We start from the raw sequence: 60948 nt of genomic DNA on the forward strand, positions 1-60948 counted from the left end.
GTCCGCACCGGCCAGGCTGATCATAATTTTTTGACCTGCAAGAAAGCATAGGATTTAGCCACGACCCCTGGATCCTAGTCTGGTCCAGCTCTGATCGCCCACCCAAACCGCCACAGCTTTGCCCCCGACTAGCCTTGGGACCCTTGCACAGAGGTTAGAGTAGGGGTCTCTGTGTACTTCCCTGAAGCCCCACCAAGGAACCAATGGGAAGATCCACAATAACTGACACTTGTATAGGGCTTAAGTGGTTTCAAATGCACAATTATTTTCCATCACAATCTTGTGAAGAAAGTAAGAGTATCTCCATTTTATAGGTAAGAAAAGTGAGACTCAGAGTCCAAGTGCAGCTAAGGCTCCGAGGGCCTCATTGGAACCAGGTCTATGTGGCTGAGAAACACTCCTTTTGTTGATTCCTGGGATACTTGCAGTGTTCTGAAGCTTTTGACTCCCTGTGAGACCGAGAACAAAAAGTGAAATTCAAATTAACTTGCAACTTGCACTCTAATCAGCCTAGCCTAGAGAAGGAAACTTGAATGTATCAAATAAAACAAGACAAAGGAAATTGTTCCTGGTACACATGCAGATTTTCCTCCCCAACTTACCTTTTTTAAAAATATATATTTTTTTATTGATTTCAGAGAGGAAGGGAGAGGGAGAGAGGGATAGAAACATCAATGATGAGAGAAAATCATTGGTTGGCTGCCTCCTGCATGTCCCCTACTGGGGACTGATCCTACAACCCTGGCATGTGCCCTTGACTGGAAACAAACCTGGGACCTTTTAATCCACAGGCTGATGCTCTATCCACTGAGCTAAACCAGCTAGGGCCCAACTTACCTTTGACCTGGGTTTCAGAAGTTCCTTTTTAGGTATTCCTGGAGAAAAATTGAGAGGTATTCCCTAGGCCTGCCCACAAACTTCTACTAACCCCCTGATTGAGGCCCTGATGGCCTTTGAACACCCTGTCACCCACCCACACTGGGAGGGCAGTGTGACTCTGGAGTAAGGGAAAAGGAAATCCACCACTCATTCATTCATTCTACAAATATTTATTAAGTATCTACAGTGTTCCAGGCACTGTTCTGGAACCTGAGGATGCACTGGTGTACAATAAATAAATGAGGCAATTTAATAACAAAGCTAACATTTAATAATGAAATATTTATATCCTATATAATAAAAGGCTAATATGCAAATAGACCAAACAGCCGAACAAACGGTCGCTAAGACATGCACTGACCACCGGGGGTGCGTGCGGAACATGGCAGGCGTTGGTAGCCAGCAGCAGAGCTCGTAACATGGTGGGTGTTGGCTGCGGCGGGATGGTGGAGCAAGCGAGTGGGGGCGCTAGACCAAGGCGGGGCGCTGGTTGCTGTCATCGGGGCAAGCCTCGTGGTTACTGAAAATTCTTTGCCGCCCCCCCCCCGCCCCCCCACGCTGCAGTCTCGCCTGGTGCTCACACCTGCTGCTGGCGCCAGCCCCATTTGCACCTGGTGCCGGCCCTGATCGCTCGACGCCATCATCAGAGGGTGCGAGCGGCTGCGGCTGCTGGCCTCAATAATCCCTCAGGGCTTCTCCACCTCCCCCTGCTCCTGAGGGGCGATCACAACCAACAGCCACCGCTTGCACCTACTCCCAGTGCCGGAGTCACTGCTCACACCCAACTGCCGGTGCTGGAGCCGCCGCTTGCACCTGCTGCTGGTGCCTGGCCCTGGTCCCAATCGTTTGGCACCGTCAGCGGGTGTGAGTGGTGGCTGCCAGCCCCAATTGCCCCTGAGGGCTTTTCCATCTCCCCCGGCTCCTGGGGGGCGATTGGGGCAGCAGCTACCACTCACATCCGCTAACGGCACCAGCCCTGCCCACCCACTGCTGGCACCAGCCCCGGGCCGTCAGTGGGTGAGAGTGAGGCTGGCACTGTGGCAGCAGGAGAGGGGCTGCCCGCAGACCCAGGACAGGGAGCCTTGGCAGGAGGGACCAGGCAGGGGGGCAGAGGATGGGCCAAGACCCGCCCCTGTACCCACTGCAGCCTCGCAGCCCACAGTTCTTTTCAAGGTGTACGAATTTGTGCACTGGGCCCCTAGTATTAAATATATAACATTTATAATAGGGTAACACTTTGATAAATCTTACCAAGTGTCAGGCACTCTTCTGAGTGCTTTGAGTATAACTTATTTAATCTTATTCCTCACAACAAAAGGTTAATGTGAGGATTATACTTTACAGATGAGCAAATAGGCACAGAAATGTCAAAAAAAAGCTGTGCCCTGGGCTTTCTGCACACAAAGTGGCAAAGCCAGGTTCCCAACCCAGGCAGCGTGGCTCAGAGTTCCTACTCTTAGCCCTGTGCTTCCACAAACATCACTTGAGCACTATGTAAATTGTACCAAGCCTGAGGCATTCCTGGAGAGAAAGATAAGAAAGGTCCAGCCCAGCCCTGGCTGGTGTGGCTCAGTGGATAGAGCATCAGCCTGCAGACTGGGTTCGATTCCGGTCAAGGGCACATGCCAGGGTTGCAGGCTCGGGTCCCCAGTAGGAGGCATGCAGGAGGCAGCCAATCAATGATTATCTCTCATCATTGATGTATCTATCTCTTACTCCCTCTCTGAAATCAATAAAATTCCTTTTTTTTAAAGCATGGAAAAGGTGAGACTACTATAATGGTTTCCTCTCCAAATTGTGATCCTCTGACCCCTAGCAAGGATTCCAGGTTAAAACTGGCTCTAGACAATCTCATCTACATCCTGCCTACAGCCCCCTGATGTGTGCCCAGCCAGAACCCTCCTGAGTGCCAGGCCTCTCTCTTGATCATCTTTGTTGGGCTGGGCTATGAGAAAACCTGCTTGACTCTGTGACTTAGTCAGATTTATTACGTAGATCCCTTTAATGATACTAAGAATCTGTTAAACAGATATTACGACCTTCACGAGAGCTGGTCCTGAAAGACTGAAGGCTTGGGCTGCTGTGCTGGCCAGAACATCTGAACTTTCCACAAACGGTTGCTGCCCCCAAAGTATCTTCTTAACAAAAGTGGGCTGTTGTTCATGGAGCATTCTGATATCTTGCCTCCCGGCAGTGTCATCAGTTTGGCTCAAATAAATTCTTGTAAGTCTCCACAGGGGTGCGAGTTTCTCACGTCTACAATTCTGTGGCATGAAGCAAGGGCGCTGGAATATCCACTAGAAAGTTCTGTGTTGTTGGCCCCTCGGCCTGGTGTGTATGACGGGCTGGGAGGTATCCAAGCTTGACTCTGTCAACATAAGAAACGTCCAAACCTGTCGAGAATTTTTATGAGTTTATTCGAATCAAACTGATGACATATGCCAGGGAGCAAGATCCCAAATGTTCTGAAAAAATAGAGTTTTGCAGTTTCTTTCATGCACTTGAAATTAAGGAGGGAATGTAAGTAAGATTACATGGAGGGGGGAGAAAGCAAGGCCAGGATTGGATTACAGGATAGTTAACAAGGTTACATGCTCTCTCGAGGGTGGTCACGGCTTTTTTCAAAGGTGTATTAACATAGCCAGTGGTTCTCAACCTCCCTAATGCCTCGCCCCTTTAATACAGTTCCTCATGTTGTGGTGACCCCAATTTCATTGTTTCAAATTGAACAGAATTAAGGCATAGTGATTCATCACAAAAACAATATGTAATTGTATATGTGTTTTCCGATGGTCTTAGGCGACCCCTGTGCAAGGGTCGGTCTACCCCAAAGGGGTCGCGACCCACAGGTTGAGAACCGCTGATAGAGGCACAGACACATGGACAGGGCTTGCTTAAGGCAAAGGTACATCTTCTACTAAAGTTGTCTGTCTGGGGCATGACTCAGGCAGGCATTTATGATCAGATCACCCTGCGAGGTGACTTTCCATGGAGCCCCTTCTTTAAACCACAGTCGCCACGAATCAATGTTCCTTTCTCTTTCGTGCTTCCTTCAAAGTGCACAGCTGCACGCCAGCACTACTGCTCTCTGACTTCCTCCGTCAGCGCCCAGGACAGGAAGTGCCCCTGGGCGGGCGGGCACGCGGGTTTTGTGTCTGTGAGAGGTTGCCACGGTAAACAGAATTAGGAAAGTAAATGCTGGGCAGGTAACTGGGCTGTGCAGAGAGAACACCTGCTTGGAGCAGCGGGAAAAGGGACACACGGGTCACGGACTGGGTCTGAACCAGAATGGCAGGAAGCCCCCCAGGAGCACACTCCTTTCCCCCCAAAAGGCTGTCGAAGCATTTTCACCGCATTGCCTTTCCCAAGGGCCCGGGGCTGTAGGGTACAGCTCTAAACACAAAGGAGAGGGGGAGGGGGAGGGGAGAGGGGAAGGGGGAGGGGAAGGGGGGGGAGAGGATCAGTACAGGGGCTTCCTGACAGATCTGCAAAAGAATCTGAAGAAACTTTTTTTTTTTTTTTAAGAAACTTGTTTTTGTTTTTGCTTGACTCGTTTATGCAAAGGAGATTTGAGCCCTAACTTGCCAAATATATATATTTTTGATTTATTTGCATATTTTGACAGGTAACACTACTGAGAAAAGCTCTGGCTTTTTCTGTGTGGCAACTAAAATGAAAACTACACTTATAAAAACATTTTAAGTGATGTCTCAAGAGAGCTATCCAGAGTAGCAAGATTCACTTGTGCACTTTTAAATTTAAGAGCATCATTTTAAAAAGGAAAAATCAGTGAGAGATTTTATACTATTTTTTCATACTAAGTCTTCAAAACCTGGTTGGTCTGCATGATGAGCCTAGGCAAGCTGCACACACTAAGAATACATAGACAGGCAGAGACAGATGCACACGTCTATAAGGGCATCTCTTCTAACTTCTATGGTGGACTTCTCTGTTTCTAACTAAACAGTGTTTTGTGTTTGTTTTTAATTTGTCTGTCCCTGGGTGTGGCTGGCAAGTGGCACTAATCGGATTTCTGCTGTCCGTGGTTGAAGCTATTTACCCTCTGGCTGGGGAGAAGTGCAAACCACTTACTCTGGAGTGTCCTTGGTTTGGGAAGATGGGCGTTACCAGGTGGCTGCAAACTGCTCTTCAGCTCTCTGCCTGTTTCCCATTCCGCTTGTCCTGGAATTTTTCTAGCTTTTTTGTGCGTGTGCAGTTTATTTTTAATTTATTTTTATTTATTTTATTTTTTTTTTTGGAGGCACCGCTGGGATAATTTATTTTTATTTTTAAAAAATCTTTATTGTTGAGATTATTACTGATGTCCCTCCCTCCCCCCCACCCCCACCCCCCTTGCCTTCCTCCACCCAGTTCCCACCCTGCCCTAGGCCTTTACACCCGACTGTCTGTATCCATAGGTAAGATCTTTGGTTAATCCCTTCCCACCTCCCTCCCTCCTTCCCCCTGAGATTCATCAGTATGTTCTATGCTTCCATGCCTCTGATATATATTCCTTATTTTTTATTATTTCAGAGAGGAAGGGAGAGAGAGAGAGAGAGAGAGAGATCAATAATGAGAGAGAATCATTGTTTGGCTGCCTCCTGCATTTCCCCCTAGGGATCAAGCCCCCAACCCTGGCCTGTGCCCTGACTGAGAATCAAACCATGACCTTCTGGTTCATAGGTCAACCACTGAGCCTGCTGGCTGGGCTCCATGCCTCTGATTCTATTTTATTCACAAGTTTATTTTGTTTGTTAGATTTTTTTGTTCGTTTATTTTCATTTTTAGATTCAATTATTGATAGATATGTATTTGTTGCCATTTTATTGCTTATATTTTCTTCTTCTTCAAGAATATGCTTCAACGTTTCATGTAATACTGGCTTGGTGGTTATGAACTCCTTTAGCTTTTTCTTGTCTGTGAAGTTCTTTATCTGACCGTCAATTCAAAATGAGAGCTTTGCCCGGCCAGCATGGATTAGTGGTTGAGCATCGACCTATGAACCAAGAAGTTGAAAGGCTACTGAGATGGGCCTTAAAGCCTAAAGAGTGGGCTCAGGTGGAGTTGCTACAGGTGAGGGATTCACCTAACTCAGCAGATACTGCAGGCAGGCCTGATGGCAGCTGGATGGCTTGGCTTCCTGGCCCTACGGGGCACATTAAGATTCAACCATGATGCCGAAGCCGGTTTGGCTCAGTGGATAGAGCGTCGGCCTGCGGACTGAAGGGTCCCAGGTTCGATTCCGGTCAGGGGCATGTACCTGGGTTGCAGGCACATCCCCAATAGGAGATGTGCAGGAGGCAGCTGATCGATGTTTCTCTCTCATCGATGTTTCTAACTCTCTCTATCTCTCTCCCTTCCTCTCTGTAAAAAATCAATAAAATATATTTAAAAAAAAAAAATTCAACCATGAGATTCCAGCAAAGGTAGTCAGTTACCATTCTTGTTGTGCTTATGCAAACATCAGAACAGTAGATAAATTAATCTTGATTTGGCTTTTTCATAACCATGGAGGAATTTTAAAAAGAAAAATCCTATTTCAATAGAAGTTGTTAGAACTAAAGTGGTTTCTTTCCCTCCCACGGGACCATTTGTTATAGTTCTGTGTGCCCCAGTACGGGCCTCTAGCAACAGTGAAATAGAAATGCAGTCCGTCTCATGATTGAGCCGGAAGTTCCAAGACAAAGGGGGGAATGAAAGGGTGAGGGCTACGCCCTCCATCTTACCCTAGCAGCCATGTGCTCGGCAGGGCTTCTTTTCGGAAGCCCAGGCCTCTGCTAGCCACGCCCAGGATTTCTTTGAACTAGCCAGTGATGGTCAAGGGAGGTGCACGCCATGGATATGACCACATCCTGTGTGGCGGGACCCGACTTGCGCCTGGCCAATCGGCAGGGCCCACGGTCACCTCTCCTCCCCTTACTCCACCCCCCTATAAAACTTCTTCCCACCAGGCTAGCCCTCTCTCTGCCACTTGGCTTACCGTTGGGTCAGTGAGTGTGGTCGGGGAGCCGAACTAGTTCAAATAAAGACTCTCTGCTTTTGCATCGGACTCGGCTGGCTCCCTGGTGTGGTCTTTTGGGGATCCTGAAATCTGGGCATAATAAAGTCACTGGCTTGATTCCCAGTCAGGGCACATGCCCAGGTTGCGGGCTTGATCCCCAGTAAGGGGAGTGCAAGAGGTGGCCAATACATGATTCTCTCTTATTATGGATATTTCTATCTCTCTCTCCCTCTCCCTTCCTCTCTGAAATCAATAAAAATACAGTAGGTCCTCGGGTTACGTCGGAGATCCGTTCCTATGGCCCAACGTAATGCGATTTCGCCCTAAGTCGGAGCCTACCTACATAAGCACCTACATAACTCACATGGAGCACATACATAGCAGTAATGAAGTGAAACAGTAAAAAAAAAAATTAATAAATGGTGCTGGGAAAATTGGACAGATACATGCAAAAAAATGAAACTAGACCACCAACTCACACCATACACAAAAATAAACTCAAAATGGATAAAGGAATTAAATGTAAGATGGGAAACCATAAAAATACTAGAGGAATCCAAAGGCAACAAAATCTCAGACATATGCCGAAGCAATATCTTCACCGATACATCTCCTAGGGCAGTGATGGCGAACCTTTTGAGCTCTGCGTGTCAGCATTTTGAAAAACCCTAACTTAACTCTGGTGCCATGTCACATATAGAAATTTTTTGATATTTGCAACCATAGTAAAACAAAGACATATTTTTGATATTTATTTTATATATTTAAATGCCATTTAACAAAGAAAAATCAACCAAAAAAATGAGTTCATGTGTCACCTCTGACACGCGTGTCATAGGTTTGCCATCACTGTCCTAGGGCATTGGAAACTAAAGAGAAAATAAACAAATGAGACTACATCAAAATAAAAAGCTTCTGCACAGCAAAAGAAACCATCAACAAAACAACAAGAGAGCCCACTGCATGGGAGAACATATTTGCCAATGTTATCACCGATAAGGGTTTAATCTCCAACATTTATAGGGAACTCATACAACTTAACAAAAGGAAGATAAACAATCCAATCAAAAAATGGGCAAAGGACCTAAATAGAAACTTTTTAAAAGAGGACATTCAGCCAAACTGGTTTGGCTCAATGGATAGAGCGTCAGCCTGCGGACTCAAGGGTCCCAGGTTCGATTCCGGTCAAGGGCATGTACCTTGGTTGCGGGCACATCCCCAGTGGGGGGCGTGCAGGAGGTAGCTAATCGATGTTTCTCTCTCATTGATGTTTCTAACTCTCTATCCCTCTCCCTTCTTCTCTATAAAAAATGAATAAAATATATTTTTTTAAAAAAAGGACATTCAGAAAGCCAAGAGACATATGAAAACATGCTCCAAGTCACTAATCATCTGAGAGATGCAAATCAAAACAACAATGAAGTACCATCTCACACCTGTCAGAATGGCTATCATCAACAAATCAACAAACGACAAGTGCTGGAGAGGATGTGGAGAAAGAGGAACACTCGTGCACTGCTTGTGGGAATGCAGACTGGTGCAGCCACTATGGAAGACAGTATGGAGTTTCCTCAAAAAGTTAAAAATGGAACTCCCATTTGACCCAGTGATCCCACTTCTAGGAATATATCCCAAGAAACCAGAAACATCAATCAGAAAGGATATATGCAGCCCTATGTTCATAGCAGCACAATTTACCATAGCTAAGATTTGGAAACAGCCTAAGTGCCCATCAATGGATGAATGGATTAGAAAACTGTGGTACATCTACACAATGGAATACTATGCTGCTGTAAAAAAGAAGGAATTCTTACCATTTGCAACAGCATGGATGGAACTGGGGAGCATTATGCTAAGTGAAATAAGCCAGTCAATGAAAGAAAAATACCACATGATCTCACTCATCTATGCATAATAAAGACCATTATAAACTGATGAACAAAAATAGATACAGAGGCAGAGCAGCATCGAACAGACTGTCAAACTACAGCAGGAAGGCCGGGGAGGGTTGGGGGGGGTGGGTAAGAGATCAACCGAAGGACTTATATGCATGCATATAAGCATAACCAATGAACATAAGACACTGGCGGGTAGGGGAGGACGGGGAAAGGTCAAGGGGAAAAAAAGAGACAAATGTACTACTCTTTGTAATATTTTAAGCAATAAAAAAAAGAAAACAATTTCTGACCTTTACTTATGGTAAATAAATAATAAAAAAACAAAGCACATATGTACATATGTCGAAATAGCAGAACTTTTCTTTTTATATAAATAAATGGGAGATGGCAATGTAGCCACGAAGAGTCCGACATAACCTGAGGACTGTCTGCATATATATATATATATATATTTTTAAATATATTTTATTGAGTTTTTACAGAGAGGAAAGGAGAGAGATAGAGAGTTAGAAACATCGATGAGAGAGAAACATCGACCAGCTGCCTCCTGCACACTCCCCACTGGGGATGTGCCCGCAACCGAGATATATGCCCTTGACCGGAATCGAACCTGGGACCTTTCAGTCCGCAGGCCAACTCTCTATCCACTGAGCCAAACCGGTTTCGGCTGCATATATATTTTTAAAAAATGAGAGCTTTACTGGGTAGAACAATCTTGCTTGTAGGTCCTTGCTATTCATCACTTTGAATATTTCTTGCCACTCCCTTCTGACCTCCAACCCCCGTCTCCAGTAAAAGCTTCATATGAAATAACTGAAGAAAGTTTTGCTTTGGCTTTTTCTCCCTGGCTGCTTGTCGATCGGCTTTCACCATGAACGACACGGTAACTATCTGGACCAGGAAGTTCATTACCAGCAAACTATTTCAGTGGAAACAAATGGTCACTGGCAGCCTTTACCCTGTGGGGGCAATGGTACCTAAGAGAAATTTGGGAAAAACTAACCCAAATGTATGATCACACCAGCTGTCATCTTTGTGCTTGAATTCAGAACCCTTTTTGAGGTGGCTTCAAGACAACATGCTTTGGCATGATTTATGATTCCTTGGATTATGCGAAGAAAAATGAACCCAGCCCTAGTTTGTCTCAATGGATAGAGCATTGGCCTGCAGACTGAAAGGTCCCAGGTTTGATTCCAGTCAAGGCACATGCTTTTGGGTTACCGGCTCGATCCCCAGGGAGGGGTATGCAGAAGGCAGCCAATCAGTGATTCTCTCTCATCATTGATGTTTCTCCCTCTCCCTCTCCCTCTCTGAAATCAACAAAAAAATAATAAAAATTTAAAAGATAAACATTTTTAAAAAAGGAAAAGAAAGAAAAATGAACCCAAACAGACTTGCAAGACATGCAAAGACCTCAAGAAAACAGTCTCAAATTAAAGATACAGTCATGGTGAATTTTAGCCCACAGGGAAAAATAACATAGCAGCTCTGTTCAACATAATAGTTATCTGCTCCCTTTTCTATGACAATGTAACCGTGGGGCATTATAACCCACCACCACTCTTTTGACCTTGTTTCTGTACATGCTGACTCTACTGATATGTAGCTTGTAGATAATCAGCATGTTTGTATAAGAATCCTAGGAATGGCCGGAACTGGTTTGGCTCAGTGGATAGAGCATCGGCCTGCGGACTGAAAGGTCCCAGGTTCGATTCCGGTCAAGGGCACGTACCTGGGTTGCGGGCACATCCCTAGTAGGAGATGTGCAGGAGGCAGCTGATCGATGTTTCTCTCTCATCAATGTTTCTAACTCTCTATCTCTCTCCCTTCCTCTCTGTAAAAAATCAATAAAATATATTTTTAAAAAAAAAAGAAAAAAAAAAGAATCCTAGGAATGAACTTCAGAAGATACAGACTCTGACCCCCAGTCCTCCCAGTTCCAGGAGACTTGCTGACCTTTAACCATAGAACCCAGATGATGTAGAACCAGGGTGACACACACCAGACCATCACTTGACCAGTTTCAAGGTCCTTATCAGAATAGACTGTGCTGGCCAGTAGGTAGAGAACTTTTCAACCCCCTCCCCTTAATCTCTTTGTTCTGCTTTGCCTTTATCTCCTTATAAAAACCTCTGCCTGCACTGAGATGTGGAGATGGGCTTTGTGACAAGAGTCCCCCATCTCCTCAGGTGCCTGGCACTTGAATAAACCTCTTTCCTTTTTCACCAGCATCTGTCTCACAAGTTTGGCTTTTGTGGTGGCAGGCAGCTGAACTTGGGTTCCAGTTAAAACAATAGAGAAAACCCTCTAGACCAGGAGGAGAAGGAGAAGGAGAAGGAGAAGGAGAAAGAGAGAAAGAGAAAAAGGAAGGAAGGAAGGAAGGAAGGAAGGAAGGAAGGAAGGAAGGAAGGAAGGAAGGAAGGAAGGAAGGAAGGAGAAAGAAAGAAAAGAAAGACAATCTTACCTTTTGTGACAGCATGGAGGGACCTGGAGAGTATTACGCTAAGTGAAATAAGCCAGACAGAGAAAGACAAATACCATATGATTTCACTTATATGTGAAATCTAAAAAACAAAATAAATGAACAAACAAAATAGAAACAGACTCATAGATAAAGAACAGATTGACAGGGGCCAGAGGGGAGGGAGGTTGCAGGGCTGGGTGAAAAAGGTGAAGGGAATAAGAAGAAAAACAACTCATAGACACAACAGTATGGTAATTGCCAGAGGGAAAGGGGGGAGTTAGAAGAGGGTAAAGGGAGATAAAACAGCGATAGAAAGAGACTTGACTTGGGGTGGTGAACACACAATATAATACACAGGTGATATATCATAGAATTGTACACCTGAAACCTATATGACTTTTTTTTTTTCTATATGACTTTATTAACCAATGTTACCCCAATAAATTCAATAAAAAGGAAAAATATAAAATAATATACTTTTCATACAGTCACCCAAGGATATTTTTTCCATTGATCCATAGAGAGAGCAGAAGGGAGCCCAACTGGGGCTGGCAACCAAACCTGCAACCCAGGTACATGCCCTTGACCAGGAATCAAACTGGAGACCCTTCGGTACTCTGGCCCATGCTCTAACCACTGAGCACACCGGCCAAGGTGGTCATCCCCTCTTATCCACAGTTTTGCTTTTCACAGTTTGTTACTGCAATCAACTGTAGTCTGAAAATGTTAACTAGAAAATTCCAGAAATAAACAATTCATAAATTTAATTTTTTAAATATATTTTTATCGATTTCAGAGAGGAAGGGAGAGGGAGAGATAAAAACATTAATGATGAGAGAAAATCATTGATCAGCTGCCTCCTGCACACCCCACACTGGAGATCGAGCCCACAACCCGGGCATGTGCCCTGACAGGGAATCGAACCTTGACCTCCTAGTTCCTAGGTCAATGCTCAACCACGGAGCCACACCAGCCAGCCCAATTCACAAGTTTTAAGTTGCGTGCGGTTCTGAGCAGCATGATGAAATCTCACGCCATCTCCAGCCATCCGGCTCTGATCTGCGCAGGAGGTGAATCACCCTCTGTCCAGCCTACCCGAGCTATATGCACTCCTCACCCTTTAGTCACCTGGTAGCTGTCTGTTATCAAAGACGCCACATTCACATGACCTTTGTCACAGTATCTATATATATAAAAAGGCAGCTACTGTAATGGCCTAAACAACCTAACAACCTGTCACTATGATGTCCAATGTGGCCAGCGAACCGATCAGGGGGTGGAACTGGCAGCCAATCTCCTGCAGCCCCTCCCCCCGGCCAGCCTGTTCCTGATCCCAACCCCCCCACCCCCTGGGGTGGGGCAGGGCAGCCAACCTCCTGCAGCCCCTACCCCCATGGCCACACCCCTGATGGGCCCCCACCACCCTGATTGCCCCCTCACCCCAATAGGAGGCAGGGCTGGTCAGCCAATCTCCTGCAGCCCCTCCCCCCGCCCAGACCCACCCCAGATCAGCGCACGACCCCAATCAGGGGCAGGGCCAGCCAGCCAACCCACAGGCCGCTGGCCCCTGATCGGCACCCCCCACCCATCCCATATGGGGATGGGGATGGCCAGCCCACCACCCACAGCCCCTCCCCATGGCCTGCCACGCCCCCAATCGGCCCCCCAACCCCAATCGAGGCCGGCCAATCGCCCACAGCCCCTTCCCCCATCTGGCCCAGACCTGATCAGGGGCCCTGATCTGCCCCTATCAGGACGGGTCATCTGGCCAACCTCCTGCCATCTCCTCCTCCTGACAGACCCAGCCCCATCTGCCCTGACTGGGGCCAGGCTGGCCAGACCCCACCCATGCATGAATTCGTGCACTGAGCCTCTAGTATTGTTATGTGTTCTATTTCATTATTATTGTTGTTCATCTCTTACTGTGCTGATTTATAATTTAAGCTTTATCACAAATATGTACCGGTATGTATAGAAAAACACATAGTATATACAGGATTCGATACTACTTGCGGTTTCAGGCACCCACTGGAGGTCTTGGAATGTATCCCCACAGATAAGGAAGGACAATGTACAGTCATAAAACAAATATTTGGGGAAAACATATATATGTATGAAAGGAAGGAGAGGAAGGAAGAAGAAAAAAGCTTTCATTTAGGTAAGTTACATCTATTTATAGTGATCATATTACAATTAAAACTAGTAATTTTTTTAAAGCACACAAGCACAGCCCAGGCAGTGTGGCTCAGTGGTTGAGCGTTGACCTATGAAACAGAAGGTCAGGGTTTCATTCCCCAGTCAGGGCACATGCCTGGGTTGCAGGCTCAGTCCCCAGCAGGGGGCGTGCAGGAGGCAACCAATCAATGATTCCCTCCCAACATTGATGTTTCTGTCTCTCTTCCTCTCGCTTCCTCTCTAAAATCAATAAAAATATTTTTTAAAAATAAAGAAATTTTAAAAAATAAAGATTTTTAAAAATAAAATAATTTTTAAAAATAAATAAATGAAACACACAAGCACACATTTCATTAGCCATCGGAACAATAACATCATCACATGCTATGTAGTCTCTGGAAAACTCCAGAGAATGAAAAAGGCAAATGACCTCTTAATATTATGATGAAAGTAGTCTTCATAGTGCAGATCCTCTAAGTGGGCTTGGGAGCCCGCAGTGGTCCCCAGGCCTCGCTCTGAGAACGGCTGAGCGAGATGGTGATGCGGCGGTAATAACCAACCCCAGAATCTCAGCCGCTTAGCGCGCGGGTTCGCTCCGTACCTGGACGTCATGGCCCCTGAGCGCTGACTGCGGCGTGGCCCTGCGTCCCTCCCTCTCGGGCCAGGCTGGAGCGCGGCTGGGTCTTAGGTCCAGGGGAAGGCACGCGGAGGAAGTCTCGGAGAGAAAGCTGCTGGCCGCGTGTTCTTGGCCGGGACTGGTCAGATGGCCCTTCCTCACCGCCAGGGGGCCGGGAGCACAGTCCCGCCGGCGGAGTGTGAAAAGGAGCCCTTCTCCTTGAAGAGGTCTTTCTTTTCAATATTGGGGAAATGTCTTTCTTAGAAGCCCCAGCAGACTCTCCCTGCGTCAGAATTTGACCGATTGCTGCTAAGAGAAGCAGTGTTAACCCAAGAGGCTCAGCCCCATCACCACACCCCCCTGGGCAGGGCAGGGCAGGGGACCTTCTCCCATCAACATGTGGCTGCCCACCCAACGGCTGAAGAAAATCGGGGCCTAGTTAGCAAGAAAGAAGGAGAGAGATGGCTTCACAACCTTTCCCTCTCGCTTTTGGTTTGGTCTCTCTCACACCCGTAATCACAAATAGTTTACTGAGAAAAGCAAGACACATACTCGGGCGTATCTCTTGAAAGGGAGATTTCCCTGTAAAGCAACACTTGCCTAAGAGATATCAAAACTGAATATCGTATTTCACCACAACGAGTCCTAACCGGCTGGAGCTCATAAACAGGTGTGGACTTTGAGCGACTCCTGGGTGCCAGACCCTAACTCCTTCCTGACTCATAAGCAATGGACTTGTCTTAACCAATTGGGTCAGACCCATGAATTCATTCCATTCTATGCAAAGTGTTAGTTTTTAGCTATTAATTAGCATATTACCATGGAAACCCCCTCCTAGTGCTCTCTTGACTTCTCCCTCTCAGCATCCCTCCCGGTGACTCCTCTGCACGGGTGAGTGCCCCTGCCTGGCAAGTACATTCAGCCTTTTTCTTTTTTAAACTTTTTATTTCATTTTATTATTATTATTATTACTATTATTATTATTATTTAGAGAGAGAGAGGAAGGAAAAGGGAGAGAGAAACATCAATGATCAGCTGCCTCCTGCACGCCCCCTACTACTGGGGATCAAGCCTGCAACCTGGGCATGTGCCCTTGACCAGAATTGAACCCGGGACTCCTCAGTCCACAGGCTGACGCTCTATCCACTCGCAGGCCAACGCTCTATCCCAGTGATGGCGAACCTATGACACACGTGTCAGAGGTGACACACGAACTCATTTTTGTGGTTGATTTTTCTTTGTTAAATGGCATTTAAATATATAAAATAAATATCAAAAATATGTCTTTGTTTTACTATGGTTGCAAAGATCAAAACATTTCTATATGTGACACGGCACCAGAGTTAAGTTAGGGTTTTTTCAAAATGCTGACACGCCAAGCTCAAAAGGTTCGCCAACACTGCTCTATCCACTGAACCAAGCCAGCTAGGGCTAGTGATCAGAAATGTAAGACCATGTATAGAAAAGGGTTATTTGTTTAGTTTTGTCCTTAAACTGGACAAATAATCTAGAACAGCGGCTACCCCACCTCAGGACCTTCTGCAGCGATGGAAATGGTCTATATCTGTGCTGTCCAGCGCGGCGGCCGCTAGCACATGTGGAACTGGGCATCTGAAATGCGGTTAGTGAGACTAAGGAACTGAATTTAAATTCTATTTAATTTTAACTGCACTTTAGTAGCCACACGTGGTTAGCTACCTCTGTAGTGGACAGTAGAGGTGTAGCGGTCCAGCACATGTAGCTCCAGTCCGTGGGGAGCGCTTGGGACTCACTGAGGAGTCCTCAATATCCTTACAGTAATGCACCTATTTTTCATTAAGATCGGCTGAAACCCACAGCTACCGACAGCTTCCCTCCTCACACACTCTCATTTAGATGTTTAGAACTCAGAAAAATTCTAAACAAGCTGCAGGAGAAATATCTGTGACAAGAAAAAAATAATCTGCGACGCCCTAAATGGGATTCCAGGGGGCAGAAGAGGGAGAGAAGGAAGCAAGAGTCATGGCCCGTTAGTTAACGACGGCTGGGGGCCAGTGAGCAGAAGCCGCTGCGTTCCTGAGTGTGTGAGGCTCTGACTCAAGCTCAGGCTTCTGTAGCCACCACATAATGAATCTGCCGGAACTTTCATGACGGGTCGCCTATAACCATTCAAGACTAATAAATATTTCTTCCTTGCGGACTGTGCACTATCCTAGAATCGCCTTCGCCTTTTCCCACCCCCTTATCTGTAGCCTGATGAAAATAACTTACATCTTCCTTCCCCAAAACGATGTATAAAAGTGCTCATTGAGTAACAAAAGTCGCTAGAGCCAGTGATTTCTGCCCGCACTGCCATGTGGGACACAAGGGTACATCTGACACAAGTGTTTGGAGTGTGAGTCTCAGCCGGGCAGTTTTTGCTGCTGTCGATTGAATTTTTTCCACTTCCCACAGGAAAGCTTAGATATGTCAACAACAGCAATTGCAAATAATGATGTCATGCTCAGAAGACAGGCTTATGTACATAAGAGTGTAATGGAAGAAGTGGCAATAATTATTGCGACAGGAAACTTACAAAAAAGAATGATGATCTGTGGCCTCCCCCTGACAGGGTTGGCTGATGGGAGCTTGAAATGGTAATTGCAGATGAACGCATTTCTTTTACTACATCAAAAATAAGTTATCTTGCCTGGCTGGTGTGGCTCAGTGATCGAGTGTCGGCTCATGAACCAGGAGGTCACTGTTTGATTCCCGGTCAGGGCACATGCCTGGGTTGCAGGCTCAGTCCCCAGTGGGGGCTGTGCGGGAGGTAGCCAACCCATGATTCTCTCTCCTCCTTGATGTTTCTGTCTCCTTTTCTCTCTCTTAAATCACTAAAAACATATTTTTATTTTTTCAAATATATTTTATTGATTTTTTACAGAGAGGAAGGGAGAGGGATAGAGAGTTAGAAACATCGATGAGAGAGAAACATCGATCAGCTGCCTCCTGCACCCCACCACCCCCCACTGGGGATGTGTCTGCAACCAAGGTACATGCCCTTGACAGGAATCAAACCTGGGACCTTGAGTCCACAGGCCGATGCTCTATTCACTGAGCCAACCCGGTTAGGGCTAAAAACAAAGGATCCTCGTATTCTGCTATTTGGTACAGGACCTGCAATGTTTCATTTTCAGTTGTATTGGATTACACTTCAAGATGAAGCCAATCTAAATTCTGGGCGTTTGTAAGCTGTTTCATATTTAATTAAGGGATTGATCTGTAAGGGAGGGCTTACCTGGCATTTAAATATTGGGATTTTTATGAATATGAAGCAAATAATTTTTTGTATATGCACTGAAAATGAGAAAATACATAAACAAGCCTAATGGTTATCTTCACTTGTGTCCCAAATGGGTTGGAAAGTCCCCACAGGCATTGAATTCTATAAATAAAAGCCACCTTTCATTGAAATGTTGCTCTAATAAAACGTATCAAAGCCTGAAAAAAATGCTGGTCAACTGCAGGGCACGCTCATCTTCTCCACCTGGGCCTGCTGCCCAGGACTCCACGCGCCAAGACCTGCCCTTTCTGGCTAGCAGATGGCTCAATCGCCCCTTCTCTCAGAGAAGGTTTTGTTCCAGAACGTTTTTGTTTAACGTCTGCTATGGTATGAGGACCCGCGGTCCCCCCATGCCCCGAGGGAGGGCCTTACTGCCTCCAACCACTTCTCCTTTTTTATTTGTTTAATATATTTTATTTATTTTTTACAGAGAGGAAGGGAGAGGGATAGAAAGCTAGAAACATCGATCAGCTGCCTCCTTCACACTCTCTACTGGGGATGAGTCTGCAACCCAGGTACATGCCCTTGACCGGAATTGAACCTGGGACCCTTCAGTCTGCAGGAGGACGCTCTATCCACTGAGCCAAACCGGTCAGGGCATCCAACCACTTCTCAAACACCTGCCCTCACCCCCATCCTCTCCTGGAACCCCCGCTCCCCGCCAAGGGCTGCACAGGCTCGGCTCCCCTGTCCAGTGTGGGTAGGAGAACCCCACGGCTAAGAGGGTCTGTCTCCCAGACCCCCGCCCAGGTCTTCCCCTCTGTGTCTAGGAACCAGCCTCCACACGGCACGGAGCGCATCTCGCTGAACCGAGGTTCTCCTGAGGGAGGGCTGCTCACTTGAGACCGCAGTGCTGCGTCCTGGACAGTTTCTGGCTGGGGCCAGTGTTGCGGGAAAGGATGAGGGTGACTGTGCCCCCGGGTCCCTGGAGGCCAGGTGGTAAGAGGCAGGGGGTGGGGTGTCACCCACAGTGAAACGGAAGGAGGAGCTCTTATTCTTCCTGCCACAAGGGGGAGCGCCAGTGCGAAGGTCTCCTTCATACCGATGAATTAGCTTCTACTACGGATTATCGTCAATATGACCTCAACTTTTACCAATGGCCTTTCAAACAGGCCCATTCAGAGGGCCACTCCGTTCGGTAACAGGGAGTGTGCATGGTAGACTCACTTCACGTAACTTGGAGCAAATTCCAGGAAGTCTTGTTCTTCCAGAGAATGTACAGTAACATCAGGACGACATATGGCCAAGGGAATAGGGTTGGTAAATTTAGCAACTGAAAATACAGATGCCCAATTAAATCCGAATTCCAAAGAAACACAAATAAATTTTCAGTGTAAGTACTCCCCAAATATTTCATGGTACATGGTTATACCAAAAATCTATTTGTTGTTTATTGGAAATCCAGATTTAACAAACGTTGTCCATTTTACCTGGCAAACTTACCCGGGGTTAGATGTGCTTTAAAAGTTGTCTAAGCTGAAATGTCTGCAGCCCTGCTCTGTGCTGGCACCTGTGCTGGCCGATGGCCCTGCCCACAGGTCTGCCCAGGAGCGGAATAACTCGGTTTCTGGGCATCCTCTTTCCACAAGGAGATGCAGTACCGCCCGGCTCGGCTGGTGCGGAGCCGTCTCCTGCTCCCTCCCTTCAGCACCTCCAAAAGCTCGGCCAGGAGAAACAATATTTTTAAAAGATTATCTGAGGAATGCCTTTTTTCTAGGCCAGAGATAACCCACCTTATCCGTGAAAAGGCCAATTCAGGAAAAGGTAACCTGTTACCAAATTTGTAAGAAAGAAAGTATCTTTTTTATCAGGAATGTCATATCAACAGCTTTTGTTTCGGCATGCTTCTATTGTTTCTCCAATGGCTAAAGGGTTTCATTATTTTGCCTAAACTTTCAGAAACTGCATAGCACGCATGCCCTGGCGTATCTGATGACCAAGGTTTGTGGTCTAGGAAAGCATTTTTGGGGCTGGTTCACTTAGCTTTTCCTTAACTGACCCTGGGATCCACTTAACTGCAGAATGTGTTTTGTCTCTTTTTGTTCATGTATAAAGACCATACCTGGTCATGTAGTGACCACCTCGATCAAGATGTAGAGCTTTTCTGCACTCAGCAAGTCCCTTTGTGCTCTTTTCCAGACAGCACTTCCACCAAAGGCAACCACTACTCCGGATCTATGACCAGTTATTAGTTTTGTTTGTTCTTATGTTTCATATGATTGAAATCATACAGTATGACATGTGTTCATTGAACATAATTTCTGTGAGATTCATCCATGTTGCACATATCAGTAATTCACCTTTTTCATGGCTGCCTAGTATTCCTATGTAGGAAAATACCATAATTTGTTTGTCAAATTACCTAGCCCTAACCAGTCTGGCTCAGTGGAGAGAGCATCCGCCTGCGGACAGAAGGCTCCCGGGTACGATTCCAGTCAAAGCCATGTACCTTGGTTGCGAGCTCTATCCCCAGTGGGGAGCGTGCAGGAGGCAGCTGATCGGCGTTTCTCTCTCATCCATGTTTCTAACGCTCTATCCCTCTCCCTTCTTCTCTGAAAAATCAATTAAAAATATTTTTTAAAAATTACCTGGACATTTATGTCATTTGGGGGGTTTGGCTCTTGTGAATAAAGCTGCTACGGACATGGCTATGCTCATGTGTTTGGGTGCACTCATTTCTCTTGCATCTAATCACAGAAGTATGAATATGTTACCGGGAGACCCCCGGCGGGCTCGGGCTGCCTGTCGCTGTGTCTAATAACAAAGGCGGTGTTGAATCACGTAAGGCCTTATTGAGAAGGCCAGCCAGCCAAGTAGACAGGGCGCTTATAAGCATTCAAATCCTGCCTTACAGCAAGGTGCAGGAGACAGGGTTATAAAGGGGAAGGGGCTGGGGTGAGGCTGGGAGCGGGATGCAGGTACTCACAGCCCTGGGGGTCCACAAACTTCAGCTGTTGTCCTTTAGTCCTCAGGGGAGGAGATGATGTGGAGGAGATGATGTTTTGATGCCTGGTGGGTTGGTCTGACCCTGCTTATCGGTTCTGCTTGCTGGAGGCACAGCTGAGTCACCTCCTCCATCGCTTCGCACAGGCCTTGGAAAGGAAACTTAAGAAAAACCTAACCCCTTATTCACATAAGTGTCCTAAGATTTAAAATAACATGATTATTTTTCAGATTACTGCAGGTGCTCTATCTATCAGGTTATAAGGCCCCCTATCAATTGTTGGGTCACGATGTAGGTATATGTTTAGCTTTAGTCAATACTGCTGAACAGCCCAGCAGAGCGGCTCTGTTGGTTGAGCATCACCCCATGCACCAAAAGGCTGCTGACTCCATCCCCCATCAAGGCACACGCCTAGGTTTTAGGAGTATATGGAAGACAACCAATCAAAACATCCGTGTTTCTCTCTCTCTTTCCCCTCCTCCCTCTCCCTTCCTCTCTCGAAGCATGTGCTCAGGTGAGAATTAAAAAAATATAGCCCTAGCCAGTTTGGCTCAGTGGATAGAGCTTCGGCCTGCAGACTGAAGGGTCCCGGGTCGAGTGATGTTGCACCACTTTTCATATGCACATGCCGGGTTGTGGGCTCGATCCCCAGTCCGGGGGGTGCAGGAGGCAGCCAATCAATGATTCTCTCATTATTGATGTTTCTGTCTCTCTATCCCTTCCTCTCTGAAATCAGTAACACACACACACACACACACACACACACACACACACACACACACACACTGCTTGGCCGGTGTGGCTTAGTGGTTTGAGCGTCGACCCCTGAACCAAGAAGTCACTGGTTCAATTCCCAATCAGGGCACATACCTGGGTTGTGGGCTCCATCTCCAGTAGGGGGCGTGCAGGAGGCAGCCAATCCATGTTTCTATTGCTCTATCCCTCTCCTTTCCTCTCTCCCTAAAAATCAATAAAAACATATTTTTTAAAAAATATTGCCAAACAATTTTCCACCCACCCTCCCCGTCCCACAGCAATGGATGAGAAGTTCAGGTGTTCCGCATTTTCATCAGCATGTAGTGTCATCAGCTTTCTGAATTTAACCATTCTAGTGGGTATATGGTGGTATTTCTTGGTGATTTAAATTTCCATTTCTCTCATCCTGGCCAGTGTGGCTCAGTGGGTTGGAGTGTCCTGTACATCGAAAGGTTGTGGGTTCCGCCAGAACTGGTTTGGCTCAGTGGATAGAGCATTGGCCTGCGGACTCAAAGGTTCTGGGTTCGATTCCGGTCAAGGGCATGTACCTTGGTTTTGGGCACATCCCCAGTGGGGGGAGTGCAGGAGGCAGCTGATCGATGTTTCTCTCTCATCAATGTTTCTGGCTCCCTATCCCTCTCCCTTCCTCTCTGTAAAAAATCAATAAAATATATTTTAAAAAAAAGAAAAGAAAAGAAAAAGAAAGGTTGTGGGTTTGATTCCTGGTCAGGGCACATACCTAAGTTATGGGTTCAATCCTTTGTCAGTGAGAGGCAGCCAATCAATGTTTCTCTCTCTCTCTCTCTCTCTCTCTCTCTCTCTTTCTCTCTCTCTCTCTCACCCTCTCTCTCTCTCTCTCCCCCTTCCCCTCTGTCTAAAATCAGTACACATATCCCCTGGTGAAGACTTTTTTTTAATTCCACTTTTCTGAAGTGATGTTGCACACTTTTCCTATGCGTATTGGCAATTGCCAACCTCTTTCTGTGAGAGTCTGTTTAGCTCACCTCCAAAGAAGTTCCCCAGTGACCCAGGCAGCCTCCTGGGATTCATGGCCTCTGCAGCCCCTTCCTTCCTTGACTCTGGGCGATAGGACGTGGCAGGAACGGTGCTGTGCCGCTTCAGGCCTGCGCTCAGAAGGCACGGCAGCTTCTGCTCTGGAGCGCTCTGGAGTCCTGAGCCACCAGTAAGAGGTCTCTTTATTTATTTATTTACCTACTTACGTATTTACTTATTTATTTATTTCAGGGAGGAAAGGGGATTTCAGGGAGGAAAGGAGGAGAGGGAGAGATAGAAACATTAATGATGAGAATCATTGATTGGCTGCCTCCTGCACGCCCCCTACTGGGGATCCAGCCCACAACCCGGGCATGTGCCCTTGACCGGAATCGAACTCAGGACCTTTCTGTCCACAGGCTGACGTTCTCCAGGGGTGGGCAAACTTTTTGACTCGAGGGCCACAATGGGTTCTTAAACTGGACCGGAGGGCCGGAACAAAAGCATGGATGGAGTGTCTGTGTGAACTAATATAAATTCAAAGTAAACATCATTACATAAAAGGGTACGGTCTTTTTTTTTTTTTTAGTTTTATTCATTTCAAACGGGCTGGATCCGGCCCGCGGGCCATAGTTTGCCCACGGCTGCGTCTAGCCACTGAGCAACCCGGCTAGGGCCTCTGTATAAACTTTTGAGATTTGGGTGAATGGGACCGAGAGCTACTCCTTTCCGTCACCCAAGTCCCGCCTTGCCTGTAAGTCCCCGGCGTGTGAAGCCTGCCACCTCCGTGGGGAGGGGTCGGCCTCTCTCTTCAGTCCCCCCTTGTGCTCCGTGCGTGGAGGCCAACTGCGAAGCAACACCAGGTGGAGTGGCCACACGGAGAGAGCCCGTTTTCGGTTTTGGTCAGAGAGAAAGATGTGAAGACAGGAAAGGGTCAGAGCGATGCAATGTTGAGGCATCTGAAGAGGAGGGAAGGGCCTGGCCGGTTTGGCTCCGTGGATAGAGCATCGGCCTGCGGACTGCAGGGTCCCAGGTTCGATTCCAGTCAAGGGCATGTACCTGGGTTGCGGGCACACCCCCAGTGGGGGATGTGCAAGAGGCAGCTGATCGATGTTTCTCTCTGATTGATGTTTCTAACTCTCTAGCCCTCTCCCTTCCTCTCTGTAAAAAATCAATAAAATATATTAAAAACAAAAAAAAAGAGGAAAGGGGCCGTGCGCCCAGGAATGAAAGCAGCCTGTGGACGCTGGGAAAGGCAAGGAAATGAATTCTGCCTTAGAGCCCCCAGGAAGCCCGTATGTTAGCCCAGCAAGACAAGTGTCAGACTCCCCCCTCAGAATTGTCAGAGAATACATTTGTGTTGTGTGTGTGTTTTTTTAAATATATTTTATTGATCTTTTTTACAGAGAAGAAGGGAGAGGGATAGAGAGTTAGAAACAACCATGAGAGACAAACCTTTCGGTCCACAGGCCGACGCTCTATCCACTGAGCCAAACCAGTTAGGGCTACACTTGTGTTGTTTTAAGCCACCACGTGTAGGATACTTTGTTGGGTCAGCAATAGAAAAAGAATATATTTCCCCTTCCACTAGCCAGAACCAGCAGAGAACTGTCTCCAGGTGTTGTCTCATACCCAGAGGCATGCCCCATAAAATTATGTTATTGGCTGTGGTTTGATTGTGGTGTTATTGCCTGGCACTGAGCAGCACTATAAAAACCAGCCTTGCGAAGCTCTTTGCTGCTTTGCCAGGCTACGTGTGGAAGATTCCATTACACCAAAGTGTCCTCTTTGTGAGTTCCTGGAAGAGAGAGAGACTCCTGTTCCGGTTTGTCTCTCTGCGTTTCAGTTCGGAAGCTTAGAGCAGTGATTCTTCAATATTTAATTTAATTTAAATTAAAACTGAGAAATATTTGCCCTGGCCAATGTGGCTCAGTTGGTTGAGCGTCCTCCCATGAACTGAAAGGTCGCCGGTTCGATTTCAATCAGGGCACATGCCTGGGTTTCGGGCTCAATGGGCATGCAGGAGGCAGCCGATCCATGTTTCTTTCTCATTGATGTTTCTACCTCTCTTTCCCTCCCCCATCCTCCCTCTCTAAAACCAATAAAAACATGTTTTAAGAAAAGAAAAAAAAGCCTGGGAGGGGGCAGGAGTGGGATGGAGGGAGTCAATGGGGGAAATAGGGGGGATATTTGTAATACTTTCAACAGTAAAGATAATTTTTTAAAAAAGAAAAAAATGAGAAATACTTAAAATATTTATTCATTTATTTAAAAATAACAAATATGTTCATGGAAACCTGCAGATGTTTCTCATCTCTGCTTCTGCACCCAGCCCTTTGGGATATTATGTAACAAGTAGCCTTTGAAAACCTACATGGCAAAAAAAAAAAAAAAGAAAGAAAGAAAACCTACATGGCACACTTGAAATCATGAAAATAGTTCGGGCTTTGGGCACCCCTTGAAAGGGTCTTGGGGACCCCTCCAGGAGCTCCCAGACTATATTTGAGAACTGCTGCTCTAAGACAATAAATCTTTTTTTTTTATTGCTTAAAGTATTACAAAGAGTATTACATATGTCTCCTTTTATTTTTCTCCCCTTGACCTTCCCCTGGCCTCCCCTACCCCCCAGTGTCTTGTGTCCATTGGTTATGCTAATATGCATGCATACAAGTCCTTCGGTTGATCTCTTACCCTCCCCCCCTTCCCTGCCAACCCTCCCCGGACTTCTCGCTGTAGCTTGACAGTCTGTTCGATGCCGCTCTGCCTCTGTATCTATTTTTGTTCATCAGTTTATAATGGTCTTAATTATCTGTAAATGAGTGAGATCATGTGATATTTTTCCTTCATTGACTGGCTTATTTCACTTAGCATAATGCTCTCCAGTTCCATCCATACTGTTGCAAGTGGTAAGAATTCCTTCTTTTTTACAGCAGCATAGTATTCCATTGTGTACATGTACCACAGTTTTCTAACCCATTCATCTGTTGATGTAAGACAATAATTCTTTTCTTTCTTTTTTTTTTTTTTTCAGAGAGAGAAAGAGACAGAGAGAAACATTGATTTGTTGCTCCACTTATTGAAGCAGGGAGAGACTGGGAACTAAAAACCCCCATCTCATTCTCCTCCTACCCTCTAATCGCCTACCAGATCCTTCCATGTCTGAAGCCTACCAGAAGCCAGGGAGTCGTGTTGTGGCCCACAAGGGGTCACTCTCTGGGGGAACAGGTCGGCAGGGAGAAGGGTGGAGAATAAACATGGAGGTGAGGGCCTGGACGGTGTGGCTCAGTGGTTCAGTGTTGACCCGAGAACCCAGGGGTCACGGGTTGGATTCCAGGCAGGGCACGTGCAGATTGACAAAGGCTGCATTCCACTGCAGGCACAGCTGCTGGCTGGCCCTGGCAGCGCTCTCTCTTTCTTGGTTCCAGTGACTTCTCCCTCTCTGTCTCTTCAGGCAGGGGTCTCCATGGTTGCTAGCCGCGGGGTAGCAATCCCTTGCTGGTTTCCGTTAACCCTGCTTACACCTTTGTAAATAGTTCCTTCATTGAACTCTCCTCAATTTCTTTTTGAGATTCCATATCTGTGGTGTTTATTTTTAAATATTTTTTTAAATTGATTTTTAGTGCCCTAACCGGTTTGGCTCAGTGGATAGAGCGTCGGCCTGTGGACTGAAGGGTCCCAGGTTCGATTCCGGTCAGGGGCATGTACCTTGGTTGTGGGCACATCCCCAGTAGGAGATGTGCAGAAGGCAGATGATCGATGTTTCTCGCTCATCGATGTTTCTAGCTCTCTATCCCTCTCCCTTCCTCTCTGTAAAAAATCAATAAAATATATTTTTAAAAAATATTTTTAAAAATTGATTTTTAGTTAGAAAGGGGGAGGGAGAGAGAGAAACATGGATGGGCTGCCTCCTGCATATCCCTACTGGGAATTGAACCAGCAACCTTTCGGTGCACAGAAGGACACCCAGCCGCACCACACTGGCTAGGGCGCCATATGTGTAAGGGGGCTTGTAGCGATATAAGCTGAGGGGTTGAGTGACTTTCCCGAGGTCACACAGAGGAAGTGGGAGGACCCCTGAGAGGACGTCTTCCAACACAGAGAAAGGTGGCGTCTTTTGCCGGCCTTGCCCACCTGCCCAGCCCCGTCCCGGAATCTTGTGCCCTGCCCCACCTGCCGGAATCTGTGATCCTTTTGTTGGGATGGGATTGTATTCCCGAGGGCTCCCTTCCCGGACCTGGCCCGCAACTTCAGTAACCAGAGCTGTGTGAGAAGAAAAGCCCAGGCCACTAGGGTGGCCACACCCCAAACAGAGGTGAGGTCTCAGGTGAGTCAAGCCAATGAGGGGCCACCTCTCCTGTCCCAAAGGCCAGTTCTCGCCTGCAGCCCTGCCTCACCAGCACTGGCCTCCCAGCCCCTGGCTGTCCTTCCGTGCCTTTGCCCACAGGGTTCTCCGCTCCTCCCTCCCGCACCCAACAGGTGTCCTGTAACTAGGACATCTGCCTCCCACCCCCGCCCTGGGCCTCCAGAGATGTGAGATGGGACAGGGCTGGGCCTTCAAGCTCCCTACTTCCCCCTTCAACCCCAGATCCTCTCAGATTCCCAGAGATGGGCTCTGGCCAGGGAGGGTGGGGCTGCTCCTGAGATCATCAGGAGTCACGGGCGACCGGCCGCCTAGACAGTGACAGAGCTGTGGCAGGGAGCAGACCGTCACCCAGCTCTGCGCCTCCAGTTGACTCAAATGTGCCATGTTCCCGCACCTGCTTCTCGCACTCGTGACCCTCGGTAACGGCAGGAGGCAGAGGATGGCTGCCAGGGGCCTGGGTCCTAGCATCTGAGGAGCTGGACAGCAGGACCCCCGAGCTCTGCCCAGCGAGTCTGGTGTCAGACGAAGGGGAGGCGGCCCTCTGGGGACCCAGGGAGTGAGGCGGCAAGAGGGAGAAACTGTGAGAGGAGGGAGCGAGGGGGCCTGGCCGCGGTGGGAGAGGGAGTAGGTGTAAAGCCAGGAGTGGGGCGGGCAGGCTGTGAGTGAGGGCTCCAGCTCCCCCTGCTTCCTCTTTCCAGCCATCGGCCCCATCCCAGGAGCTTCCCAGGATCCAGGTAAGGCCGCTGACCTGGGGAAAGTCAGGTGCAAAGGCAAAAAGAAGGGAGGGGTATGGGTGCTGGGGCAGGGGGTGCTGAAGGGCAGGGAACTGGGGAAGAGGACGGGCGGGTGGGGGTGGAGAAGGAAGCTGAGGCCTGGGCAGTGTCAGGGGCCGGAATCGCCAGTATCTTCCTCTCCTTACGTCTGACTCCCAGCTGCAAGTCCTGCTCAGGAAGAGCCTGGAGATCTGGGTGAGCGGGGGCTGGAAGCGGGAGGGTGGCCTCGGGTCTGAAAGGAGGTTGAGGCTGGCTAGGCCACGAGGGAGGTGGAGAGGACCGGAAACCTGCAGGTGCCCAGTCCTCTTTGCTCTCTGTTCAGGGCGGCAACCTGGAGTGGGGTGAGGAACGGAACTTGGTCCTAAGCTACCGGGGCCTCCGGGGTGGGGGGCAGGGACGGGATATGACCTCGCGGTACCCCGCTGCAGACTGTGGTCGCCCTGAGTCCTCTGCCAGAATCGTGGGGGGCTCAGACGCGCAGCCGGGCCGCTGGCCGTGGCAGGTGAGCCTGCACCACAGCGGGGTGCACATCTGCGGCGGCTCCCTCATCGCCCCCTCCTGGGTCCTCTCCGCCGCTCACTGTTTCGTGTGGTGAGTATTCACCCCTGTCCAGCTCCCCTCCTTCAAAAGCCAAACTGCTTGAGCCCGTGTGCACAGCTAATTTGGAGATTAGCTGCGCCCCGCCTCCCTTCCCCCGCCCCACCCCGGAGCTAGGTGCCCTGCGGGGTGCCCTGGCTCTGAGTGTGCTGATGCTGCTAACTGTCCAAGTCAGAATTACGTCGTCCCCATGCCCAACCCACCACCTGCAGTCTCTCCCCCGCTTCCATCGCCCCAGCCAGCGCGGGTGCCTGCTTTTCCCACCCCCATGGGGCCGACCTAACCCCTCCCGCCTCGGCTTTGGCGCAGGAACGGGAGCTTGGAGCCCGCGGCCGAGTGGTCGGTGCTGCTGGGCGTGCACTCGCAGGACGAGCCCCCGGACGCCGCGCACGTGCGTGCAGTGGCGGCCATCCTGGTGCCGGACAACTACAGCGACGTGGAGCTGGGCGCCGACCTGGCCCTGCTGCGCCTGGCCGCGCCCGCCAGGCTGGGCCCCGCCGTGCGCCCCGTCTGCCTGCCCCGCGCCTCGCACCGCTTCGCGCACGGCACGGCCTGCTGGGCCACCGGCTGGGGGAGCGTGCAGGAGGCGGGTGAGTGCGGCGGCTGGCGGGCGGGACCCCGCGGGCGTGTCCGAGACGCTGGGCCTCCCGGGTGGGCGGATCTGCGCCTAGGAAGTGGGTGGTGAGGGGCGGGCCCTCGGGAGGGAGGGCCGCGGGGCGGGGTTGCAAGGCACAGGTAGGCAGTCCATCTTTCTTTTATAAAACATATTTTTTGAGCACCTCCTGGTGCCTGGCACTGTGTTAGGCACTTGAAATAGGCTAATGAACATAAGCAAAAAGTCCTGCCTCCTCACTTTACATTCTAGTCACTAAGTGGGTAGACATATGCTTTTTCAGCTAAATAAGCAAACACTGACGTTAGAAGGTAAATCCTCATCCAGAAAGTTATCTTTCCGTGGTAGCGAGGCCCCCACCACCATTCCACATCTGTGGTCAGACCTGCGCCCTGCCGAGGCCTCCGGAGCGGGGCGCGGGGAGGAGCTGCCACGGCCGCTGCTTGCAGGGGCCCCATCGGGGCAGGAGGTGGCAGGAAGGGCCCATCTGAGCAGGAGGAAGTCTGGGTGCGTGGACCCGGCCATCCTGACAACGCGCACCCCGAGCAGGAGATTTCTGGGGAGGTTTTGTGCCGTCAGGGCATCAGCTGGCATCACAGGCACGTGGGGCGATATGGAGGCCATGCTGGAAATCCAGGTGAGGCATCGTAGATGGAGAAGGGCCAGGCTGCCAGGCTGGAGTGCAGTGGGCAGAGGCGGCAGAGGCTGCAAAAGCTGGTGGGGCTGACCTGGATGGCGCGACTCAGTGGCTGAGCCGACCTATGAACCAGGAAGGAAGTCATGATTCAAATGTAGGTCAGGGCACATACCCAGATTTCCGGCTTGATCCCCAGTAGGGGGCGTGCAGGACGCAGCTGATCAGTGATTCTCTCCCACTACTTTCCTCTCTGAAATAAATAAAAAAATATATATTTTTAAAAGTGGTGGGGCTGGGCCATGAAGGTCTTAAGGTCAGACTGAGGGCCAGAGCACCCCTCCAGCTCCAGGGGTCCCCGGGACAATCCCTAAACTTCCCTGGCTGACCCTTAAGTACAGCTCAGCCATCAGCTCACGGCCTGGGATGCTAGATGGGGAGGGAAGGAGCTCGGTCCACACCCTCACCCACTTTTGCTGGATCCTGAGACATTATCTCCACCGAAAGCAGGTTCCCCTGCGGAAAGGACGGAGCCCTCAGGGTTACACAGTGGGGGCCATTGGCTGTCCTTGGTAAGATCGGAGCGGAACTCTAGAAACATTTCTCTGGCAGCAACAAGTGAAGGGCGGTCGGGAAACAGGTCAGCGAGGAGACCAGGCCAATCAGCCAGGCCCAAGCTTATGCCTCCTGAACTGGGGAAGTGGCAGTAAAGATGCCCAGAGGTCACAAATGATGGGTTTTCTGGACCTGAGAACTTACTGAGAAGGGGAAGTTGAGACAGGGTCAGGGATGGCACCCTGATTCTGTGCTTGGCAACTTGGTACAGGACCGCATCTAGTGTATATGGCATCTTTGTTGAAAAGGGTATGTTCTCAGGACTGACACAGCCCATGTCAGGGCCCAGAGCTTCGCGGTTTTAGCCCTCACATCCATCCTCTGTTGGCTGGGCACCTTTGTGCAGTACGAAACCATCCATGGCAGCTCTCGCGGGTGATGGGGTCACTCTGAGGTGAGGGTTTAGGAAGAAGGATGGAGAGGAGCAGGAGACGATGACTGGTTTTGGATGTGGTGGGCTGAAATACTGAGCATCTGATAGAGAGGTCCAGGAGGCAGCTGGGGGTGGGGGGGGGGCAGAGTTGAGCCCTGGGGAGCAGGGGATTCCACACCTGCCTCACAGCATTTGCTCTCTCGTTCTGCCCGCAGACCCCCTGCCTCTCCCCTGGGTGCTGCAAGAAGTGGAGCTAAAGCTGCTGGGAGAAGCTGCCTGTCAGTGTCTCTACAGCCGGCCTGGCCCCTTCAACCTCACTCTGCAGCTCTTGCCAGGCATGCTGTGTGCTGGCTACCCAGAGGGCCGCAAGGACACCTGCCAGGTGAGGGCAGGTCCCTGCATCTGCCTGGCAAGTAACCACTAGGAAGCAGTGTGAGAAGCAGACAAGTGCCACCTCTCTGAGCCTTATCTGCAAAAAGAGGGCAAGATGCCAATAGGTGGGATTGATGTGAACATTATAACTAGACAGAACTTGGGGCTCAACGGGGGGCACTGTTGTTTATGGCAGTACGTGCCGTGGTTATGCGCCAGACTCTGGAGTGAGTCTGCCTGGTTGGAAGCAGGGCAGCACCACCTATTCGCTGTGTAACTTTGGCCAAGTGATTTAAATATCTTTTTATTGATTTCAGAGAGGAAGGGAGAGGGAGAGAGAAACATCAATGATAAGAGAGAATCATTGATTGGCTGCCTCCTGCACACCCCTCCACTGGGGACCCAACCTGAAACGCAGGCATGTGTCCTGACCAGGAATGGAACTGTGACCTCCTGGCTCATAGGTTGACGTTCAACCACTGAGACACACCCGTCGGGCACCTTGACCAAGTTATTTAACCTCACGTCCAGACTTTCTTATCTGGAAGACAGAGATGATAGTGTTTCCTACCTCATAGGGCGGTTAGGATGATTACATTAATTTGTACATGTAAGAGCACTTAGAACAGTATGTGATCCTTAATAAGAGCTCAATAAGTATCAGCTACTAACATTATTATAATCCCACTTCCCAGCTCTCACTGGGTGCTTGACGGGGCCATTCCTGAGATGAGGATGTAGAAGAACAGAGCATGGCACCTTTTAGTATATACTCAATCAGTAGTTAGCTTTAAAAATGAATTAATCCATCCCAGAAGGGAATTTTTCAGATCACCTTCTGAAGGCCAAAATATAGTAATATGATAACTATTTTCCCCACAGACCTTTCTCAAATCACACCCGTTTTTAGGGTACTCAGCTTGGGTGGTGGCAATGGGGATTCAAGCTAGATGGTCTTCAGGGTTCCTCCCAATGATGAAGCTCTGTGACCTATGGGCATGATCCTCCGCCTTCTTGAGCAGGATTACAAACAATTCAAATCCCTCTGGACCAGCGCTGTCCAACAGAGCTTCCTATGGTGATGGAAATATTCTGTATTTGCACTGTCCAGGGTAGTGGTCACTAGCCACATTGTCCACTGAACATTTGTAAAACATCTGAAATATGATGAGTGTAACTGAGGAATTAAACCTTTAATTTTATTTTTTAATATATTTTTATTGATTTCAGAGAGGAAGGGAGAGGGAGGGATAGAAACATCAATGATGAGAAGGAATAATTGATTGGCTGCCTCCTGCACACCCCTCACTGGGGATCGAGCTTGCAACCCAGGCCTGTGCCCTGACTTGGAATTGAACCCTGACCTCCTGGCTCACAGGTCAACACTCAACCACTGAGCCATACTGGCCGAGTTTAATTTTATTAAGCGTCTACCATGCTGGACAGCACAGTTCTAGAGGATTCTGAGCCTCCTTTGTGACCCTGTTCAGGTCACAGAGATACCTGTCCTGGACTATAGAGATGTTTTAGGGACAATTCCTCTAAGCACGAAATGCCCACAACCCCTGTAGTGTCTGTTCATTGTAGTCCTTCCTCCTGTCTTCCTGCTGCTTTTAGATTTCTATTTTTAACAGCCTCCTAAACGCTGGCACCTCTGATTCACGTTAACAATTGGGTGATCTTAGAAACCCAAAACAGCATTTATTTGAACTATTCATTGAACACAAATCATTTGGCTGTGAGTGTCTCTCTGAAGGTCTCCCTGGCATGGCCTTAGTGCATTCGTTTGGCGCTCTTGGCTTGGCCGTTCCTCATCAGCCTTTCTGCGCTTAGAGTCGTAGGGAATACAGGAGCTGACGCAGCCAAGACACCACCTAGCGGTCCTAGCCCCAGTCTCCTAAGAGAAGGTGGCTGTTTGCTGGTCCAAGAAGAAGAGGTGTAGAACCTTTGGAAGGTGGCCCAGTATACACTGGTGGGTCCCTGGGCCGATCCCCTGACGCGGAGTCATCTATCTATCATCAGGGAGACTCGGGGGGACCCCTGGTCTGTGAGGAACAAGGGCGGTGGTTCCTGGCGGGAATCACCAGCTTTGGCTTTGGCTGTGCACGAAGGAACCGCCCTGGAGTCTTCACTGCGGTGGCTCCCTACGAGGCATGGATCCGGGAAAAGGTGATGGGCCCAGAGCCTGGGCCGGCCTTTCCCCCGCAGTCCCGGGGGCCCCAATCCGGCCCCCAGGAGCCCATGGATGAGAACTGCACCATCGCCCTGCCAGGTGAGGGGGTAGGACCCCTGGAGGTCCACTGAAAAGGGGAGATTTGAGTTGGGTGGGAAGTGCTGGGGGTCCAGAGGCCCACTGACCCAGGCCTCCCACCCGCAGAGTGTGGGAAGGCCCCGCGGCCAGGGGCCTGGCCCTGGGAGGCTCAGGTGATGGTGCCGGGATACAGACCCTGCCATGGGGCGCTGGTGTCGGAAAGCTGGGTCTTGGCACCTGCCAGCTGCTTTCTGGAGTGAGTGAAAACCCGCCATTCCCGCCCCTCCCCGCACCGGCCTGAGACATACCTAGCGCCTGTCCTGAGTGGGGGCTGGGGGAAACCTCAGTCTGCAGTGCGGGAGGGGCTTCTCCTTGGCAGGTGGAGGATCCAACTCACAAAGTGGGGTCCTGGTCTATCGGCAGCGAGTAGAGGGGTTAGTATAAGTTCGATCCGGGATGTGGAGTCCGAGTGCACAGTGTTCAGGCGGGCGATACAAAATCCTAGCCATGGAGCCAGGTCAGGGGTGAGAGGCTTCGCGCGCCGTGTGCGGAATCCAGCCCACGTCCCCAGTCTCCCCATCCCGCAGCCCCAGCAGCTCGGACCGCCCGCCCCGCGACCTGCACAGCTGGCGCGTGCTGCTGCCCTCGCGGCCGCACGCGGAGCAGGTGGCGCGCCTCGTGCCGCACCGGAACGCTTCCCGGGACGACGCGGCGGACCTGGCGCTGCTGCAGCTGCGCGCGCCCGTGAACCTGAGCGCCGCCCCGCGGCCGGTGTGCCTGCCTCGCCCAGAACACTATTTCCTGCCCGGGAGCCGCTGCCGCCTGGCTCGCTGGGGCCGCGGCGGTGAGCAGGGGCGCATGGTGCGGGGGCGCCAGGCCCTGCTGCGCCGCGCGCGGACTCCTTCCCTTTTCTCTCCCAGGGCCGGCGCCCGGCCCGAATGTGCTGCTTGAGGCGGAGCTGTTGGGCGGCTGGTGGTGTCACTGCTTGTACGGCCGCCAGGGGGCGACAGTGCCGCCGCCGGGAGACCTCCCGCACGCGCTCTGCCCCGCCTACCAGGAGGAGGAGGAGGCCGGCCGCTGCTGGGTTAGCGGCGGGGGCGGGGCCTGCGTGTCTGATTGGGACTCGGAGAGGCGGGGGGCGGGGCGGAGGTGAGGGGCGGAGCCTGAGAAAGACTGGGAAGGAGGCGGAGCGCGCCCCGGGGACCGGGTAAGGCGGGGCCAGCCGCGCCGGGGGCGCTTGGGGAGAGTCCTGAGGCGAGCTCCGGGCTCCGTCGGGCTTTCTCGCTACCCCTGGATCTAAAGGAATCCTAAAGTGTCGACTGACTACAGATTATTACGGAGCCTGGCCTGGAGGAAAGCCCTTTGATACCCTCTCATCAGCTCTCTCGTACGCGCACACGCACACACACGCGCGCGCGCACCCAGCGGTTGGTAACGCACACTCTCTTGCTGCAGAACGACTCCAGTTGGAGCCTTTTGTGCCGGGAGGAGGGGACCTGGTTCCTGGCTGGAATCAGAGACTCCTCCAGTGGCTGCCTGCGCCCCAGAGCCTTCTACCCTCTTCAGACCCACGGCCCATGGATCAGCCATGTGACTCGGGGGGCCTACCTCGAGGAACAGCTGACCTGGGACTGGGGCCCCGAGGGGGAGGAGACTGAGACGCACACTTGTCCTCCCCACACAGAACATGGTGGTGAGGAGGCCTTTGGGGCTTGGGGGGGCTTAGATCCATGGCAGAGGCTTCACGGGTCAGCTGTGAGACCTCCGCTGAGGCGTCACCTCCTCTCCCTAGCCTGTGGCCTGCGGCGAGAGCCGGCCCCGGCCGGGCTCCTGTGGCCCTGGCTGGCAGAGGTGCATGTGGCTGGCGGTCGCGTCTGCGCGGGGATCCTCGTGGCCCCCGGCTGGGTCCTGGCAGCCACTCACTGTGTCCTCAGGTGGGTCTCACCCACTCCTGGGCGATGGGAAAATTGGGCGAGGGCCAAGGATTCTTGCAGTTGTGGGGTAGTCCCCCTTGAGGGCTCTTAGAGCACAGGGCAGCTTCTGTGAAGGGTTTTGAGACAGGAGAGAGATTTAGGAGGAGCAATGATAAAGGAGTTAGTGGAATAACTCGGGAGATCCATTCCACCCTTTCCCCTGGGCTGGGAAAGACTTTACCAGGAGGGGGATGCGGGTGGAGGGCGGGCAGGAGGTAACCATGGGCCTTGTTCCAACAGGCCAGGCTCTACAACAGTGCCTTACATTGAAGTGTACCTGGGCCGGACCGGGGCCAGCCCCCTCCCACAGGGCCACCAGGTGTCCCGGTCGGTCATCAGCATCCGCCTGCCCCGGCACCTGGGACTTCGGCCCCCTCTGGCCCTCCTAGAGCTGAGCTCCCGGGTGGAGCCCTCCCCTTCAGCCTTGTCTATCTGCCTTCACACAGGGGGTGTCCCCCTGGGAAGCAGCTGCTGGGTGCTGGGCTGGAAGGACCCCCAGGACCGAGGTGAGAGCCCTGGGTCCCGGGGGTGAGAAGTGACTAGAGGCCAGCATCCCTGGGACAACCTTCTTTCCTCTCTAGTCCCTGTGGCTGCTGCTGTCTCCATCTTGACACCACGACTCTGTCACTGCCTCCATGAGGGTATTCTGCCCCCCGGGACTCTCTGTGTCCTGTATGCAGAGGGGCAGGAAGACAGGTGTGAGGTACAGGGGCCTGGGTGTCCTGGTCCAGGGAGGGGTCAGGCAGGGCTGGGCAGCTAGACCCTGGGGAGAGAGCAGGGTTAAAACTCTTGGGAGCTTGTCCTGAAATGGGTAGAAGTAGTGTTTCCTGGTTGGACCTTGGAGAGCGACCAGGGCTCTGGATGCCTAAGGATGGAGACCAGCAGAACTTTGGGCTGGGCCCTAGGAGAAGGTGCAGGGGACCGGGAGGAAGGGGAAGAGACCCTTTGGCCTTGGCTTTCACTCCGCAGGTGACCTCCGCACCTCCGCTCCTGTGCCAGAGTGAGGGAGGCTCCTGGGTCCTTGTGGGCATGGCTGTTAGAGGGAGCCGGGAGCTGTTTGCCACCATTGGCCCTGAAGAGGCCTGGATCTCCCAGGTAGTGGGAGAGGCTCATTTCTTGCCCCCCAGTGGCTCCCCCTACTGGCCCCCTGAAGGCAGCTACCTCTGTCCTCCGGACATGGCTGGGGCCTCAGGCTCCCCCCCTGCTGCTCTGTTCCTGCTGCTACTACTGACCCCCCTGATTCAGGGCTGAGGGGTCTGGCTCCCCAGACCACCTCCCCTCCTCCTCCCCACCCCCTCCAGCCCTCTACTTCCTTCCCAGTGGGGTTGGAATGTGACTTAACCGGCTTTCAGTCCCTTCGCCAGAACCTCCAGAGCTCCCCACCCACCCAGACTGCAATGGCTTCAGATAATTGGGCCTCAGTGCCGGGATATTTTGTGTCCTGGAATCCTTGGGGACGGCATGAGCCGGCAATAAAGGTGTAAACAAAGACACGTGGCCCTGTGGCATTGCTGAGGGCAGGTGGGGGGCTAGAGGGAAGCCAAAGGACCCCTCCCTCTTGAGCTTCCGTGAGTCAGGTCTTGGGCTCCCAGGAAATGTGTCCCGCATAACGTGGCAGCTGTCCCTCATTCCTGCCCCAGGGTGGGGGAGGTTGGGCGGCCAGCTGGGTGTGTGTCACCTCCCCAAAGGAATCAGCATCCCCAACACCTGCTGGACACCTCAGCCCTAGCTCTGACCCTGCTGCCCCTCCCCCCAGAGTAAGAAGGACTCAGGGTGAGGGTCACAGAAGGAAGGGTCCAGGAGTCTGGGAGTCCCGGGTCTGTCTACAATATCCTATACCCACAGAGAGCCACCCCCATCGACACACCCTGATGAATGATCTCCCCAAATAGACGCCTCCAGTGTCCCCAGGACCCCCATGCCCTTCAAGGGTCCACAGCTGTCACATCCGGCCCAGTGCTCTCGGGGTTTGAGGCCCATCACTATCCCTGTATATACATCCCTCCACCTCACCCACCACTTCTTGGTTCACCTCCCTGCATTAATGCAGGCACGTTCCCTGCTAACTACTAAGTCATGGCACAGCTAGGGTCTGAGGGATAAACCCTCGAAGTGCTCCCTATATAGTGGGGACACACATGGACACCCCTGGCTGGGGATCAGGAAAGGGCCATAGAGGTGATGTTTGAGCACAGAAAAAAAGCAAATGGGGACCTGGGGAAGGGACGTGCTTGCGGTGGAAGCCAGAGGATGAAGGTAGCAGAGGGGTCACCTCTGGGGCTGGAGTCAAATCTCTGGTTGAGTAGGTAGAGGATGGGGGAGGGGACACCTAAAGGGCAGCTGGAGGTTCTCCTTGGGGGTCTGAGGAGACGGGCAGAGGTCCAAAGGCCAGGCTGATCTTTAGCTGCCAGGTCCCAGATAGAATATTCCCTTGAATCTCCATAGGGACATACAGCCCCCCTCGCTCCCCATACTCAGTCAGTCATCCATATGCCATTCCCCACAAACATTTTTTAAAATATATTTTTTTATTGATTTCAGAGAGGAAGGAAGAGGGAGATAGAAATATCAATGATGAGAGAGAATCATTGATGAGCTGCCTCCTGCACGCCCCACACTGAGGATTGAGCCCGCAACCCAGGCATGTGCCCTTGACAGGAAACAAACCTAGGACCCTTCAGTCCGCAGGCTGACGTGACGCTCTATCCACTGAGCCAGACCAGCTAGAGATCCCCACAAACATTTAATATACCCCATTTAATATCTACCCAAATACACCCACAATGCCTAATGTCTTGCCCCTCCCCAGCTTAGACCCTTCAGTCAGCCTAGGTCCTCTCATCACTCCAGGAATTCATCACTCCTGCCCTCAAGGGCCTGAAGTCTTGGCTTACAGGTCCAGACACCTAGCCTATGGAAGGCAGGTGGGGAAGTGGGGCCCTGTTTCTCTGAACTTTGAAGCCAACACGCATTTGCAATCGCCCAGACTCCTACACTCACAGAGGAAGTGCCCACCCCCTGACCAGTCACCTGACCAGTCACGGGGTCTTCTTTGCCTGAGCCTGTGCCTCCTGCACCCTCCTCCGCCTGCAGATGCTTCACCTGAGCCACTCTGCCCCACCTTTGCCTTGTGAACACTCTTCCCTAACCTCTCTGGGTCTCAGTTCTGAAGGCACTTCCTTGAGGAGCCCTTCTTGATGCCAGCCTATGTCAAGCTCCTGGAAACGGCTCCCCGATCCCCCATTCTCCCTTCTGTGCCACGGTTGCTAGTTTGAAATTATTCTATAATTGCTTGTGATGATTTGTGTCCTCTGTCATCCCTACTTCAGAGTGAGTTCAGGGAAGGCAGGGACGGTGTCTGTTTTGTCTCCTGTGCCTGGAACAGAGTAGGCACTCAGTAAATATTTGTGAGATGATTGGCACAGCCAGACACGCTCACCACACACAGATGAGGCTGCCGGCTCGACAGAAGGGCCTGGACCGGCCCTAGCCTGTGGCAAACCCAGGTTCTTAGGCTCAGAGACGGGGCCTAAGAAGGGAAGGGGGTAGGAGCGCCTCTGGCCCCCGGACAACAGGGCTGAGCCAAGCCCCGGGAGGCATAACTGGTTCGGGAGACCTGACAGACCTGGGCCAACAGCACTGTGGCCCTCCAGGGAGCTGGGCCATTGGACATTCCAGTTTCCATCCCTGCCTGGGGCTGCTCTCCGGGGGATCCGTCGCCCCCAAGCACGCAGGCTTCCGCGCAGGCACACACTCACCTGGGGGTCTGGGCGATAGGGACGTCAGGCGGGAAGCGGGCAGAGCCGAGCCGGGAGGGCGGGGCCAGGGGAGGGGCGGGCAGGTAGGCGCTTTTCTCCCAGGAGCTGCCACCTGCGGCTTTCTGCGCAGCCAGGCAGTGCTGGAGACGTGTCCTCTCGGAGGGCTGGATTGCCGTCGTCTCCTCGGTGCCCGCGCCCTGCCTTTGGAGCCAGCCTGGGACACCTGCTCCGACCTTCCCCGCGCGGATTCCAGCAGCTCTTCCTTCCCTTTGGGCCCGACGCCTGAATCTTGCCTTCGAATCCAGCCCTAGGTCCCTTCCCTTGGGTGTCTGGTGGCTCCCCAGGGGCCCTCACCCCGGGTCATGGCCCAGAGGGCAGGCCTGGGGCCTAGGCGGCTGGAGGCCGCTGCCATTCTGCTTTTGCTTGGATTATTCCGGTCCGGGCTGGGTGAGTTGAACGGGCAGAGGGCATGGGGAGGGGTTATCCTGGCTCAAGAGCCCCCGCGCCCTAGCTCTTGGCTTCTCTCTCTCCCTCCGCTTGGACTTCCTGGGGGGATGGGCAGCTCTCCTGACAAGTGGCAGGTGCTCAGAAGTCTGGGAACCCGCGTCTTTCCGCTCACCCCTCCCTCGTTTTCTTGCCTTCCAGGAGCCGAGGGGGCCGGGCCCGAAGGTGAGGCTTGGCGGAGGAGGGGGTGGGAGGGGTGGGGGTGGGGAAGAGGAAGAGGAAGAAGAGGGCACAGACTCAGATTCCCATGGCGTGTTTAATGAGTGCCTGACCTCTCTGCCAGGCTGTCTCACGCACCGTAATGTCTTAAGTCCCACCATAGCTCTGTGAGACGGGGATGGTAGCCCGAGTTCTACAGATACAGAAACCGAAGTGCGGAGCAGTGATGTGCCCGAAGGCGCACAGCCAGTGAGTGGCACGGCCTGTCAGAGCGGGAGTTGTTTTGAGGGAAACAAGCCAAAGGTCTCCTTCCTTCGAAGGCAGGTCACCAGACTCTGAGTCCCGCCTTCCCCACTTACTGCTGTGTGCTTGGCGCACCGCTCACCTCTGAGATGACGCTGGCGGAGTTTGTCTCCTGGGGCTGCGTGAGCAGGCCTGAAGATAAAGGAAGCGAAAGCCCCTTCAGGCCTCACGTTGTTTAAAGCTCCTAAGTAGCAGCCATTGTCATTATTACGAGAGGAGGGGCCTGGCTGGGCAGTTTTCTCTGCTCCTGGGAAGGTGACTTTGTGAAGGGCAGTTGGGTCCTGTTCCAAACTGCTGGCCTCAGTGAGGGCAGGGTGGCCTCCAGGCGGTGGGAGCCCAGTGTTCTGTTCCTTTGTTCAGTAGCCGCATCCACAGCTCCATCTTTGTGCCCAGCCCCGCGCGGTCACTGGGCCGCGGGGAGTGCCGGGCTGTGCGGTGACGGGGCAGTATCAGGGAAGCACAGCCCGGGAGCTCTGTGCACTGCCTGACTCAGGCAGCAGGTCAGGGCAGGCCAAGGAGGGGCTGCCATAGGCAAATGGAAATTTGCCGAGCCAAGTAGGGCTGAGGAAAGGAATTCTAGGTAGTGACCTAGAAGAGCGAAGTTCCATAGGTGAAGAAGTGCTTCCAAGTCTATGACAGGAAGTGTCCAGGTGGATGGCACTGCCGTGGGAGGTCTGGGATATATCTTAGGGGCAGTGTGAAACCAGGGAAGGATTTAAGGGGGTGTCACCTGGCCAGATTTCTCGTTTATAAAGGTCTTCAGACTTATAAGGGCTGGACTGGATAGGAGGCAAAGTCCTGGAAGGAAGGAAGGAAGGAAGGAAGGAAGGAAGGAAGGAAGGAAGGAAGGAAGCTGTTAAGAGACCTGAATGAGGGAATGGGTCAAGGTGGCAAAACTGACCGTGCCTGGTAAGCAGTGAGTGGGGACGAAAGGGTGGCCGGCTTCTGTGAACTCACTTCCCAGGCTCCAAACCAGATCTCCTGGGCTTCATTGGGAGTGGCAGGGCTAAGAACAAGGTATGGGGGACCCAGAAGGGCCTGACCCCCTCCCCTTCCTCCCTCCCTGGGCAGCCTCTTGCGGTGTGGCCTCCCAAGCACGCATCACAGGTGGTAACAGTGCAACCCCTGGCCAGTGGCCCTGGCAGGTCAGCATCCTCTTTGATGGCATTCACGTGTGTGGCGGTTCTCTCGTGTCTGAGCAGTGGGTACTGTCGGCTGCCCACTGCTTTCCAAGGTACCAACTGGGTTGGGGCAAGGTGGGGATGCCAAAGGTAGCCTGGAGGTCAAAGTTCAGGGATCAGTTTAGATAAGAGGTTGGGGTTCTTGGATTGGGTCTAGGGCAGGGGTGGGCAAACTTTTTGACTTGAGGGCCACAATGGGTTCTTAAACTGGACCGGAGGGCCGGAACAAAAGCATGGATGGAGTGTCTGTGTGAATATAAATTCAAAGTAAACATCATTACATAAAAGGGTACGGTCTTTTTTTTTTTTTTTTTTAGTTTTATTCATTTTAAGCGGGCCGTAGTTTGCCCATGGCTGGTCTAGGGTTATCAATAAAATCTGAAAGATAAGTCAGGAATGAAGGTCAGAGGTCACAAGTCACAAGATAAAACTAGGGCACAGTTTGGGATGCAAAAAGTCCTTTGCTGGGATCAGAATCTGGGGCTGGATGCCACAGGGATCAAGGAGCCAGGTCTCCTGGGTCCCAGCCTTTGTCCTCCCTGTTTCCAGGGAGCACCACAAGGATGACTACGAAGTAAAGCTAGGGGCCCACCAGCTGGACTCCTACACCCCTGCGGCCGAGGTTCGCACCGTGGAAAAGGTCATTTCCCACCCCAGCTACCGCCATGAGGGCTCCCAGGGGGACATCGCACTCCTCCGTCTCAGCAGCCCCATCACCTTCTCCCGCTACATCCGGCCCATCTGCCTCCCTGCAGCCAACGCCTCCTTCCCCAACGGCCTCCAATGCACTGTCACTGGATGGGGCCACGTGGCCCCCTCAGGTGAGGTGGGCACTGATGTCTAGAGGCAGGAGGGAGCCTGACTCAGGGTCGGAGGCCCTGGCTAAGCGTCTTTTGCCCCCACAGTGAGCCTCCAGGCCCCCAGGATACTACAGCAACTTGAGGTGCCACTGATCAGTCGGGAGACATGTGACTGCTTGTACAACATCAATGCCAAGCCTAATGAGCCCCACTCTATCCAGCAGGACATGGTGTGTGCTGGCTATGTAGAGGGGGGCAAGGATGCCTGCCAGGTAAATGCAAGGGGACAAATGAATCTGGGGAAATGAGGGCTGGCATGGGTGACTCGAGGCCTGGGGCCTGGTCCTGACAGCTGTTGTATGGCTTTTCTCCTCAGGGTGATTCTGGGGGCCCACTCTCCTGCCCTGCTGGGGGCCTCTGGTACCTGGCAGGCATTGTGAGCTGGGGTGATGCCTGTGGGGCCCCCAACAGGCCTGGCGTGTACACGCTGACCTCCAGCTATGCCTCCTGGATTCACCACCATGTAGCGGAGCTCCAGCCTCAGGTGGTCCCCTCGCTCCAGGAGTCCCGGCCAGACATCCACCTCTGCAGAAGCCACGTGGCCTTCAGCTCTGCTCCAGGCCGGGGTTTGTTGGGGCTCACCCTTTTGCTATCACTAGCCCTGATCCTGGGCCTCCTCTAGCCATGGTGGGAGCACTGAGCTACTCATCCAGGGGTTGACCCTGTTTCTAGAACTGCCCTATTGTACACAAGGACAGACGCCTGTTCCCAGGAATGGGCCTGGCCCCTCCTTGACACTGGGCCTGAGGCTCTCGTCACTCCTTCCTCCCAGGACCCTGTAAGAGCTCAGGGCACCATCATGATCTTTAAGCCCCCACTCCTGGGTTTGTTCTTTGGGACTTTAACCCAGAGCCAGTTTTACTGCCTGTGCTACTGGCTAGAGCCTCTGGCCACCTGCTGTCCACAAGCCTATTGGTTGGGCTCCTATGGAGCTCCCAAGGAGCCTTAGGAAATGGGCCCTGGCTCGTATGTTTCTGGAAGACTGGGCAGCTGCCCAACTGACTGCTGCTGAAGGGCTGGCTCCCGTGCCCGACACGCTCTGCCTGATGAGCCCCATCACTTTGCCCTCCTGTTGTCTTCTGGGTTGGAGGTGCCTCTGAGCAGCATGTTTCCAAGGACAAAAAAGGCCCCAATCTTGCCCCATTGGCTGCCAAGCCCCCACTGCGCCCTGATTTCTGGACTCCGGAGGACTGAGCCCCCACCGGAACTGGGCTCGAGCTTGGATCTGGCAGAGGGTAGAAGGAGCAAGAAGGAATAAAATGTTTTGAGCATAACTGGCTGTGTGTGTGACATGCCATGAAGAACATCAGCTCTTGGCCTTTTCTTCCCGCCTCCAAAGTCCAGAGCCACCGGCAGAACTTACTTTATTTTAAAAAACGATGAAAGAGGCTGTACATATTTACAGGCTGGGGGAGAGGAGCCACAGGTCTAGCAGCAGGGGCACAGGCCACTCACTTCTTGGAGAGTTTGACTTGCTTGTGCTTGGGGGGTGCCCACTTGAGACAAACAGAGTCCACTGTGGGGAGAAGAGACACGAGAGGCAGGGCTGGGCCTCTGGGCCTCGGCCAGGTTTCGCCAGGTGAGAACAAGGGCAGACTTGATCCTGGGGAGGGGGCAGGGAAGCCCAGGCATGAGTAGCCTGCCCCAGGCTGTGGTCCTGGAAGCTGGTCAGACTGGTTTAGGATCATGCGACAGCAAAAGGAGCTATGGCTCCCAGTTGTCCTTACACCTACCCCCTACCACACACACGCAGGCACCCCCCACCTACCTGTTATGGGTGGTTTCTTATACTGAGCACTTTTGAGGTGCTCCTCGACTAGCTTGGGTGTGACACAGATGACATGCTGGCCTTTCCAGTACTTGACCATGTTGAGGGACTGTAAGGTGCTGATGATGTCATTCTGCGTGATGCTGGTCATCTGGCTGCAGAAAGGGATTGGAGCAGATGCTGGGAGGTCCCTGTGGGGTCTGGCTGGGACAGCAAGAGGGGACAAGGAGACAGGATCACGGCCAATCTTAGGAGAACCCTTCCCTGCTGGAGAACTCCAGGAAGCCTCCCTCATGAGATGACAGGCCCGGGGCCCAGGGCCCTCACCTCAGGTCCTTGATGGACAGCGTGCCGCGGAAGTCTCGCAGAATCTCCAGCAGGACCCACGACCAGTAGCTGCGGTAGCTGAGCTTGCCCAGGTCGGACAGTGGCTTCTCAGGGGAGCCTACGGTGCTCTCCAGCTTGGATAGCTCGTAGCCTGGCAGGGGGAGACAGAAGGTCCTGAAAACCCACCCACCCTAGTACTCACCTCCGCCACCGGGGCCCCTTGCTGGACAGAGCGGGAGCCACTCACTGAAAGCAATGAGGAACTTTCCGTAGCCGCGGCGCTGGTAGGGAGGCAGGGTCAGGATGCAGGCCACATTGTTTCCATCTGGAGACTCCTTCTCCTGCAGGGGCGAGGTCAGGACTCTGGGGGAGCTCGGCCCCTGCTCCAGTTCATACTCACTGCCCTCCCTCAACCTCGGCTTCCCGACCCAGTACCTTTGAGAAGTAGCCGACGATGTGGGCCCCCTGCCTGTCCACCTCAGTCAAGATATAAAAGACGAAGGGCTCCACGTCGAAGTACAATGTTTTGTGGTCCAGGAAAAGCTTGGCCAGAAGACACAGGTTCTGACAGTAAATCTGAGGGGTAGGAGGGGCAGAAGACTCAGGAAGCAAGTACAATGAGCCCATTGAGGCCTGGACAGGAGCTGCCACCCTGCTCTGCAAATGCCAGGCTCCACAGAACAGCCCGTGCCAGGCCGGTGGGAAGTGCCCACTCACCAGAACAGTAGCACACGATTTCCGCAGGTAAGAGGGCATACGCAGTTCAGGCCCGTGTTATTCAAGGCTATGTCCCCAGCACCGAGCACAAGGCTAAGCATGAAGCCAAGTGCTTGTTAAATATTTGCTGAGTGGAGGGCCTCGAGCCTGACTCCGCAGCCTGCAGTCTGCCCGCTTGGCGGTGCTCTTCTCTGAGCCTCACCTGCTGCAGGCCCAGACACCCACCCCGCCGGAGACCACCATCAGGAGGAACAATGGGACCTTCAGGTTGGCTTCATGGCACAGATCAAGGGTCCCTCTGGTGTATGACACCTTTTATATCCACTCTCATTTGACCCAACAACTGTGTAAGCCCAGCGTGGCTAGTCCCATTTACTTAAAAGAAAACTGAGGCTCTGGGAGGGGAAGTGCTTGCCTGAGACCTCAAAGCTGGCAGAGGGTAGAGCCAACAGGGATGCCCATGTCTCCTATGGAGCCCTTTCTGCCACTCCCCCTGTTGCTGCTCAAGGCAGAGCAGCGGGCAAGGCTCAGTGTGGCTATTCCTTCCCGAAGCAATTATCACAAGGCTGACCGAGCCACCACCGTCACCCGTAATAACTAAGGCCCATTACTAAGCACCTACTTGGTGCCAAGTACCGTGCTAAGTATGTGCCATTGCTATCTCAGTTATTCCACCAACAGCCCTATTAGGTAAATATGGTCATGACTCCCGTCGTACAGATGAGGAAACAGGAACAAACAATGTTAAGTAATTTGTCTAAGGTCAGATAGGAAGTGACGGGGTCATCTGAAGCCAGGAGCCACTCAAAGTTTGTCTTCATTAACTGCCCTTCCACGGGAAATGGGACATTTGGTGCAACCTTCCCAGACTGATCGGGCAAAGGCCAGGTTCTCAACAGGAAAGCAGAGCCCAACGCCCCACCCTGCCCCATTCAAGTCCGTTCACCAGGAACAAGGAACTGGGCCAGCAGAGCCACAGAGCTCTGGGCAGGAACCCTTCCACAAAGCAGGTCCCTCCTGGGGAAACCAAACACCTTTTCTTCAGGCAGAAAGAGAAAGCCTTCTAGAGACAGCCTCAGGCACGACAATCTTCACGTCAAACCTCAACCACCCCATCAGCAGAGAAGTCCTTAGGGAGAGAAGGAGCACCAGTCCCCAAGGCTGGCACGGCAGGCCCACATGTTGACCAAGCACCGGCCACCGGCCAAGTGCCAGGCCGCGTGTGACCCTCAGGCCTCTTCCTGGTGGAGCTGCTCACCCTAAGGCTGGCCTCTGTCCTGATGACAGAGAAGGCTGTCCAGCGGTGCCAGTGCTCCCACCTCCCACACCCAGCACCGTGACCACCCAGCTCACCTTGTGGTCTTTGCCATCCACCTCGTACACAGAGATGTTGCTCTTGCGGTAGATCTCCTTTCCTGGGGGCTGCCGCCACTGACACTGGCCCTGGGGTTGGATGGGAAGAGGGAGGCTTGAGACCCCGAGGTTTCCTGCCAGGTGCCCTTCATTCTGCCCCATGTGGCTTGCAGCCGATCTCTGCTTCTCGGTTTCCCTATATGTAGATCCTGAGCGCAACACTTCACCCACATCCAGTAATTCACCCACCTGAGACCGAGCCTAAGGCACACAGGGGCTATGAACTGGCTTGAGCAACACACAGCTGGATGGCTTGAGTCCAGGTCGGCCTGGCTCTAGAGTCCTCTGGAGGACCCTGATCCCTGGCAATGGTGTTTCCTAAACTGCATACATTTGCCTCAGATTCCACTCTTTGGGAAACATGCCGCTGCATGAATGATGAGATGACCCCCCTGGCAGCCTGCATGTACCAACACCTCCCATCTGTCACACCTCCCAGTCCCATCGCTTGGGGGCTGTGCTTCTGCTTTTGCACTGAAGAACCTGGCACTGAGCTGGCTTTGATACACATGTGCAGAAGGGCAAGGGATCCAAGGAAGGTGTAAGGGCAGGGATTACTGGCCCCATTCCACAGAAGAGGAAACTGAGGTCTGGGGAGGGGCAAGTTGGCCTAAGTCACTCCAGCAAAGACACAGCCAGGCAGGAATCGGGTCTCTCCACCCACGGGCAGCTTTTCCCTGTCCTCTGCTCTGAACTGGTGGCTCTCCCAGCGCCACGGTGTCAGCGCCTCACCAGGTGGAAGCGGTAGCTCTTCTCATACTTCATGTACTTGAGGCAGTACTCGCAGAGCCAGAGCTTGGGCTGCTTCCCATAGTCTTCGGGGAACGGCGAGAAGTACCAGGCATCGATTTCGTAGTTCCCGATGTGGATCTTGTCCACATACTTCACCTTGGTGATCTATGGAGGGCAGTGGATGGCTCGGTTAGAGCAAGGAGAGCAGGGGAGAGGGGGAGCCCGCAGTCAGGACCCCTGCCCCTGCTTACCGCCTCGTGTTCTTTCTCCAAAGCTGCTGTTGTAGGGTCCATCTCTGCATAGGTCTGGGCAAGGAAAGAGCAGTGAACAGAGATGAATAGAAGGGAATCTCAGGCTGTCCCTCCCCTATCCCAGAACCCAGTGCTTCCCTCCTGTCTTCAGATCTCACATCCTGAACGACAATAACCATACGAATAGCTAACACGTTCTACCCGGTTCTGAAGCTGGCTTGTCCACACTCCTCTCCCACTGCACACCCACCCATATATCGCAGCTGTCCCTGAGTTGAGACCTTTGGCCAGATGAACAGGGCTAGGACCAGGAGCCCTGGGTAGTCCTGCGGCTGGTAAGAGCTTCAGCTTTGCAGTGGGATCAGTCCAGCTCAGCCAGAGTTGTGAGAGATGAAATAATGATCTTGTCTTCCATGCTCACAGCAGGAATTGTTGCTGACTCCCCAGTGTGCCCGGACCTCTTTCCTGAACACCTGAGGAGCTGCCTGCCCATGGGACTGCTCACAGAGGTCCCTCCCTCAGGCGTATCAGACCCCAAGTGTCCAGAAGGGAACTCATTCTTTCCTCCATGTAAACCTGTTCCCCTCCTGAATCTCCCATCTCACTGGGAGCATCAACCTCAGTCCAAATGCCTGAGACCAACAGGAGGCCTAGCTTAAGACTCCTCCCTGTCTCAGCCTGGCATTCAATTAACAGCCAAGTCCTGCCAACTCTACTGCTTTGAGATCTCTGGAATTGGTCCCTCTCCGGCATTCTCCTCTCTCCTGTGCCACGTAGCCACTGCCACCATCTCAGATCTGGACAACTGACTAGGGCTCCTTAGATCCCCAGCCTCAGCCTCTTCAAATCTGCACCGCTATCAACACTTCTTTTTCCAGCCGTTGTGCCTTTGCACATATAAAGTTCCTTCCACCTCGAATGCCCTTCTTTATCCTATTGCTGCCAGAAAATGCTTACTCAACCTAGCAGAGAGGGTGAGCCAGGTGACACATGATAAGGCAGAACTCTGTGAGCTATCACGTGTAATTACGTTTACCGTGCTCTTTCCTGTCCCTCGAGGCCCAGCATCCTTCCCATCCCCTCCAGGTGGCCGGACTGGATGCTCCCGATGCAGACTATACCCTGTCCTTTCCAAGTCAGGAACACAGAGATCTACAACAATAACCTCTAACTGCCCCACTTGGCTCCCCTATTTTCCAAGTTCTTGGAAAGCAGGGACTGAGAGTCATGTCACACTCACAGCACATCCTGTTCCTAGGCCAGACTCTGTAGGAGGAACCAAGTTCAGCCAGAAAATGGAGTGGGTACGCACGGCCTATGACCTATACCAGAGTAGACAGCAGCCTTGCCCTGCAGGTGAGAAGGGAGAAAAGGAGCCAACGTCTTCCTCAGAAGGCCCTTCCACAAAGCACTCGGAGGGTCTGGCCTCACACCTACAGCACTCACTCCTGTTTCAGAGAGAAGTAAACAGGCAGGGAGAGGTGAGGTCACTTGCCCAGGGGATGAACTAGCTGCCATTATTCCAAGTGCCAAGCACTCCACAGGCATGATTTCATTTAGTCCTCACAATAAGCCTGAGACACGAGTGCTCATTATCCGCACTGCACAGAAGAGGAAACTGAGGCACAAAGAGGTGAGGTCACTTGCCCGTCACAGAAAAGGTACTCGGCACAGTTGGGCATAGGCCCCTGGTCCAACTCCCGAGTCTAATCCCTGCAAAGATGGGAGAAGAAAGATTTCCTCATTTTCTTCCTCAAATGTCTCCTGAAAATATGTTTCCCAGCTCTCACAAAGCACAACCTTCTTCTGCAAATCATTAAAGAGCTACAAAAACACTGCTTTTCTCAAGTGCTGCAATTTACTCAGAATTCAACATTAACTAGGTTCTGAAGAATCTTGCTGCCTGTGAACTCGATGATTATCCATTCTTTGATTTTATCACCTGGCCCACTGGCATCGCCTGGCTGAGTGCCAGTGTAGAGGTGCATCAGAGACTTAACTGGCCAGCGCAAATTGGTTGAGGAACTGAGAACCTCAGGCCTGTGCTGTTCAATAGGGTAGCCACTACCCACAAGTGGCTACTTCAGTTGAAATTCTTTAAATGAAATTTAATTCTTAGTACACAAAACACATTTCAAGTTCCCAATAGCCACATGTGGTTACTCTATTGGACAGTACAGATACAAAACTTTTCCATTTATCACAGGAAGTTCAATTGGACAGTGCTGCCTTAGACCTTGAGGGGTCATTTTAGTTCAGGGTATTTCAATTTTTATTTAATTTTTATCACAAACCACAGTAGGAAGTGCAGTTATTGCTGTAAATAAGTTGATGTTTATGCATACACATACATGTATTTGTATTGAAATAAAAGCTTCTCAAAATAATACTTACCTTTAATAAAGTGCAATGCGCTCTGATATATTCTTTTATCCTATTTCTTTCTTCCATTTTTAAAAAATGTAAATGCTGGTCACAACCCACTGAACTAACGTGGTAATCTACTAACAGTTGTGCCCCACAGTTAGCAAAACACTGCTGCAAAGCACACGAGCACTTAGGAGAAATCGCATTAACCAAAACTAGTGTGTGTGTCCTGAGAGCTCGATAAACCCAGTTCTCTTGCATTCCCCACGTTCCAAATCAAGAACCTGAGGCTCGGCGTGGGAGAAAAGTAACCTCCCGGGGCAGGCTGGCGTGATGAAAAGAACCCAGGTTTCGGAAACAAGCGGCCTATTTCTAGGAAGTGTCAAAGTCACGGTTAAGGATTTGTGCCCTGAAGTTGGACAGTGGCAAATCTAATTCCTGACTGGGTTCCTAAACCTATCTGTACCTCCCATATAAATGGGGATAATAATGCTTACTTCACAGGGCTGTTGTGAAACTTCAGTGAGATCATGTATTCAAACACTTAGCCTAAAACTTTGGGTCACAAGCCAATAAATGTCTGTTATTATTATTCTAACTCCAGCCCACCCTTTTACTAGCTGTGTGACCTTAGGTATGTTAGCTAACCTCTCTGAGCCTATTGCCTCATCTACAAAATATACAGGGTGGGGCAAAAGTAGGTTTACAGTGGGAAGTACATGAAACAGTTTATTCTTTTATTATTGTATTATTTTCCATACAAACAACTGTAAACATATCTTTGCCCCATCCTGTGTGTGTGTGTGTGTGTGTATAAAAGGCGAATACACAAAGTATCCCCTCCGGAGTTTGACCGGGAGACTGATCGCTCACTATGACGTGCGCTGACCACCAGGGGGCAGTGCAGAGTGAAGGAAGGCCCCAGCCAGCCAGGGAAGGAAGGCCCCCACGGCCCTGATCGCTGGCCAGGCCCAGGGACGCTACCTGTGTACAAATTTCGTGCACCTGGCCTCTAGTGTGTATACACACACACACACACCTGTGGTATTGAACTGTTAAGGAAGCGTTGATGAGTTTATACACAGAGTACTTGGCAGAGTTCTGGGCAATAGCAAGTGCCCAATATCATTCATTCTTTTCCTTCCCTTTGGACTTCAAGTTGGTTTGTCTAATGTGGAACAATAAACGATAAAATACACTGTGCAGGAAGCCTGAATTCCAGTCCCAGCTGTGCCACTTGCTAGCTGTGAGACTGTAGCCATGCCCCTGCCCTCTCGGAACCTGTTTTCTCATCTGGGAAGAGTACATGAGAAGAGATAGGGAAGTCTCCGACACACTGTAGGAGCTTAAGAAATGGGAGCTGTGCAGTTTTGGAACTGGCACCCAAAGGAGGTGGCAGAGGCAGCGGAGCCTCTGGGGCCCTGGGGGAGGGGAGAGCCCGGACCTTCTGTACATGGTTGATCTCATCATGCTTGCGCTTTTGGTTGCGAGTGATCTTGCGTTCAGGCTGCTCGGCCAGCTCGCTCAGGTACTTCTCCGAGTTCTTCTGCACGGCATCCTTCACAGTCTTGGTCAGTGCCAGCCGGTTCTTGTCTACCCATTCGTCTAGTCGCCGGTTAACTGTGAGGATGCGCCATGAGGGTGCTGTCCTCCCAGCCCTCTCCCCCCTCCCAGGCCCTGATACCCCAGGTCACTCACAGCCCACATAGTGCACATAGAATTCCTCTCGGCCCTCCTGGTCATTCACTCGAGACTGGATCACTTCAGCGGAATCTGGGAAGGAGAAAAGCTAGTGTCATCAGAAAGGCAGAGCCCGGACACTGAGAAGCTGCTTCCAGCTTCACATGGAAGCTAACCTCACCTGTCCGCATCTGCCATTCGATTCAATCGCTGCCTGTGAGGTATACCAGGTCAGGACTGTTATTCTTATTTTGCATTTGAGAAAACGGAGGCTTACCCAGGCTCAGATTTGAAAAGTGGTAAGAGCTAATACTTAACTGGGCTTACGCCTGACTCCATATGCAATGCTTGGTTTACTATATTCAGCTGGTGTTTTATTTTTAATATATTTTATTGATTTTTTACAGAGAGGAAGGTAGAGGGATAGAGAGCCAGAAACATCGATGAGAGAGAAACATCGATCAGCTGCCTCCTGCACGCCCCCCACTGGGGATGTGCCCGCAACCAAGGTACATGCCCCTGACCGGAATCGAACCCAGGACCCTTGAGTCCGCAGGCCGATGCTCTATCCACTGAGCCAAACCGGTTCTGGCCTATATTCAGCTGTTATTCAGAGGTCATGAGGGCTGGCTCTGGAGTCAGACAGACTGGGTTTATATATAATCCCAGCTCCCCATTTCTCTGCTGTATTAACTGAGCAAGTTATTTTAACTTTCTGAGCCTCATTTCTTAATCTGTAAGACAGAGATAATAGTGCTCACCTCAGAGGGTGAGTTAATGGCTCTAAAGCTTTAAGTATAGTGACTGACAACTAGCAGACCATTCAGGAAATGAGGAAGGCAACCACTGCGTGTCTGGCCCTCTGCTTTGTTGTTGCTAGATACTGAGGACACGGCAATGAATCACAAGCAGCCTGCCCTCTGTGATGGGGAGGGTACCCACAGAAAATGACAACAATGTGACACATGCGGTGGCTGAGGTATGAACGTGGCAGGCACACACAGAAGGCAATGACTCACTTTGCCTGGAGGGAGCCAGGAATAGCATCACAGGGGGATATGGTGTTAAGAGGATGAGTAGGAGCTGGGCAGGTGTGCAAGGAGAAAGGGAAGGGCATTCCAAGCAGAGGGAACAGGAGGCAAAAGGTCTTCAAAGGGTACAGTGTGCACTGGTCTGGCAATGACCTCTGCTAGGGGTGGCTAGAAGCCAGAGGACGCAAAGATGCAGGCCATTCAACGGAATGATGAAGGACGGGGAGGGGAGGAGGTCGGTTCGGAGGTCGGAGGTCCTCTCCGCTGGTGGCTCTAGGGGACAGGTGGGCCGGGAAGTCGCAGACGGGAGACCGTGAGGAAGCGAGGTTAAGAGACGGGGTCAGGCGAGGAAGCAGGGTGGGCGCTCCCTAGACACAGAACTTGGTGGTGGCCTCACCGGTGGGGTTCGGAGGAGGGCCCGAAACTCCGCGTTCCTTCCCCCGGCCCGCCCCGCCCCGCCCAGCCCTTCCGAGAACCACCCCGGCCCGCCCCGCCCCGCCCCGCCCACACCGCCCCGGGCCCGGGACTCCGCCCTCACGCCAGGTGCTGTCCGGCCGCCGGCACAGGTAAGTCTCTCCGATCTCCACGGTGACTTCCGGCTCGCCGCGCGCCGGGGTCGGCGGAGAGAGGCGGCCCGGGGACGGGGCGGCCCCCTCAACCGCCGCATTCTCCCCGGGCCCGGGCTCGCCCTCCCCCGCGACCCCTGAAGTCGCGGCCGCAACCGCTGCAGCCGCCCCCGGGGCCGCCATCGCTGGGGTGGAAATGACGCCAGATGCCCGCGCCGCGGCTCCGGGGCGGCGCGCGGCGGGGGTGGAGTCTGTGACGTGGCGGCAGCTCATTGGGCCGCTGGCGTCTCGGCCGGGACGCGCTGCCGCTCCCCGGGAGTTCCTGCCTTCCGGCTGCTGGGGTGGCTGCGCCCGGCCCGCGGAGGCCTCCGGGCGATGAGTCAGCCGGGCTTCAGAAAGGCCCTGCGCCGAGGAAGCCGCGCCGCGCCGGCTCGCAGGGGGCGCTGTTCTCGCTGTCCCCGCGGCCCGGGTTGGCTGGAGGCCTGACACCCACTCCTGCGCCGCCGCTTCCGCCTGCCTTAGGCCGCTCACCCCTTTTCGCAGATGGAAGAAACGGCCTTGCTTGTTCAGGATGGAAGCAGGATACAGGGGTGGGGGAGCTGGAGGTGTGTCCCGGGGCCGCCAATAAACCCCTCAGAATCCAGCCTTTCCAAAGAAAGGGTCAGGCCCCCCAAACCAGACGTCCCCGGAACAGAAACCAGCAGAGGCAGTGGGCATAATGGAGGTGGTGGGCTCAGCGAGAGGATTCCTGGGTTCTGACCCTCCTCCGGGTAAGTTGTGCAAGTGCTCATTCTCAGAGTGTTTAAGGATTAAACTATATATCACTGTTCAAACCATGTAACTAAATAGAGGTTAAACCATGGATTCATCTACCTCTCGTGTATAAAGTAAGTGCACTGCCCAATGCCAGGCAGGGTAGGTGCTCAATAAACATTCCTCTTGGCCCCTCTCTGAATCTTCGACTTATAATTTGGCTCTTGGACTTGGAAACAATTCTAAGAGTGGTGACATGCTCAGGGCCAGAGAATGGGACTCAGGTTACAAATCAAGAAATATCTGAGTTAGGTATTTGTGGGGGTTGGCAGTGTAAATGCTGGTAACTGGGCTTTAGGGAAATGGAGTTTGGGGGAGGGCAATGAATGCCAGGTGTCTGGCAGCATTTTAAAAAAAAGAAACAGGAGAAAGGAAATAAAACATTAAAATCGTAACATCTCTCACTCCCCCATCTTCAACATAGTTATTCTATCTACCCAGGGTTCTGGTGCCTCACTTTTGACTTCACCTGACATCTTCAATTAGGGATGCTATCCCTTTAGTTAATGATTACCATAAGCTTTGTAAATCCCTGATCAGGGTCACTCCACCAACCTCCTCACTGTTCTCCCTCCTACCCACCAACCACTAGCGGTTCTTCTAATGTGCAAGTCTGACCTTTCTCCAAAGCCTACGCAGAAGTTCCGCCCAGATGCCCTGGCGCCTCTGTTGCTTGTGTGCCAGCTACATGCTGTGTGTTTTCACACTACAGCCCCAGAGGTTCTTGTCTGACAGGCGCCCCTCTGGCTCAGGGAAGAGCTTTGCCTGAACTTGCTGAGGACTGTTCCAGGTACCTCCCGGCAGACATTAACCAGTGTCTGTGGGGCTTAGCTCTCTTGCCTCCAACTCTGGCCCTGGACTTTTACCTGCGATCACATCCTTTCCTGGCCTCCTGCTCTTCCCTTTCATGCTTCCCGACTCCCTTCTGGGAGTGTTTTCTCAACAAATCACTTGGATGCAAATCTTCTCAGGTTCTGCTTCTAGGGAATCCAACCTGATGATACATACTTTCCTAGCTTAAAACACACCCATGGACCCCTGCTTAGCTAGACAGGAGAGGTGGGGAACCTTTTTTCTTCCAAGAGCCATTTGGATACACTTAACATCATTGGTGGGCCATACAAAATTATCAACTTAAAAATTAGCCTGCACCCGGCCAGTGTGGCTCAGTGGTTAAGTGTCCACCTCTGAACCAGGAGGCCACAGTTCGATTCCCAGTCAGGGCACATGCCAGGTTCCAGCTTGATTCCCAGTGTAGGGCCTGCAAGAGGCAGCCGATTGATGATTCTCTCTCATTAATGTTTCTCTCTCTCTCTCTCTCTCTCCCTCTCCTTTCCTTTCTGAAATCAATAAAAATATATATATATTAAATTAGCCTCCTATATTTGCTCAGACATTTAATTAACTCACCCCTAATGCCTTGGCAGGGCCCGACCAAATGATTTTGTGGGCTTTATATGGCCCATGCCAGACATTCCCCACCCCTGCTGTATAGTAGAGTCCTGCAGCTGACTGCTGCCGCCTGCCTCTCCAGCCTCACCCCCTGCACTGCAGCCAGCAGACTTTCAGCCTGGCAAGTCACTGGTTTCCTGTGCCCGCTCCATTCCCCGCCTCCATCAGCAGTCCCACAAGCCTTTCTCCTTCCCTGGCAAGATGGGCAGGGAGACCCACCTGCTCTATGGGACCCTTTCCTTTCAATCGCCCTACCAGGGCCCCATGGTCCTCTGGAGCCTGCCAGGGCACAATCTTGTGTGTTCCTGTCCTTGGCGGCAACAGGCACAGGTGGTGGACGGTATTTTTAACCTTACTTGGGCTCAGGAATCAGGTGGCTCAGGAGGTTGCCCAGTCTGGTGACCTTCATCTCCAGAACCTGTGACTGCCAGGAAGGCAAGAGTCAGAAATGAAGCCTGAAGCTGGGCCAGCCTGGGCCTTCGATATTGTCTGAGAAGCAGAAACATTTGTTAAATGAAATGAATGAAAGGTCTTTGTACAAACTGTCAGTCACCCTCACTCCCACCAAGTCAAAGTGCAAGAGACTCGGGGAAAATTCTGTCTGGACAGTTAAGCGCCTGGACATGAACTAGGTTGAACCCAAGGGCCCAGGGAACCTGAATGGGATCAGAAACAAGCTCACCTGCCCTCCCCACATGGGGCCCAAGAGGGCATTCAAAATGTGAACTTTAATAACAGCAGGTCAAAATGGGGTTCCCCAGGAACAAGAAAGATGAAGCCAGTGCTGGGGTCCCCACTTCCTTCCCTCCAAGGGCTGGAGGCAGGGAAACAGTGGACCCTGTGGAGGAGGGGTGGTGTCCGGCTCCATGTAAGTCCATCTGCTTGGCATCGTAAGACCCAAGATGCAGCAGGGTGTGGAGCACAGCGGCACCCTGTCTGGCCCAGAAGGTCCTGGCAGGGTGTGTGGCCCAGGCCGGGCAGGCGGGCAGGCCAAGGGCTGTAGGGTCAGATGCGGAAGCTTTCCTCCCGACCATCAATGTGACGGAGCCGCAGATAGACATCCGTGCCAATGCCCTGCAGGGACTGCAGCCGAAGGGAACCACCGAGGTACTCCGCGTAAGCCCGGGATGTGGGCAGCCCGAAGCCAAAGCTGGGGAGAAGGGAGGGGACAGGACAGGAGCTTCAGAGGCTTGAGTCTCCAGGGCCCCCGCACCCCTCCATCATGGCCAAGCGGGGGCTCACCCGTGCATGGGTCCTGACTGGACACCACTGTGCATGTCCAGGTGACCGAAGAGTGGGTTGATCCGGGGGTCCTGGGTGCTGGACTCAGCTGTCGTGAAGTGGTAGTCCATAACCCGATCCAGGTCCTTGTGAGCGATTCCCCCGCCCCGGTCTGAAATCCTGGCAGGAAGTGGATAATAGGAGCTTGCCTCAGCTTGGCGGGGGGCTCACTACCTCCCATGCAGACAGTGCCGTCTGGTCCCTTTTAGCCAAAGGTGGAATGTCCACCTAGAGCCTTAGGCCTTGTTTTTCATAAGCTTCGTTTCTCTATCCTCGCCTCTGCCTGGGCCACTGCCTGCTTATACCTTCTCACAGGATTTGACTTTCTCAGCCCAGTGTCAGTGTTTACTCCCGACTCTTCCCCCATTCTAGGCCCCTCAGTTGCTAAGGAAGACACAGCCCTAGGGCAGTGATGGCGAACCTATGACACACGTGTGAGAGGTGACACACGAACTCATTTTTGTGGTTGATTTTTCTTTGTTAAATGGCATTTAAATATATAAAATACATTATCAAAAATATAAGTCTTTGTTTTACTATGGTTGCAAAGATCAGAAAATTTCTATATGTGACACGGCACCAGAGTTAAGTTAGGGTTTTTCAAAATGCTGACACGCCGAGCTCAAAGGGTTCGCCATCACTGGCCTAGGGCCCTAGTTGTAATGTCAAACTCGACCGCATGCCTTGTTTACTTCAAGGCCCGGTTAGCCTTTGAGTTTGACGTGCTTGCCCTAGGGCCTGCACCTGGCCCCGACTCTTTCTTATCCAGCTCATGGCAATCTCAGGACCAGAGTATCTTGTGTGACCCGGGACCAAGTCTCAGAGTGGGGCAGGTATTGGTTTGAGCTCATACAGCAAGTCAAAAACAGTGTCGGAACAACCCCTGGCCACCCACTCAGGGCAAACCTGATGACGAGATCAATATCGTTGTTGGCGATCGTGATAACCACATCTGGGACGTTGTAGGGAGTGTCTAGGTGGCTCTCCATCGTGGCTCTATACAGGGGGAAAGACCAGTAGTGGGTGTTGGTATCCCAGCCTCACCCCAGTCCCCATCTGTCGTCTTTCAACATACCAGCCAGCCCACCTCATGGCATTCTTGAGCAGCTCCGGCAGGATGTAGTCCAGGGGCATAGGGATGAAGGGGAATCGAGCAGCCACATGTCCGTTGATGCGGACGCGGGGGGCATTGCCGTACTTGTGCTCACACAGGCGTCTGTGTGTAGGAGCAAGAGTTCAGACCTAGACCAGTGGTTCTCAACTGGAGATGCTTTTTCTTCCATGCCCCCCAGGGAAATTTTGCAATTTCTAAAGACATTTTTGTTTGTTACAACTGGGAAGTACTGCTAACGTCAAGTGAGTAGAGGCCAAGGATCCTTCTAAACATCCTAACAAGCACAGGACAGCCCCTCACAAAACAGAACTGTCTGACCCAAAATGCCGATAGTCACAGTTGAGAAACCCTGCCGTAGACCATGCCCCAGGCAAGGGCTCAGACCCAAGCTTCCCTGCCCAAAGACCCCACCCACCCACCCCCATCCCCACTTCAGCTGCTCTAGCCTCACCTGGCAAAGTCCACCCACTTTTCAATAATCTTCTTTGGCGAGAGGCGAGTGCAAATGATGCCGACAAAGTCAGGCTGTCAGGAGAAAGAAGGTCAGGACTAGCAGCTGACCTGCACCTTGGCCACCAAATGCTTGCAACCTCTGGACTGCTGAAGTAGCCCCAAGCCCCTCCCCAGGCCCTCGGCCCAGGTCCCCAGTCCAAGGGGGCCCCTAGCTTAGTCCCCTCTGCCTCGCTTGACATTCCCAGGTGGGCCTCAGGTCCCAGCGCCCCACCTTGTCCTCATGCAGCGCCAGGTGATGTGTGGCCAACATGCGGATCCCAAGCCTGGACGTCAGTGTCTTGTCCAAGAAGTAGCGAACAAGCTTCTCATCCTGTAAACAGTGGGGCCTCAATAATGCTGTGCCCTCCCCAGGCCCCCCAACAGGCCACCACTGTGCTGCCCCTGACCTCTATGTGCTTCCGGCTCTCACGCAGGCCCTCAGCTAAGAGGGTCACCACATCTTTGTGGTCGTCCAGCAGCTGACGCACCAGCTGGCAGTACTGGGCTTCCTCTGTCTGGTCCTTGATCTGCAGGCCACAGAGGCATGAGGATGGATGGTCCTGCCCTGACCTCTCAACCCCTCACCCTGCCCAGGCCCAGCCCTCACCGGAGGGAAGTCTGTCAGCTTCTGGAAGGCACGGATGTACAGCTCGTGCTGCAAGGAAAAAGTGTCGGAATTCACAAGGATGCTGTGGGCACTGGGTAGAGAACACCTTCCTATGCCATCACCCCAATTCAAGAGGTTCGAACCCCCATCATGGCCTTTCAAGCCTCCATGAACATGCAGCCTTGCCTTCTGAAGGCTGGGGTCTGAGTCCTCTGCGACCCTGAAACCTTTTGGCTGGCAAATCTTTGTCTCTCTGGTCCCATCTCCCCATTTGCCCCTTGGGTAGTGGGCACACTGATCTCAGACCCCCCCCCCACACACACACACACCTGGGGAAGCCCATGCGCCCTAGAGGCCACCTTACCACGTGCAGGATGGTGGGGTTGCAGCCAATGATGAAAGGAAGGCTGCGGAAGCCCTTGATGCGGTGAGCGATCCTCACTGGCAACTCTTGCTGCAAGTACCGGGCACTTTTCTAGTAGGAAAAAAAGGAGGGAAAGCAGGGCTGGGGTCCGAGTGGCTGGGCCAGAGCTCCAGGAACCAAGAGAAAAATAAGGGGCAGGAACCTTACCAGAAGGTGGCTGCCATCCTGAGAGCGGCCTGAATAGAGCATCATGGTCGGAGTGAGGCGGACTGAGGGCTGGAGGAGGGGCACATGGGGCTTGAGCACTGGACCTCCAACACTGCACCCCCACATCGGCCCCGCGCCTTCCCTGGACACCCACTCCACCTGGGGACCCGGACCTCGCTGCCCCAGCTGCGCACCTTCTCTGCGGCCACGTCAATGGCGGACTGGTTGTAAAAGGAGGTGACGGTCTTGGAGCGCTCCCTCGCCATCTCCACGTGGTGGGTGTCGGTGGCTGATGTGGAGAGGGCCCTGAGCAGGAGCGCAGGCCCGAGGAAGGGCCGGAGCGGCGGCCCCACCCGGGGGCCACCTCCCAGCACCGACGCCAGTAGCATCGTCCCGCTCCTTTGTCGGACGGCGCGGCCGCTAGTGCGAAGGACCGGCTAGATGGAGGCGACCCCCAAAAGGGGCAAGGTGTGGGGGGGCCGGGGCTCTCCTCTTGACTTCGGGGGCGAGGGCTGGTGGAGGATGCGACAAGCTCAGCCCCAGGGAGCAGCTCCCATCTACTGGGACGAGGAAAGGAGAGTTGTCAGGGTCCGAATCCAGGCGACCCGCACCGTCTCTTCGCGTAGGCACCGGTGTCCGCAGACCTGGGCGATCTCCTTCGCCCTAACCCTACCCCTACCCCTACCCCTACCCTCCAACCACCTCCCAAGCATAGGACCTTGCCTTCCGGAGCTCCTAGTCTGCAACCCGAGGCTCTATCTGGTGGTCTAGCGCGGAGGGGACCCTCGGGCTCGTCCCGCTCAAAAGCCTCGCCCGGGCGCCTGGGCACCCTGATCAGGGGACGGAGCTACCCCTACCCAGCGCCTCCGGACCCGCCCTCCCGCCCTAACCTGCCCCGGCTGGGCCTGCGTCCGTGCGGCACAGCGCATTGTGCGCCCGAGAGCCGGTTGCAGCGGAGCTGCGACCCCGGAGCCCCCGTCTGGGTTCCCCCTGCGCAAGTCACTTGGTTCAGCCCGGATCCCCCCCATATGGTAGATGCCAGCCCCGCGTCCCGCGCACGCCGCGGTCCGGCATAATGGCGGAGGTGGCGGGCGCGCCCTGCGGGAAGGGTCTGCGCCTGTGGCTCCACTTACCGCGGGGCCAGAGCCAGGGCCAGGGTCCGAGCAGAACGGCCCAACTGCCGCCGGGCCCGGCTAGCAGAGCTGCCCTAGCCCTCTGCCGCGGTGACGTCGCCTGGGCTGTGGGCGCCCGGTGCCTCCTGGGAATTGTAGTTTGGAGCGAAGTACTCTCAACCCGGGTGCCCGCTCCTTCTGGCTATGCCCCTGCTCCCGAGCGCCCAAATAAACTCCACGACTCCCTCCCCGGGGCTTCCGGCCTTATCTGCGGTCTCCGTGCGGCCCTCTGTCTCCTGGTCTATGAAATGGGCTCCCTGGGAGAGAAACGGGAGAGGGCGAGAAGATCCTTAGGTGTAAAGCGCAGAGAGAAAACTGGGTTCCTTCCCTGAGGTCCGGCTTTCTCCTTCCAGCTCTTGGTTAATTTACCGGAAACCCCAGCTCAGCCACTTGCTGACTGAGGCAAGTTACGTAAACTGCTCAATGCTTTAATTTCCATGTTGGCAAAATGAGACTGTAGCAACCTTGGGGTTGTTGTGTGGTTACGTGAATTTATATATGGGGTGTCCCTGGAATAATGCCAGGCGTGGGATTAGCACTATGTAAGTGTTAGACGTGACCATGCATTCATGCCTGTAAGTAACTGATTGGGTGACTTTTCTGTGCCAGGAGAGGAGATCGGGTATTGAATCAAGTAAAAAACCCTTCCCTGTCCTGGAAACAGTTTCCGTGTCAGCTGTGAGGAGGGCTGCACAGGAGGTGGAGGGAGCACCAGATAGGGACGCGGACGTTGGTGCAGGTGCAGCATGCGTAGGACTCGGCCAGGCACGGGAGCGACTGGCAAGGGCATGATGGCAAGATCGAGAGTAGCCTGGATAAGCTGAGGAGATGGCTGCAGCCATGCGGGCACTGGGAGGAGAGGAGTGAATGGTGTCTAGAGTCAGATCATGAGGGGAGAAAGCCACGGAAAAGGTTTAACTTGTCAGGCTTGCCCCTTAGAATCCTCTGGCTGTAGTGATGGGGAATGTGGGGATTGGTGAGACCAAAGGCAGAGAAACCAGTGAAAAGACAGTTATTTTTTCCAAGCAAGAGGTGATGGGAGATTTTTCAGTGTGTGCGTGTGCATGTGTGTGTGCTTGTACTGACTAGATTTTTCTTTACCGTGGTTATGTATTTTACAAATATTTAAAAGTTTTTATTTATTTATTTTTTTAAAAAAAGGTTAAGTTCCCAGTCTGGTGTGGCTCGGCGGTTGGGCGACGACCCAGGAGCCAAGAGGTCACAGTTCAGGGCATATG

General features: G+C 52.4%; 4 protein-coding genes and 1 pseudogene across 15 annotated transcripts; 3 read left to right on the forward strand and 2 right to left on the reverse strand.

Annotated features, from left to right (window-relative positions):
* Positions 1 to 16511: 16511 nt before the first annotated feature.
* On the forward strand, positions 16512 to 17225 carry LOC132232323 (protein mago nashi homolog; annotated as a pseudogene).
* A 9475-nt stretch (positions 17226 to 26700) lies between these two features.
* Positions 26701 to 36082, forward strand: PRSS36 (serine protease 36). Its single transcript, XM_059692174.1, has 15 exons — positions 26701 to 26809; positions 27089 to 27124; positions 27323 to 27358; positions 27592 to 27754; positions 28070 to 28350; positions 30211 to 30377; positions 32390 to 32639; positions 32745 to 32874; positions 33206 to 33462; positions 33539 to 33702; positions 34074 to 34311; positions 34411 to 34552; positions 34832 to 35097; positions 35173 to 35294; positions 35561 to 36082. The coding sequence occupies exons 1-15, from the start codon at positions 26773 to 26775 to the stop codon at positions 35840 to 35842; spliced, it is 2571 nt and encodes an 856-aa protein (XP_059548157.1). The 5' UTR covers positions 26701 to 26772; the 3' UTR covers positions 35843 to 36082.
* A 2375-nt stretch (positions 36083 to 38457) lies between these two features.
* On the forward strand, positions 38458 to 42630 carry PRSS8 (serine protease 8). Of its 3 annotated transcripts, XM_059692188.1 has the most exons (6): positions 38458 to 38796; positions 38995 to 39018; positions 40387 to 40549; positions 41046 to 41317; positions 41402 to 41568; positions 41673 to 42630. In XM_059692188.1, exons 1-6 carry the CDS (start codon positions 38712 to 38714, stop codon positions 41976 to 41978), a joined length of 1017 nt encoding a protein of 338 aa, XP_059548171.1. In that variant the 5' UTR covers positions 38458 to 38711; the 3' UTR covers positions 41979 to 42630. The 3 variants fall into 3 exon arrangements, with proteins under 3 accessions (XP_059548171.1, XP_059548172.1, XP_059548173.1); XM_059692189.1 differs by lacking the exon at positions 38995 to 39018; XM_059692190.1 differs by lacking the exons at positions 38458 to 38796; positions 38995 to 39018 and adding an exon at positions 39081 to 40224.
* A 73-nt stretch (positions 42631 to 42703) lies between these two features.
* KAT8 (lysine acetyltransferase 8) lies at positions 42704 to 52612 on the reverse strand. 6 transcript variants are annotated; one of them, XM_059692180.1, is made up of 11 exons: positions 52181 to 52612; positions 50630 to 50704; positions 50376 to 50551; positions 46565 to 46618; positions 46314 to 46478; positions 45522 to 45611; positions 43887 to 44027; positions 43699 to 43792; positions 43452 to 43602; positions 43125 to 43279; positions 42704 to 42872 (listed from the first exon to the last, which is right to left on the reverse strand). In XM_059692180.1, exons 1-11 carry the CDS (start codon positions 52479 to 52481, stop codon positions 42808 to 42810), a joined length of 1467 nt encoding a protein of 488 aa, XP_059548163.1. In that variant the 5' UTR covers positions 52482 to 52612; the 3' UTR covers positions 42704 to 42807. The 6 variants fall into 6 exon arrangements, with proteins under 6 accessions (XP_059548163.1, XP_059548162.1, XP_059548160.1 ...); XM_059692179.1 differs by having other exon boundaries at positions 42704 to 42959; XM_059692177.1 differs by having other exon boundaries at positions 42704 to 42959; positions 43125 to 43324.
* Positions 52613 to 55182: 2570 nt separating this feature from the next.
* Positions 55183 to 59815, reverse strand: BCKDK (branched chain keto acid dehydrogenase kinase). Of its 5 annotated transcripts, none has more exons than XM_059692182.1 (12): positions 59672 to 59815; positions 58733 to 59095; positions 58539 to 58607; positions 58332 to 58442; positions 57968 to 58015; positions 57768 to 57887; positions 57593 to 57691; positions 57320 to 57393; positions 56842 to 56970; positions 56661 to 56750; positions 55716 to 55874; positions 55183 to 55623 (listed from the first exon to the last, which is right to left on the reverse strand). In XM_059692182.1, the coding sequence occupies exons 2-12, from the start codon at positions 58925 to 58927 to the stop codon at positions 55479 to 55481; spliced, it is 1239 nt and encodes a 412-aa protein (XP_059548165.1). In that variant the 5' UTR covers positions 58928 to 59095; positions 59672 to 59815; the 3' UTR covers positions 55183 to 55478. The 5 variants fall into 5 exon arrangements, with proteins under 5 accessions (XP_059548165.1, XP_059548166.1, XP_059548167.1 ...); XM_059692183.1 differs by having other exon boundaries at positions 58733 to 59098; positions 59672 to 59804; XM_059692184.1 differs by lacking the exon at positions 59672 to 59815 and adding an exon at positions 59429 to 59449.
* Between the last annotated feature and the right edge of the window lie 1133 nt (positions 59816 to 60948).

This window comes from Myotis daubentonii, chromosome 4 (genome assembly GCF_963259705.1).
Source record: "Myotis daubentonii chromosome 4, mMyoDau2.1, whole genome shotgun sequence".
NCBI lineage: Eukaryota > Metazoa > Chordata > Mammalia > Chiroptera > Vespertilionidae > Myotis > Myotis daubentonii.

Coding starts and splice junctions, on each gene's coding strand:
- BCKDK (XM_059692182.1), bottom strand. CDS start 58,927: ATGCTACTGGCGTCGGTGCTGGGAGGTGGCCCCCGGGTGGGGCCGCCG. Junction 58,016..58,331: donor ACCCCACCATCCTGCACGTG/GTAAGGTGGCCT, acceptor TTTTCCTTGCAG/CACGAGCTGTACATCCGTGC. Junction 55,875..56,660: donor GATATTGATCTCGTCATCAG/GTTTGCCCTGAG, acceptor ACTTCCTGCCAG/GATTTCAGACCGGGGCGGGG.
- PRSS36 (XM_059692174.1), top strand. CDS start 26,773: ATGTTCCCGCACCTGCTTCTCGCACTCGTGACCCTCG. Junction 32,875..33,205: donor CCTGCCAGCTGCTTTCTGGA/GTGAGTGAAAAC, acceptor CCCATCCCGCAG/CCCCAGCAGCTCGGACCGCC. Junction 34,553..34,831: donor GCCACTCACTGTGTCCTCAG/GTGGGTCTCACC, acceptor TTGTTCCAACAG/GCCAGGCTCTACAACAGTGC.
- PRSS8 (XM_059692188.1), top strand. CDS start 38,712: ATGGCCCAGAGGGCAGGCCTGGGGCCTAGGCGGCTGGAGGCCGCTGCC. Junction 40,550..41,045: donor GCTGCCCACTGCTTTCCAAG/GTACCAACTGGG, acceptor CCCTGTTTCCAG/GGAGCACCACAAGGATGACT. Junction 41,318..41,401: donor GGGCCACGTGGCCCCCTCAG/GTGAGGTGGGCA, acceptor TTGCCCCCACAG/TGAGCCTCCAGGCCCCCAGG.
- KAT8 (XM_059692175.1), bottom strand. CDS start 52,481: ATGAGCTGCCGCCACGTCACAGACTCCACCCCCGCCGCGCGCCGCCCC. Junction 46,619..50,375: donor AGATCAACCATGTACAGAAG/GTCCGGGCTCTC, acceptor TTCCTTGCCCAG/ACCTATGCAGAGATGGACCC. Junction 44,028..45,521: donor TGGATGGCAAAGACCACAAG/GTGAGCTGGGTG, acceptor CCTACCCCTCAG/ATTTACTGTCAGAACCTGTG.